The following is a 72,089-nucleotide window of genomic DNA, read 5'->3' on the forward strand; positions in this document are numbered from 1 at the left end:
TCCTCTGGAATTACAGGCCCAGAATCAACCCTTCCTTCTAAGTCACCTGGGCTGTGGTGGGTTTTGTTTTGTTTTGTTTTGTTTTGTTTTGTTTTGTTTTGTTTTGTTTTGTTTTGTTTTGTTTTGTTTTGTTTTGTTTTTTCACAGAAATGTAACAATGCAGAAATAAAAGAAAAAATTCTGAGTGCTTATTCCTGTGCCTTGGAGTGAAAGACCCCGAGCCACTTGACAGCTAGGCCATGAACTTCGGAGACAGTAACTATGAAAGCGCTTCCAGAAATCATCAGAGGCCCACGAGCCTGAAGGGGATGAGCCAGAAGGGAAGCAGTGTGAAGACTCAAGACCACAGAGCCTGGTGGGACCCAGGGACCCCGATCTCCATCTTAGGAGCAATCTAGAGGCATTGAAGAGTTTCATCACCGGGGAGCCAAGAGGTTCTATTTGCATTTTATAAAAATTTGAGCTTCAGTGTAGAGACTAAATTAGAACAAGGCCTAAGAGGATACAGGAGCTCTTAGGAGGTAATTGGGTATAAAAGAATGTAAAATCGGGAGAAGCGGCGCAGATGCAGAGAATAGGAACACATTCAAACTGAAATGGCTCCAGGACTTATAAGACAGACATACACAGACCAAAACACTCATATTTCGATGTATTAAAAAAATAGTGTCATCACAAAATTGTAACGACTCCATGGAATTTATCATAAAATTAAGTAGTTCAAATGAGGCCCATTGCATATCACTATACAGGAGAAAACAAAGGACTGAAATACATATGTACAAGGCTTTCAATAAAGTTCTTGAACACAAAAATAAAAATCACAAAGTTTTAAACCCAGATTACTGTCATGTCATGTTTTATAGTGGCCTTCTTCATATGCATTGCATGGAACACACAGCCTACCCCAACCTTCTCTGGGTTACACATGAATGCACACCCCCCCACACACACACACCACCTTGCTTCCATCTACTCCCAAATCATGTTCTCCACCATTTGTCTCTAGTAGCCATGACTGTAAGGACAGGCAGTGTCAAGCGTAGCTGCGTAAGTTCACTTTGGTCATTTTTATTGTCTGTATTCATGTTACCATCACCATCATCTACTTCTAGAACATTCTTACTGTCCCCCAAAAGAAACACTATGGCTATCAGTACTCGCCACTTATTTATTTCCTACTACCTCTTGCCTAGGGAACCTTTAATCCACCTTACAAACTGTGAGTCTATGGATTTGGGGATATAAATAGAATTAGACACCACTTGACCCTGTTTTTACTGACCTCTTTCATTCATTGCCATATCTTAATGCTCATTCATGGTGGACTATGTTCTCGAACTTCATCCCTTTTATTCCCAAATATCTCACTGAATGGCTATGCTGTTCACATTTGTTCATTCGTCAGCTGGTGGGTATTTGAGCTTCTGCTTCATCAAATTATGAATGAAGCCAAGAACAATAGTGTAATTTTCGTGCTCAATGTCTTGGTTGGGTAGTCGTCCGGGGAGTGGGATTGCTGGGTCACACGGGAACTCTGCGATCTTCTGAAGAGATGCTGGACTGTTTCCCAGAGTGGCCACTCTGTTTCTCACTTGTATTAACACCAGCAGACAGGTATCCCAGTCTCTCCAAGAGCCAATCAACATCTCTTAGTATGTTCCACTTTCTTCTAGTCATCCCAGAGGGCCTACTGGAGACCTCATCTCGGCCTGGTTTGCATTTCCCTGGGGGCTCCCGCTGTTCACTTTCACATCCTAACAAATCACTTATGCGCCTTCTGCGGGAAAATACCAGTTCAGATCCGTTGTGCATTTCTGATGTTGGTCTTTTTATTGTTGGAGTTGTGGTCTTTAGATATCTTAGATGGCGGATGCATGGTGCTATGAGCTTTCCCTCGTCCCATGGGCTGTCATTTTCACTGTCCTGATGAAGTAGCTTAATGAATAAAAAGATATTTTCAAAGTTCCACCCTAGGTGATTTAACTGTTATGCTTCTTCTGTTCACCTTCATTGTTTTTTTTTTTAATTTAAAAAATAACTTTCGTGAAACTATAGGAGCATACAGCTAAGTTGAATGTCAAATTCTTTTTATGTTTTCTCCCTGCAAGATAGAGGAAAACCCAAGTGCCGTTTCTCCCTGGGAATTTGTAGTCATTTTCTTTAACATTTGTGTTCCTTCCTCCGAGTTAAAAGACTCTAACTACTGTCAGATGCTCTATCTTCAGCGAAAGCAATTAAGGAGCATTATTCGGGCTTATCAGTTCTATGTCATTTTATTAGCTTAGGCAATTAGAAGAACTTATCATTTTTAAAAATCACATAATTATTGACTATCACAGGCCTGTTACTGAGAAAGGTGATGACTTGTAACATTGCTGTGAGGGAAAATGAAAATAGAGGGGTGAAGAGTAAGCCCAGAAGATGGAGGTTAAAGGAGACAGGCATAAATTACAATTAGGGGAGTGCAGTGGAGTCTTAATGCATCTTTTAAGACCCTTTAAGTCACATTAATAAAAAGGAAGGAGATGGTGTTAGCACTGATAGAATGTTGGATTTAAATGTTAATTTATTTCTTTTAAACAAGTTCTCCTCCCTATTCTTTTACATGCGAAGGGGACTCAGAGGTAAGGTTGAGGCTAGAGCTAGAGCCTGGTGGTAGAATCCTTGCCCAGCATGCATGAGACCCCAGGATCAACCCCAGCAAGCCCTTCTCTCCAAAAAGAAGCAAAGTCAAGTCAAGACTTTATTAATGGGCTAAAAGGATGACTCGGTGGTTAAGGGTGGGCACTGTTATTATAGAAGACCTGAGTTTGGTTCTCCAGACACACATTGGGCAATAAACTTCAGCTCTAGGAGTCCCAATGCCCTTTGTGGATACCTGCGTTCACATATATTTACCTATCTTCTACACACACGTAATTAACTAACCAAGGTTGCCGGCATGGTTCCAGCAGAGCACACAGCCGTCTTCACTTGGCTCATCCTGGGAACCTGGGATGTGGCTGCCTTTGAAAGGTGCTTGAAAACCCAAACATGTCAATAAAGATGTGGAATTTAATTTTGGACGTGTTCTTCGGAATGAACCCATGAGTAGCATTAGCTTCTTAAGGTGCATTCTGGGTTCTGGTTGTCCACGCTGCATTCAGGGGCACAGATTACTCCTTAAGTGCACCTTTCTTACCCTTAGGTATGAACCAAATCTCTTCCAGAGAAGTCTTTTAAAGCATTGGTTTCTTTTCACTGGGAAACAAGCTCAAGTGACTTGCCAGAATGACTCCTTTCCCAGTGTGAATCAGACAATGTTCATGGAATGGTACTCTAGAAAGACTCCTGTCTTCAGGCTGGGGAGATGGCTCCTGTTAGTCAAATGGTTGCTACACAAGCATGCGGAACTGAGTTCAGGTTCTAACACTTGTATAAAAAGCCGGGAGTAAGAGTGGCATACTGCTACAAGCCCAGTGCTGGGAGCACGGAGACAGAACTCCTGGGGCTTGCTTGCCAACCAGTTTAGCCAAATTGGCTTCAAGTTCCATGAAAGACCCTGACTCAAAAAATAAAGTGAAGAACCACTATGAAAGAGACCTAATAAGAGCCCTCTACTTTCCCCACACGGGTGAACATACACCACCACCACCACCACCACCACCACCACCATCACCACCACCATTTTGTTTCTTTCTACTCTCAAATGATGCTAACAGTATATCTCCAATAACAGAAACAAATGAAGAATCATGTTTGATGACCTAATTAACTACACATCCATGCCAGATAACTTCTCCTCTTTCTTCCCCTCCTTCCAGTCTCCATACTTAACCAAGTTTATGCCAGCTAATACTCTATCATTATGTGGGTTTCTGTTCAGCAATCAAGGCCTCTGATTCTAGATGACCTTACTCAGCCTGCTCCCTTCTGTGTTCCTCCACTCAGATAAGAATTCCAGCAAGTAAAGGAATTGTACCCATTCAGATCCTAGGACCACCAGAGGGGACCTTACTCCAGAAAGCCTGGAGTTGTGGCAAAAAAAAACAGCCCCAAGTCCTCTTCTGAAACTTTCACAGGGATTCTTTCCTGGGTCCATATACAACGTCCAAGTTTGAGAATATATATGAGGCAATTGGTCTTACGTACAAATATATTTAAGACAGAGATCAAATATATAGGATAAGATGTCCATTTATATATCTCCAATAATGCATCTATATAGGATAAATGCATTCATTTGGGATCCTCCATATTGCAAAATTGAGGTAGTGGAAGAAGAAAGGTATAGACTGCAAATGTGGGTGTATAACATGAGCCAACTTTGTCCCTGCCATCAATTTCTGTCATGTAACTCAGAGCTCTATGGAGTCCTAATATCCATTTTCCCCTGGATTATTATGCATGAATATCTGTCAAGGTAGGGAAGTAGAATGTACTATATTCAATGTGTTAATATGATCTATAAACATTTAAATTTATGGTATGTGGATAACTTGTACTTCTGCCCTAGACCCTAATAGTATGTGCCAGATTTTGAATCCAATTTTATTAGATTCATTAAAAATATTTATTATATCTATCCTCTGGGCTTCATGTTATTCTCAGCCCTGTGAGACAGCAGAAAACTGAAATGATAACATTGTGCCTGCAAGGAACTTTTATTACAGTGGGGAAGGTAATTAAGGAACAATTAAGCCAATGAATACTTACATCTACTTATTCGTTTAACAAATTGCTTTGGCCAGTCATGGTTGCAGGCATTTGAGACTATTGATAAAAACAGTCATGGATCCCTGGTTTTGGAGTATATAGTACAAATAAAATGAGTACAGGAATTAAAGGGGATAAATTGATAACAGTAACAGATGAGAGTCATTGGTCCACAGTGAGGATGTCAGGCAGATTTCACGATGGAATCTGTAGAGATGAAAGACCCAGGAGTAAAAAAAGGCCAAGAAAAATTTTTCTAAAACAACAACAAATAGCCTGTAGCTTGGCACACTGAACCATTCCCCTGACCCTGGGTTGGATGATCCCCTCTAGTGCAGTGGTTCTCAACCTGGAAGTCACAACCCCCTTGGGTCAATTTGTAGTAATGAAACTACATCCTGCATATCATATACTTGAGTTACGATTCATAACAGTAGCAAAATTACAGTTAGGAGGTAGGAAAGAAAAAATAAGTTTATGGTTGGGAATCACCACAACATGAGGAACTGTATTAACGGACTGAAACATTAGGACGGTTGAGAACCAGTGCACTAGTGAATTCTCACAGATCAATGACAAGAGGCACTTAATAGGAGAAATCAGGGTTTTTAACAGAAATAACCTTCTCAAGGCATATATTAAGAAGTCATGGATGGGGGACTTTTGGGATAGCATTGGAAATATAAATGAGGAAAATATCTAATTTTTTAAAATTCTGTGAAGAATTACAATGAAATATATAAATTAAAAAAAAAAAGAAGTCATGGGTCTCTCTGCATGTTCTGGTATTGCCTTCTTCTGCAGGCAGAGCCCAGCACTGACTCAACATTTTACCCAAAATATTATGAGTTTATCTCCCAAGGAAAATATACATAGACTCTCAGCTTGGCTGCCATGCTGTTGTGTGAACTTGGGCAAGCGAATTTATTTCCTGATCCTCAGTTTTTTTCTCTGGAAAATGGAGTTGTAATAATCACTTTAAAAGATTGTTGGACATGATCATCTCGTTAGATGCTGAAAAAGCATTTGACAAAATCCAACACCCATTCATGATAAAAGTCTTGGAAAGATCAGGAATTCAAGGCCCATACCTAACCATGATAAAAGCAATCTACAGCAAACCAGTAGCCAACATCAAAGTAAATGGTGAGAAGCTGGAAGAAATCCCACTAAAATCAGGGACTAGACAAGGCTGCTCACTCTCTCCCTACCTATTCAACATTGTACTTGAAGTCCTAGCCAGAGCAATTAGACAACAAAAGGAGATCAAGAGGATACAAATCGGAAAAGAAGAAGTCAAAATATCACTTTTTGCAGATGATATGATAGTATACATAAGTGATACTAAAAATTCCACCAGAGAACTTCTAAGACTGATAAATAGCTTCGGTGAAGTAGCTGGATATAAAATTAACTCAAGCAAGTCAATGGCCTTTCTGTACACAAAGGATAAACAGGCAGAGAAGGAAATTAGGGAAACAACACCCTTCTCAATAGTCACAAACAATATAAAATACCTTGGCATGACTCTAACTAAGGAAGTGAAAGATCTGTATGACAAGAACTTCAAGTCCCTGAAGAAAGAAATTAAAGAAGATCTCAGAAGATGGAAAGATCTCCCATGCTCATGGATTGGCAGGATCAACATTGTAAAAATGGCTATCTTACCAAAAGCAATCTACAGATTCAATGCAATCCCCATCAAAATTCCAACTCAATTCTTCAACGAATTAGAAAGGGCAATCTGCAAATTCATCTGGAACAACAAAAAACCTAGGATAGCAAACACTCTTCTCAAGGATAAAAGAACCTCTGGTGGAATCACCATGCCTGATCTAAAGCTGTACTACAGAGCAATTGTGATAAAAACTGCATGGTACTGGTATAACGACAGACAAGTAGACGAATGGAACAGAATTGAAGACCCTGAGATCAACCCACATACCTATGGTCACTTGATCTTGGACAAGGGAATAAAAACCATCCAGTGGAAAAAAGACAGCATTTTCAACAAATGGTGCTGGCACAACTGGCGGTTATCATGTAGAAGAATGCAAATTGATCCATTCCTATCTCCTGTACCAAGGTCAAATCTAAGTGGATTAAGGAACTCCACATAAAACCAGAGACACTGAAACTTATAGAGGAGAAAGTAGGGAAAAGCCTCGAAGATATGAGTACAGGGAAAAAAATCCTGAATAGAACAGCAAAGGCTTGTGCTGTAAGATCGAGAATCGATAAATGGGACCTCATAAAGTTGCAAAGCTTCTGCAAGGCAAAAGACACCGTCAATAAGACAAAAAGACCACCAACAGATTAGGAAAGGATCTTTACCTATCCTAAATCAGATAGGGGACTAATATCCAATAAATAGAGAGAACTCAAGAAGGTGGACTACAGAAAATCAAATAACCCCGTTAAAAAATGGGGCTCAGAACTGAACAAAGAATTCTCACCTGAGGAATACCGAATGGCAGAGAAGCACCTGAAAAAAATGTTCAACATCCTTAATCATCAGGGAAATGCAACTCAAAACAACCCTGAGATTCCATCTCACACCAGTCAGAATGGCTAAGATCAAAAATTCAGGTGACAGCAGATGCTGGCGAGGATGTGGAGAAAGAGGAACACTCCTTCATTGTTGGTGGGATTGCAAGCTGGTACAACGACTCTGGAAATCAGTTTGGCGGTTCCTCAGAAAATTGGACATAATACTACCAGAGGATCCAGCAATACCTCTCCTGGGCATATATCCAGAAGATGTTCCAACCGGTAAGAAGGACACATGCTCCACTATGTTCATAGCAGCCTTATTTATAATAGCCAGAAGCTGGAAAGAACCCAGATGCCCCTCAACAGAGGAATGGATACAGAAAATGTGGTACATTTACACAATGGAGTACTACTCAGCTATTAAAAGGACTGAATTTATGAAATTCCTAGGCAAATGGATGGATCTGGAGGGCATCATCCTGAGTGAGGTATTCACAAAGGAACTCACATAATATGTACTCACTGATAAGTGGATATTAGCCCAAAAACTTAGGATACCCAAGATATAAGATACAATTTGTTAAACGCATGAAACTCAAGAAGAATGAAGACCAAAGTGTGGACACTGTACCCCTTCTTGGAATTGGGAACAAAACACCCATGGAAAGAGTTACAGAGATAAAGTTTGGAGCTGTGAAGAAAGGATGGACCATCTAAAGACTGCCATATCCAGGGATCCATCCCATAATCAGCTTCCAAATGCTGACACCATTGCATACACTAGCAAGATTTTGCTGAAAGGACCCAGATATAGCTGTCTCTTGTGAGACAATGCCGGGGCCTAGCAAACACAGAAGTGGATGCTCACAGTCAGCTATTGGATGGATCACAGGGCCCCCAATGGAGGAGAAAGAGAAAGTACCCAAGGAGCTAAAGGGAACTGCAACCCCATAGGTGGAACATTATTATGAACTAACCAGTACCCCAGAGCTCTTGACTCTAGCTGCATTTGTATCAAAAGATGGCCTAGTCGGCCATCACTGGAAAGAGAGGCCCATTGGACTTGCCAACTTTATATGCCCCAGTACAGGGGAATGCCAGGGCCAAGGGGTGGGGGTGGGTGGGTAGGGGACTGGGGGTCGGGGAGTGTATTGGGGACTTTTTGGATAGCATTGGAAATGTAATTGAGGAAAATACCTAATTAAAAAAAAAAAAGATTGTTGGAACATAACCTGTAAAGTGTGACTACATTAGAACCTGGTAAGAACTCAAATATTACGTGTTGTTTTTCTCTCTGTTTAATGCCTACTGTGGAGTCCTTATTACTAATCCTCCCTAGGTGCTCTTTGGTTTGGGTTGTTTGTTTTATTTTTCTAATTCTAGGGCAATGAACAGGGAACATGCTAGCCAGGCACTCTACAACTCTGATAATTCCTCTGTCTGTCTGTCCATCCACTCATCTATCTATTTATTGTTTCTTTGTTGAGACAGAACAGAGTCTTGCTAATCATCCAGGATGGCTTTAAACTTGTACTCCTCCTGCCTCCATTTCCCCAGGAGTTGGGTTTACAGGACTGTGCCTTCTATGCCCAGCATTCCCATCCTGTATGTTCACTGAACACAGGTCACTGACCACAGATATTGAAATAGGCCGCAGAAAAGCACCAGGGTAGCTAGGGCCCAGAGTCAGCTGACACTCGACAGCTACCCACAACACCCGCCACAGGATCTTAAGACTTCTGGTGAGTGGAACACAGCTTCTGCTCCAATCCAATTGCAAGCGGGACCTGAGACTGCATTAATTAGGGAAGCAGAAACCGGCCTGAGTAGGGCCACAGGCCTCATCCGGACGGAACAGCACCGGGGTAGCTAGAGCACAGGGTCGGCTGACACCCGCCAGCTACCCACGACCCCCGCCACAGGATTTTGAGACTGCTGGTGAGTGGAACACAGCTTCTGCTCCAATCTTTAAACAGTGACAACGACAACAACTAACCCCAGAGATTACCAGATGGCGAAAGGTAAACGTAATAATCTTACTAACAGAAACCAAGACCACTCACCATCATCAGAACCCAGCACACCCACTTCGCCCAGTCCAGGGCACCCCAACACACCGGAAAAGCTAGACACGGATCTAAAAGCATATCTCATGATGATGGTAGAGGACTTCAAGAAGGACTTTAATAACACACTTAAAGAAATACAGGAGAACACTGCTAAACAGGTAGAAGACATTAAAGAGGAAGCACAAAAATCCCTTAAAGAATTGCAGGAGAACACTGCTAAAGAGTTACAAATCCTTAAAGAAAAACAGGATAACCTAATCAAACAGGTAGAAGTCCTTAATGAAAAACAGGAAAACACATCGAAACAGATGAGGGAAATGAACAAAACCATACTAGACCTAAAAAGGGAAGTAGACACAATAAAGAAAACCCAAAAAGAGGAAACACTGGAGATAGAAACCCTAGGAAAGAAATCTGGAACCATAGATACCAGCATCAGCAACAGAATACAAGAGATGGAAGAGAGAATCTCAGGTGCAGAAGATTCCATAGAGAACATCGGCACAACAATCAAGGAAAATGTAAAATGCAAAAAGATCCTAACTCAAAGCATCCAAGAAATACAGGACACAATGAGAAGACCAAACCTACGGATAATAGGAGTGGATGAGAATGAAGATTTTCAACTCAAAGGACCAGCAAACATCTTCAACAAAATTATAGAAGAAAACTTCCCAAATCTAAAGAAAGAGATGCCCATGAACATACAAGAAGCCTACAGAACTCCAAATAGACTGGACCAGAAAACAAATACCTCCCGACACATAATAATCAGAACAACAAATGCTCTAAATAAAGATAGAATACTAAAAGCAGTAAGAGAAAAAGGCCAAGTAACATATAAAGGCAAGCCTATCAGAATTACACCAGATTTTTCACCAGAGACTATGAAAGCAAGAAGATCCAGGACGGATGTTATACAGACACTAAAAGAACACAAATTCCAGCCCAGGCTACTATACCCAGCCAAACTCTCAATTAACATAGATGGAGAAACCAAAGTATTCCACGACAAAACCAAATTCACACATTATCTCTCCACGAATCCAGCCCTTCAAAGGATAATAACAGACAAAAACCAATACAAGGACAGGAACCACGCCCTAGAAACAACAAGAAGGTAATCCCTCAACAAACCTAAAAGAAGACAGCCACAAGAACAGAATGCCAACTTTAACAACAAAAATAACAGGAAGCAACAATTACTTTTCCTTAATATCTCTTAATATCAATAGACTCAACTCCCCGATAAAAAGACATAGACTAACAAACTGGCTACACAAACAAGACCCAACATTTTGCTGCTTACAGGAAACTCATCTCAGAGAAAAAGATAGACACTACCTCAGAATGAAAGGCTGGAAAACAATTTTCCAAGCAAATGGTATGAAGAAACAAGCTGGAGTAGCCATTCTAATATCTGATAAGATTGACTTCCAACCCAAAGTCATTAAAAAAGACAGGGAGGGACACTTCATACTCATCAAAGGTAAAATCCTCCAAGAGGAACTATCAATCCTGAATATCTATGCTCCAAATACAAAGGCAGCCACATTCATTAAAGAAACTTTAGTAAATCTCAAAGCACACATTGCACCTCATACAATAATAGTGGGAGACTTCAACACACCACTTTCACCAATGGACAGATCATGGAAACAGAAACTAAACAGGGACACAGTGAAACTAACAGAAGTTATGAATCAAATGGATCTGGCAGATATCTACAGAACATTCTATCCTAAAACAAAAGGATATACCTTCTTCTCAGCACCTCATGGTACTTTCTCCAAAATTGACCACATAATTGGTCACAAAACAGGCCTCAACAGATACAAAAATATTGAAATTGTCCCATGCATCCTATCAGATCACCATGGACTAAGGCTGATCTTCAATAACAAAATAAATAATAGAAAGCCAACCTTCACGTGGAAACTGAACAACACTCTTCTCAATGATACCTTGGTCAAGGAAGGAATAAAGAAAGAAATTAAGGACTTTTTAGAGTTCAATGAAAATGAAGCCACAACATACCCAAACTTATGGGACGCAATGAAAGCATTTCTAAGAGGAAAACTCATACCTCTGAGTGCCTCCAAAAGGAAACTAGAGAGAGCACACATTAGCAGCTTGACAACATACCTAAAAGCACTAGAACAAAAGGAAGCAAATTCACCCAAGAGGAGTAGACGGCAGGAAATAATCAAACTCAGGGGCGAAATCAACCAAGTGGAAACAAGAAGAACTATTCAAAGAATCAACCAATCAAGGAGCTGGTTCTTTGAGAAAATCAACAAGATAGATAAACCCTTAGCCAGACTCACTAGAGGGCACAGGGAAAGCATCCTAATTAACAAAATCAGAAATGAAAAAGGAGACATAACAACAGATCCTGAAGACATCCAAAACACCATCAGATCCTTCTACCAAAGGCTATACTCAACAAAACTGGAGAACCTGGATGAAATGGAGAAGTTCCTAGACAGATACCAGGTACCAAAGTTGAATCAAGATCAGGTTAATGATCTAAACAGCCCTAGATCCCCCAAAGAAATAGAAGAAGTCATTAATAGTCTCCCAACTAAAAAAAAGCCCAGGACCAGATGGGTTTAGTGCAGAGTTCTATCAGACCTTCAAAGAAGATCTAATCCCAGTTCTTCACAAACTATTCCACAAAATAGAAACAGAAGGTACTCTACCCAGCTCATTCTATGAAGCCACAATTACTCTGATACCTAAACCACAAAAAAGACCCAACAAAGATAGAAAACTTCAGACCAATATCCCTTATGAATATTGATGCAAAAATCCTCAATAAAGTTCTTGCTAACCGAATCCAAGAACACATCAAAACAATCATCCATCCTGACCAAGTAGGTTTCATCCCAGGGATGCAGGGATGGTTCAATATACGGAAATCCATCAACGTAATCCAGTATATAAACAAACTCAAAGACAAAAACCACATGGTCATCTCGTTAGATGCGGAAAAAGCATTTGACAAGGTCCAACACCCATTCCTGATAAAAGTCTTGGAAAGATCAGGAATTCAAGGCCCATACCTAAACATGATAAAAGCAATCTACAGCAAACCAATAGCCAACATCAAAGTAAATGGTGAGAAGCTTGAAGCAATCCCTCTAGAATCAGGGACTAGACAAGGCTGTCCACTTTCTGCATACCTTTTCAACATTGAACTTGAAGTCCTAGCCAGAGCAATTCGACAACAAAAAGAGATCAAAGGGATACAAATTGGAAAAGATGAAGTCAAAATATCACTTTTTGCAGATGATATGATAGTATATCTAAGTGACCCTAAAAATTCCACCAGAGAACTCCTAAGCCTGATAAACAGCTTCGGTGAAGTAGCTGGATATAAAATTAACTCAAGCAAGTCAATGGCCTTTCTGTACACAAAGGATAAACAGGCAGAGAAGGAAATTAGGGAAACAACACCCTTCTCAATAGTCACAAACAATATAAAATACCTTGGCGTGACTCTAACTAAGGAAGTGAAAGATCTGTATGACAAGAACTTCAAGTCCCTGAAGAAAGAAATTAAAGAAGATCTCAGAAGATGGAAAGATCTCCCATGCTCATGGATTGGCAGGATCAACATTGTGAAAATGGCTATCTTACCAAAAGCAATCTACAGATTCAATGCAATCCCCATCAAAATTCCAACTCAATTCTTCAAGGAATTAGAAAGGGCAATCTGCAAATTCATCTGGAACAACAAAAAACCTAGGATAGCAAAAACTCTTCTCAAGGATAAAAGAACCTCTGGTGGAATCACCATACCGGACCTAAAGCTTTACTACAGAGCAATTGTGATAAAAACTGCATGGTACTGGTATAGTGACAGACAAATAGACCAATGGAATAGAATTGAAGACCCAGAAATGAACCCACACACCTACGGTCACTTGATCTTCGACAAGGGAGCTAAAAACATCCAGTGGAAGAAAGACAGCATTTTCAACAAATGGTGCTGGCACAACTGGTTGTTAACATGTAGAAGAATGTGAATCGATCCATTCCTATCTCCTTGTACTAAGGTCAAGTCTAAGTGGATCAAGGAACTATACATAAAACCAGAGACACTGAAACTTATAGAGGAGAAAGTGGGGAAAAGCCTTGAAGATATGGGCACGGGGGAAAAATTCCTGAATAGAACAGTAATGGCTTGTGCTGTAAGATCGAGAATTGACAAGTGGGACCTCATGAAACTGCAAAGCTTCTGCAAGGCTAAAGACACCATCAATAAGACAAAAAAAACCACCAACAGATTGGGAAAGGGTCTTCACCTATCCTAAATCAGATAAGGGACTAATATCCAATATATATAAAGAACTCAAGAAGGTGGACTCCAGAAAGTCAAATAACCCCATTAAAAAATGGGGCTCAGAACTGAACAAAGAATTCTCACCTGAGGAATACCGAATGGCAGAGAAGCACCTGAAAAAATGTTCAACATCCTTAATCATCAGGGAAATGCAAATCAAAACAACCCTGAGATTCCACCTCACACCAGTCAGAATGGCTAAGATCAAAAATTCAGGTGACAGCAGATGCTGGCGAGGATGTGGAGAAAGAGGAACACTCCTCCATTGTTGGTGGGATTGCAAGCTTGTACAACCACTCTGGAAATCAGTTTGGCGGTTCCTCAGAAAATTGGACATAGTACTACCGGAGGATCCAGCAATACCTCTCCTGGGCATATATCCAGAAGGTGTCCCAACTGGTAAAAAGGACACATGCTCCACTATGTTCATAGCAGCCCTATAATAGCCAGAAGCTGGAAAGAACCCAGATGTCCCTCAACAGAGGAATGGATACAGAAATTATGGTACATTTACACAATGGAGTACTACTCAGCTATTAAAAAGAATGAATTTATGAAATTCCTAGCCAAATGGATGGACCTGGAGGGCATCATCTTGAGTGAAGTAACACAATCACAAAAGAACTCACACAATATGTATTCACTGATAAGTGGATATTAGCCCAAAACTTAGGATACCCAAGATATAAGATACAATTTGCTAAACGCATGAAACTCAAGAAGAATGAAGATCAAAGTGTGGACACTGTGCCCCTTCTTAGAATTGGGAACAAAACACCCAGGGAAGGAGTTACAGAGACAAAGTTCGTAGCTGTGATGAAAGGATGGACCATTTAGAGACTGCCGTAGCCAGGGATCCATCCCATAAGCAGCTTCTAAACGCTGACACCATTGCATACACTAGCAAGATTTTGCTGAAAGGACCCAAATATAGCTGTCTCTTGTGAGACGATGCCGGGGCCTAGCAAACTCAGGAGTGGATGTTCACAGTCAGCTATTGGATGGATCACAGGGCTCCCAATGGAGAAGCTAGAGAAAGTACCCAAGGAGCTAAAGGGATCTGCAACCCTATTGTTGGAACAACATGATGTACTAACCAGAACCCCGGAGCTCTTGTCTCTAGCTGCATATGTATTGAAAGATGGTCTAGTCGGCCATCAATGGAAAGAGAGGCCCATTGGACTTGCAAACTTTATATGCCCCAATATAGGGGAATGCCAGGGCCAAAAGAATGGGAATGGGTGGGTAGGGAAGTGGGGGGCGCTATGGGGGACTTTTGGGATAACATTGGAAATGTAATTGAGGAAAATATGTAATAAAAATATTAAAAATTAAAAAAAAAGAAATAGGTCGAAGTTGTCATGGCATGCTATAAATGGATTATGATCCAGAAATCACCCACTTGGAGGAGTCGACATTAAAGAGTGCAAAGCAAGCACGAGGCTGAGTTACGAGAGAGTTAGATGTGATTATCTTGTGGTGAGTGAGCCTTCTTTGAAACACATTTAGTTTTGCTGAGAAGCCTGAGTCCTGGTAGAACACCTCAGTACACATGGTTGCTCTTCTCACTTGCTAAATTAGCCTGCCAGAAGGATCCCATCCCTTTGAGCATCAGTGGCACCACAAGTGTTATAGAGGATGCCCTTTAAGAGCCCCTAATGGAGAATCCCAATCTGTTCTATATTTATGTCAATTTGACTCCCCGCATACTCTGCAGATCTGGAATAGGTTCTGTGGAATCCAAGTGTTTGAATTTACTTAAGACCTAGAACACATATTTGTCACAAGGCAGAGAACACTTGGTGTAATTTAAGTGAACTTGGGATATCAGCACCCTCTGTCCCATACTGCACATGGTCACTCACTGAAGTGCTGTGTCCAGCTCAGGCACATCACTCCTCGCCTTATTTCTGGGCCCCCATTTCCTGCATGTTGCTGCTGTGTCAAGCATAATACACAGAGTACTGCCATCCTATATGAGATATTGCCATTCACTAGTGGAATACGCAGAGTGCTTTAAGAGAAAGGAACTCAGAGCAAGTTCAAGGTGTTAGGTATTGTTATTACTTTATAGTCTTAGTGATAAAAGGGACAAAGGGAACAAAATCATGAAATGATTTTGCTTACAACCTATAATAAAAAAATTAAATGTGTAACTTAATCTAGCAACTTAACTAAATAGTTCCTCACAAAATAGTACTTACCCTCCTACATACATGAATTCCGAGGTTTTGCTCTCAATCATCCTTTTTTTTTTTTTTTAGTACAAATCAGTTGACTTTATGACTAGTGACTCATAACCTGTCCTTTGTAAAGCACTGGTGAGAATTCAGAAAGATATTTATGTCCTTAGATATCAAATAAGTTAGGCTCCAGTTATAGATATTCTCCTCAATACAGGTAAGAGGATACATTCTCAAATGCATTCATTCTTCTCAAAGTAAGTTTATTGTCTGGACTAGTGTCACTTCCCTGAGTATTCCCATGGGGGGGGGGAAGAAAAGAGGGAAGGAAGGAAGGAAGGAAGGAAGGAAGGAAGGAAGGAAGGAAGGAAGGAAGGAAGGGAGGGAGGGAGGGAGGGAGGGAGGGAGGGAGGGAGGGAGGGAGGGAGGGAGGGAGGGAGGGAGGGAGGAAGGAAGGAAGGAAGGAAGGAAGGAAGGAAGGAAGGAAGGAAGGAAGGAAGGAAGGAAGGAAGAGACTGAGAGAGGGAGGGAGGGAGGGAGGGAGGGAGGGAGGGGAGAGAGAGAAAGTGTGTGTGTGAGAGAGGGGGGAGATGCTTATTAAACAATGCATTTGCATCAATTCTCAGTGGTTTTTTTTTATTATTTTAGGACTATAAAATGCACAAAACATGAGTCTTCTGGGAAGTACGCATACTTACTTGGACTTCTGGTTAAGAAAAGTTGAACAAGCAGAATTCAAATGGGCTCATTTCTTAACAGAAAATGGATACATTCTCATCTTGAAGGCAGGAAAGCCATGTTTCAGAGTGATGGAGGAGTAGGAGAAGGCAAAGGAGGAGAACAAGGGGAGAAAGAGGCAAAGGGTGGAAGAAACACTCCAGATTTGAGATAAAGCTTACTGTTGGAGCTGGGGAAATAGCTCAGTCAGTGGAGTGCTTACCTTGTAAGCATGAGGGGAAGGATTCAATCACTAGCATCTATCGAAAAGCCCAGCGTGGAGACTTACAGTGCTCTACTGGGGAGACAGAGAGGTAGATTCCTAGGACTCCCCCACAGCCAACTCAGTCTAGCTGGTGGACTCCCCATAGTTCCCAGTGAGAGAACCTGTCTCGAAAAACAAGGTACAGAGCTAAGGAATAACACCTGGGTTCAACATGTGCACTAGCCTCCACACACATAGAAGAGATACAAGATAAAACTGGTTGCCTGTACATTTTTATGTATATTGCAGTAATTAGAATAAATTAAATATTCTTTAATTAATTTAATTAAGTAAGTAACACGTGCGTGTGTGTGTGCATGCATGCATGTGCATGCACATAGAAGAGATAGAAGATATAACTGGCTGACTGCAAAACTTTACATATATTACAGTACTTAACATTAATCAAATTTTCTAACTTAATAGTAGAATACTAGTCACTTTGCCACCTAATAATAAGAATGCTGCTTTCAACTTGCAAGCAGAATGCATAACATGCTTCCACATGAATTATGTAATGGAAGCAGCACACCTTGATTTCTAAACATTTTTCTTTAAAACCAGAACGCTTTTTCACCAGAAAGCATAATAGTTTGTTTAATTAGTTAATTAATTGACACATCTTATATTTAGAGTATTTCTGGATTTGTGCCAAGACCAGAAAAAATAAAATATGTATAGTGAGGGTTATCGTTCCATATCCCTCATTCCAAACAGATCCACCGCATCTCCAGCCCACACCACAGATATTTGTCACAATGAATGAACCTGTAATGATGTCATTATCACTGAGCTCACAGCTCCTCTTGGGTTCCCCCTCCTGGCACTGTGCATTTAGAGGGCATGGAAGGATGGATAGTGACAGGTACCCAACACACGGCCATCCTGAAAAGCTGCTTATCTGCTCTGGAATCCTCCTATTCTCTGCCTGTTATTTCTTCTCTTGTCTGACAGGCAATGATCCTTTAATGATTGCCACAATTTCATCTTCTCAAGAACTTCATAGAGTTGCAAGCATACAGTACATCGTGTCTGCCACAGATCTGTTTTCATTCATTAATATGCATTTATGTTTCCTTCATGTCTCTCCATGGTTTTATGTAAGCTCCTGTTTTATTTAACACAGAATCACATACCATTGGCTGGATAGTCTGTCTGCTGAAGTCATTGTTACCAGGATTTGAACCTTACAAATAAAGCTGCTAGAAACACCTGCTTCCAGTTTTCCTTCAAACTTAGGTTTTCAGTTATTTGAATAGTTAATCAAAGAGTGTGATTTGGAGGGCTATATGTAAATAGTACATTTTCTTTGGAAGAAACTGCCAATGTCTCTTACAAAGTGTTATGGAATTTTGCATTCTCTTGAGGATTGAATGGGCATTTCTTTGCTTTGTGCCCTTCACAGCAAGGATATCAGCAGTGCTTTGGATGTGAGTACCTCATTGTCATTTAGTTTAAAATACCGTGGTGACATAAGTGATGGTTATTCTTCATGGTCACATTCCCTGTACTCGACGTCACAGAGAAGACTGGTGAGACTCACCTCTTGGCGTGTCTCCGAGGTGCACCTGAATCTGGGTATCACTAATCTCAAGAAATAAAGTGAGAAACGGGAGGTGGAGGGACACTGGCACCACATGCTTCTCTGCTTCTTGAACCACCATGACACTAGCTGCCTTGTCCCACAACGACGACAACTCCCCATCACTCACCCTCTGAGAATTTGAACAAAAATCTACCCTAACCTCATTCAGTGGACTCTGTCTTAAGGCATTTTCTCATGTGCATCCTTACCATCTGCCTGTCCTCTCCGATGAAGCCACCACTCAGTTTTTTCCCCACACTGTTGGGGGTTTTGATCTAGTTATAATGGCTCCTTGTTACTCGGGATGGTATTCTTTCATTAAATATGGCTTTTGATAATTCCTTCTCCAGTCTTGGCCTGTTTCGTTCATCTGCTTGATGGCTCATAGATTTTAGAATTGCTAAATGTATTGAGTTCTACCATTTCCTAATGGGAAGAGAAAGCTTTCTCTAGTTTTCACATTAAGTTGTCAGGTAAATTAATCTCTGGTATTGTATTTTTATTATAACTGGCTCTAGAGTCTTTGATAAAGCCCTGGACCTTTTAGAAATGAAAGATGCCCTTAGAAAAATACATTTGTTCTAATCTCCAAGTTACTTTTTAAGAACTTTAGCTATCCGTAGTGAACTCTCATTGCATACAAAGTATTTGCCATTAGGAGAAAGGAAAATGTGTTTTCAATAAAAGCAATGTGCGTTAGAACTGTTGTGTATGGTAAACTGGTAGCACACTTCATTAGAAGAGCACATGCTTTTATGTGAGTGTAAGTGCACCTATGAGTATAGGTTCATGTCTACACATGAAAAGCACTGCCCCATCCTTCACATTTGTGTGTGTGTGTGTATACATACATATATAGTCCATAGTTTATGTATATTTATAATATGCAACATATAATACACCATGCACATTACATATTATATATTACATATTATATACAACATATGTAACTATATATTTTGTATATGTGCATTTATTTATATGTCTATATATACACATACATAACTAAAAGAGTAGAAACACTTAAATCTGTCATTACTGTATACAAGCATAAGAAAATACTTAGCAGATGCCTCTTGTTTCCTTATTTATCTGGGATGTCATAAATTCTGACTTTAGGCATGCATGAATTGTCATGTTGATTTTCAACCCAGCAGGAAAAAAACATCCTGGTGGTTGAATTAGGTTTAATATTTAATGACTATTTTCATGACTCTAAAATATTTTATCTTCATTAAGCACTGGAAAAAAAGTGAATGGATGGGTAACCTTTCTAATTCTATACATAAAACTATTTTCAGAGAAAAATTAAATCATGTATATTTTTATACATTTTTTTAAATAAAAAAAATCTTTCATTTGTGGGCTGTTTGACTTCTGGCCCTGTGTTGTCGCAAGTTTATTTTTTCTCATTGATGTGTCCACTGTCCTTGCAGGTCATATCTCCCAATGTTAGCATATATTCCCAGGGCAGGCCTGCTGTTAACTATGCTCATTTATTCCCCAGCACTTGGACCCTGGACAGCAGACACTCTGGAAACTATCTAGGGATAACTCAGGCATTGTACAAGGAGAGTCTGAGGTAGGATGTAAAAGCACTTGAAATTCTTAAACGTTCACAATATAACTTGAGCTTAAATTACACCAAGTTATAGGCATGAGTACACAGATCTGGGGCTTGGGTAATTGAAGCTGTCAGGTGTACCTAGAACTGGTTCTGAATGAATAACCCACAATTGAGACAAGCAGAAGCTGAATAAATCAAGTGAGCTTTCCAACAGAAGTATCTGTGTATTTCAATTATTCATGAGGCTTTGAAAGCAGGAGCTTGACCTATAAAATCGTAGAGGTCAAAAGACTTCTCTTCTACCCAAGACTCCAATAACAAGCCCAGAGCACTCACTTCACTGCCCTACACATCAGCTGAAGTTCCCAAGCCTCTTCTTATCTTTCTATCAAATTCAGAATGGGCTAACTAAGCCATCATTTAAAAAATACGTTGATACTAGCCAGGCATGGTAGCTCTCGCCTTCAATTCCAGTACTCAAGAGGTAGAGGCAGGAAGAGCTCAGAGAGTTCAAAACAGCCTGGTCCACATAGTGCTCCAAGCAGTGATGCTTTGATTTTTAATTTAATTTTTTTTTTAATTTTACTATTTTTTAAAATTTGTTCTTCTCACTCCTCCATTGTTGGTGGGATTGCAAGCTTGTACAACCACTCTGGAAATCAGTCTGGCGGTTCCTCAGAAAATTGGACATAGTACTACCGGAGGATCCAGCAATACCTCTCCTGGGCATATATCCAGAAGATGTCCCAACCGGTAAAAAGGACACATGCTCCACTATGTCCATAGCAGCCCTATTTATAATAGCCAGAAGCTGGAAAGAACCCAGATGTCCCTCAACAGAGGAATGGATACAGAAATTATGGTACATTTACACAATGGAGTACTACTCAGCTATTAAAAAGAATGAATTTATGAAATTCCTAGCCAAATGGATGGACCTGGAGGGCATCATCTTGAGTGAAGTAACACAATCACAAAAGAACTCACACAATATGTATTCACTGATAAGTGGATATTAGCCCAAAACTTAGGATACCCAAGATATAAGATACAATTTGCTAAACGCATGAAACTCAAGAAGAATGAAGATCAAAGTGTGGACACTGTGCACCTTCTTAGAATTGGGAACAAAACACCCAGGGAAGGAGTTACAGAGACAAAGTTCGTAGCTGTGATGAAAGGATGGACCATTTAGAGACTGCCGTAGCCAGGGATCCATCCCATAATCAGCTTCTAAACGCTGACACCATTGCATACACTAGCAAGATTTTGCTGAAAGGACCCAAATATAGCTGTCTCTTGTGAGACGATGCCGGGGCCTAGCAAACACAGGAGTGGATGTTCACAGTCAGCTATTGGATGGATCACAGGGCTCCCAATGGAGAAGCTAGAGAAAGTACCCAAGGAGCTAAAGGGATCTGCAACCCTATTGTTGCAACAACATGATGTACTAACCAGAACCCCGGAGCTCTTGTCTCTAGCTGCATATGTATCGAAAGATGGCCTAGTCGGCCATCAATGGAAGGAGAGGCCCATTGGACTTGCAAACTTTATATGCCCCAATATAGGGGAATGCCAGGGCCAAAAGAATGGGAGTGGGTGGGTAGGGAAGTGGGGGGCGCTATGGGGGACTTTTGGGATAGCATTGGAAATGTAATTGAGGAAAATATGTAATAAAAATATTAAAAATCAAAAAAAAAATTGTTCTTCTCTCATACAATACACCCTGACCACAGCATCCTCTCTTCCCACCATCTTTCCCTGATCTACTGCTCCCTATTTCCCTTCAGAAAAGAATAGGCCTCAGAGATAGCAACAGAACTGAGCATAAAAAGATACAGTAAGACTAGGGGTAAACCCTCACTCACATCAAGGCTGGAAAAGGCAACCCAGTCAGAGGAAAAGGGTCCCAAGAGCAGGCGAAAGAGTCAGTGACACCTTCGCTCCACCTCATGCATGTGTCAGGCTGTGTGTGTGTGTGTGTTTACATCTAAGAACAACCCACTCTGGTTCTTGTGGCTCTTGTGCAGAGGACCTCTAGCAACACCTTCTGGGTCACCAAGAGGCAGGACTTCCCACACAGACCCAGGGTTACATGACCAAGGACTTCTAAAGTTCTCAAAACATCAATGTCTTTTTCCTTTTTTTAAATCCCAAACTGAGATCTAATGCAAACCTGGCTCCACGATGAGTGGAGAGGAAAGGCAAACAAGCATCAAGTGAACAGAAAGCAGAAATTCATGGAGACAAATGAACAGCACTGTGTAAAAGCCCATACAATGAATAAACCGACAGCCAGAGCTCAGTCAGTGTTGACCTTCTGTAGAATCTGTGTTAGCACTGGTAGCAGCATAGACATCTGGGGGCGGGGGGATAACTCAGAATTACCTAAGAAAGGAAATCAGACATAACTCCCAATGAATACTTTTTCTTGATTTTTTTCACTGAGGATACCCTACTCTGATAACCACAAAGCTAAAGACTAACACCTTCCGGTGGTTATGAGCTGGGCACTGTTTTATGAGTTTCCCATAGGATCAGTGCTTCATACACAGGAGGTCATTCAGTTCTAAGAGCAAGCCCACGTGAAGGAAGGACCACCTCTGTTCCTGCTGGGCATCTTTCTCACTGTTCCTCTCAGTTTTACCATAAACTAAAACAAGAGCTTTCTGTAAATGCAATCTGTAACATTCAAAACAGACTTCATAGAAAGAAGGGAGAATATACTGTTTGACATACAAAACTCTCCACATTTTGTACAAGAGCTCTCTTCCTGCCACCTCCTTCTGACTTATTCCATAAGTTACCCCCGTGTTTGGAGCCTACTGAAGAAAACAGTCCAGGCACATAGAGTGATTTAAGAGACATGTGATGTGTTGTTCTTCGAACATGTCACCCAGGCCATGGCCAACAAATTGCTCACCAATCGGTGGATCTTTTCCTTAAGGACAAAATTGTGAGGTTGGGTGGGGAAAGGAAGTATTTATCATGTCACTTCACCGTGCCCCATGCAGGAAGAACAGACTGTTATTCGTTCTGCACTGTGGCATTGGGTAGGAATTCGCTGTGTGCTATAAAGGGATTCCGGTATTAAACAGCAACTAGAGAAGCTAGTTTGCCTGGTTGCCTAAAGTGTAAAGTTCAAAGTTCATAGAAAACTACAGTCCCCACCATTGCTCACCTCCATACTGTAGAGTAGTAATGGTTAGCTTCTAAGCCAGATCTTTCACCTGTCCAGGTGGCTACTCAATATTTGCTAAATCAGAGGCTGAAGATAGATTGAAGGAGAGAGAAGAATAGAGGTAAGAGAAAGAGAAAATAACACAGTGGGGAAATAGAAGCTTTCTGGCAGTCACATGTCTTGTGGCTATTGTTGTTATTTCTTTTAGAACTGAAATGTCCATCTCTTTAGTTGATATTTTAAGAGCTCTCCCTAATGACAGGTGACTCATGGTAGCCACTGGGCATTTGAATCGAAAACCCTTGACTTAGCTCTACCTAAAACAGCACTATAAACTATGTTCATTTGCATAAGGGATATTTGGAATCATATTTCAGAGATGTAATGAGCAGCGGTTAACCATAGTGGGTTGTGTGCAGGCATCTAACAAGCCCAGCAGCCTACTTCTCCAAGTACTGCACTTGGCCTCTAGCTCAGTCCTGAGTCTCACCGCTCGATGAAGGAGTTGACAGCTTAATTCAGTTGGATGCTGAGCTGTTGGAATATCGTGGAGTCTGCCTCCAGAGAACTTTCCATGCACGCAGAGAACTTGCTCCTTGGTGACGTGGCACAATTGAAGACAGGGTTTAGGGGGAGAGATTGGGACACACTTGACTGACTTTACATAAGCAAGTAGAGATTGTTCTTTAGATCTGCTGGCTGATGACAAATAATACTGTTCCCATGAGTGGAAGCCTGGATGTAAGACATGTTTGCATTGCAATATGAGATCCAGTAGCAAGGCTTTGGATAAGGGTCATGTGTCTTATATACATACAGCCTCCATCCACCTCAGACTATTCCAGGCTTCTCATATGCGCCACCGAGAACTTTCTGCTTGTTATAGAATACATTCTTACAGGTCTGTCCACACACACAGTCTTCCCTTTGCTTTTGTGTGTGTGTGTGTGTGTGTGTGTGTGTGTGTGTGTGTGCATGCCCAGGTCATGGGCTTATGTCAAGTGTCTTCTTCCATCACTTTCCACCTTATTTTCCAAGACATGGTCTCTTGCTGAACCTAAAGTTTAATTATATAGGTTGACTGGAGGGCCAGCAAACCACCAGGATGCTGCTGTTTCCACTCCCCTGGTGCTGGGATTAAGCGCATGGCTTTGTGCACAGGTGCTTAGGGATTAGAACTCACATCCTGATGTAAGCACTTTACCAGCTGAGCTATCTTCCCCAACCCCAGTAGCCTACTCTTGTGGGGTGACCAACCCACAACAAAACAAATCAAAACAAAACAAAACAAAAACCGAAAAATGATGACCTCTTCCTCAGGCACACAATGCATGTGAGTTACCTGTGTTGGCCAGAATGGGTGGAAGCCGTTGTGTGTAATAAGGCTTTTCATATGAAGCTATAATGCATAAGCTCTTGGAGAGAGAATGGGATGAGCTATGATGATAGTTACTCAGCATCTAATTAAAATGGAAGAGCCTGAAAATGGATTTCTTATTATTAGTGGTCCTATTATAGATGACAGATTGTCCTCAATGCTCTGCTCCAGCAGAGGACATCCTCCTTGCTTCTGGGAAAAGGAGAGCTAATCAGAGCAAAATATGGCTGTTAAAATTCTCTTCCAAGCCCACACTCGGAGATTTGTGTCTCACCCATCGATTCTTCCCACCACCTCCCTTGCTTTTGCCAACCCAGTAAAACTCATGTCAGGCCAGAAACTCAACTTCTATAAAACGGCAGTTCCTCTTCACCATAAAATATGTAATTGAGTTAATATTTCAAGGTTTTCATTACCATCATAAGGAAACATTAATGGGGAGAAGAAAATAATCAGTCAGCAGAAATTCTATTGCCTTTCTCTAGTGGGGCCGCTCATTACATCCTGCCTCAGGAAGACCTCATTTCCTGGAGGATCCCAAAGATGGTGAGGCGAGAGTGGCGACTGAAGCATAAATACACGGTCCGAACCGAGAGAGAGAGGTGACCTGCAGCAAGCTTACCACATCTACTCTCTGAGCAGACGCCTACCCAGAAGACATACATAATGCTTATTGCTGTGCCGCAACCCACTCTCTGCGTTATTTTGCACGTTAAACTTCAAGGCTCATTTTAAACCACTTCAACTTCAACAACTTCAAATTTTTTTTGCATGCTTAATATTTTCAGTCCAAACAACTCCCCCCACCCCTGGAGTGTCACAAGCATTTGGGTGCTTGGCAAAATTACTGCCTGAAGAGAAAAAACAATCACCCTGCAGAGAGATTTTTCAAAGGATCTGTAAGGCTGAAGCCCTTGTCTCCAATGAGGGGAATTTTTAATGTGTAACCAAGTTGGCTCTGAGCTTCTTATCCTCAAGAGTGTGGGGAACATCTTTTGCCCATTGTGATAAAATTTTAAGGCCTAGGAACTCTTGTTTGAAGTATTCAATAGTAACTTTAAAGATACAGTCCGTATAGAGATAATTCCAGCACTTGGCAAGTAAACGAATTTAAATGAAGAGTCCACATAGCGGTGTCTTTGCTAGGTTCCTTCTTTTCATCCACCCACCCCCATGCACACCCAAAACCCAAACAAGTCCCACACACCCTTCTTTCCAACTTCACCCCATTGATCCACCTTTCAAAAGGCATGAAAATAAGGGGGAGGCTAGCAGGTAGGAAGAAAGGATTAACAGGGGGAGCGAACGAGGCCATGAGTGGTAATTAGGTAGCTGTGAGCAAGGTGCATGAGATGGTATGTGGAGATGCTATAATGAAACCCATGCCATTCATGCCTTCTAAAAAGACAAATGTGTCGACAGCTGGCTGCCCATGATGGACTTTTCCAAAGTTCTGTCTCTCTTCTTATTGTAATTAGCATTCATTCTTTCCATTGCTCACCCGCTTCCGTGATACTATTCTATCCTGGCAGTGTCCCTGCCCGCTCTGTAAATGCTCTCCAATTCTTTGTTATTTTCTCTTTATATTCCCAGTCTAAAATATTGGCATTCTCTCTGGTTCTCTTCTTAATCCTCCATCCATGGCAGATTGCTGGTTTTACTCAGCACTATCTATACACTGTCATTGCAAAACCTATGCATCCTGACTCCCAAGTGTATCTCCTAGCTCCTGCTTTCCATACCCCCACCACACACACACACACATACAAAACCTAATACCCAGACAACTCCTACACATACGTGAATCCTCCAGGATTCTGCCCCTCTAAGAAAGAACCCTTCTCCCCACCCCTTATTTCCCCTGTCTGGTGTCTCTGTGATGCATTCACCTCCATCAAAACAGCATCCCACTGTGGAGGAACTACCTGCCTTCAGAACTCTCTCTGCAGACAGCAGGATCCTCTAGGCAGTAATTACGTTGTATTTATCTTTGTGACTGTCACATAAAAGGCAGTCAATAAAGGTTCACCAGATGAATAAAGGCAAGGAGGCTGTTGATTATTGCAGACTCCTCGTATCCCGGGCTGTTTTGTTGGCTAACTCAGCAGAACAACATTCTAGAATTTCTTCTTCATAAATTTGTAAGCTGAGAGAGCTTTTCGGAGCCTCATGGCTTTTTGGTTTTTTTGTTTTGTTTTTAACATGCATCTGTTCCTGAGATAATATACAGCTTGCTGACGTGTACTGTTCAACTCAAATAATAAATACTTATCTAGTTATGGCTTTTGTGTCTTTTTGTATAAGAATCGTGTTTTGTCTACTCTTTTATTCTTAGGTCGACATTGATTACCCAGATATCTCGGAAACTACCAGAAAGAAAGGTGGGAGAAGGGCTGTTATTGATTTGTTGTGATATATATCAGAAGTGCAGAGTGGACAAGGAATGTGGAGTGTCCGCACCCCAGGTCTGTCATAGTAAGACGTCAAACATGGGAGACTGAAGGAGAAACAGGGACAGAGAGCAGATCAGCTGACTTGATGCCACTGCTGGGCAGAGGCTATGATCTTGTGGAAAGACACAGGCACCATCTGAACCATGGCGAGAGAAGAAGGGTGAATTCTCTAACATACCCATCCCTCTCTCTCCTACCGCAGGTGCCTTCCCTTAGTAAAAGCCATCAGGAAGCCAGACGGCCAGAGGGCCATGTGTTCTGAAAGTGAAACCCAGAGGTCAGAACACACCTTGCACAGAATAAAAATACGGAAGACCAAGTGGCTCACAACCAGCCCTCTTCTTGCCCCTCGTGGGTTTCTTGCCGACGACACCAGAAGTTTCTAAGGAAGTGATTGTCTCCAGCTCCTTGTTCTTATTTCCGTAATCGAAGCAGAATCTCTCATAAATATTGAATTTTAAAGAACGGTATTTACAGGACTTGGAGAGACGATGGCTCAGGGATCAAGAGCACTGGTTGCAGTGTTCTTGTAGAGAGATTTGATTCCCAGCGCTTGACACATAACTCCAGTTCCAAGGGATCCAGTGCCCTCTTCTGGCTTCTGTGGGAACTGCATGCTTCTGTGTGCAGACAGACATGCTGGCGAAACATCCATACACATAACATTTTGAAAAGTGAAAATTCCTATTAAGATGTGTTAATTGTATATCTAAGTGCAGTATAACATGTATATCCAGCCACACTGCATGCACAGAGATCTTCCTTCCTTCCAAGAGATATCTTGTTAGTTTTTTTGAGGAACCTCCACATTGTGCTCCATAAAGCCTGTACTGATTTACATACCGCCAACGGAGTATGAGTTATCATTCCTCTATGTCATCATGAGCAAATAACTGAGCCTTTCCCAACTCTCTGGCTGAACCAACTCTTCACTGCCTTACTCAGTGCTGGCTGATACCTAGTGGCCTCTCTCTAGCAGACCTACCAACTCTGCTCTCACAAATCAGCCAGTCAACGTCATGAGAACCACTGCAGTTTGAAGCCTGCTTAAGTCGGCTGTACTTGTTTCTGTTTGGTACTAGGACATCACTCATTAGGCCAACTATGAATCATAAGTGCAATTGGAAAGAGGCCCCTCTTCCTCATTCTTCCTGTTCCCAAGTCTGCCCCTACCCCATCTCAATGAGACTCCTGGCTAGAGTTGCTATTTATATACTTAGCATTTCTAAAGAAAAATCTCCCATCTGTATCCTTCCTTGACATTTCCCCCTAAATGTCTAAAAGACATCGCTGTTTCTTGTGTTCAGACCGGAGCAGTTCCCTCGCCCCTGCCACCATCTGCCACACGCAGCGCCTCGCCTACCTCACTTAATGAGAGCTCCATGCTGCTACTTGCTTAGACCAAAAACTCGCAGATTCATTCTTGATTTCCTTTTCCATTCACATCTTATATCCAATCAGTCAGAAAGGCAATGTTTGTCACCTTCAAAATGTATCCAGAATCTGATTGGTTCCAATAATCTCAGCTATCATTATGTTGGCAGGGCCACCATCAGCTCATATCCAAGTATAACAAAGATCTCTTAATGGGTGGGATTCTGGAAACTGAGCGAGTCATCCGTCAGTCCCACATTCCTCCCAGAATAAAAGTCAAGATCCTTACAACACAGGACCTCCCAGAGTCTAATGTCATGAGCCCCTCTCTGAGTGCTTTCCTATAACTCCTCACTCGCTGAGCTCCCACGCACGACACGACATCCTGATCGTTCTTGAATCTTTCGTGTAGAGTCCCAGACAGGGGTCTCAGATCCAGTTTCCCTTTAGACCCGGACACTCTTCTTCCAGAATTCTTCAGGGATGGTGCCCTCTCCTCTAGGTTTTTGCTCAAATGTTAGCCATCTTGCTAATAATAGTGATATCATTTGAAACCCCACACTTCCCCCTAGCCCTTGGTCCCTTTGACCTCGCTGTGTTCCCCACCACCAAGCTTCCTAACACACCTCACAATCTGAATGTGCAGCGTGCTTACTGATCGATACTCCTGGTTAATCCAGTGCAAACTGTTACTAGGTATTGAACTGTAGCAGTTTCCTCGCTGATAGATCCAAGGCTCTCCGGTAACATTGCAGTGGCTCAAATGTTTGCTACAGGAAATAAGAACTCGTTTAAGAATTGCAACATGTTGGCCATGACTTATGAAGCAATGTTCTTGGCAACACCATCTACTCTGGAGGCTGAAGCAGAAGGTTTATGCATTTAAGGGTCTGCCTGGTCGACAGAGCGAATTCAAGAACACCCTGGCCAGCTTAGTGAGATCCTGACTCAGAATAACAGGTAAAGGCAAGGATTGGGGCTGCAGCTCAGGGGGAGAATGCATGTCTAACTTATGTAAGTCCCGGGGTTTGATCTCCAATGCTGCAAAAAACGTAAAGGAAGGGAGGGAGGGAGGAAGGGAGGGAGGGAGGAGGGAGGGAGGGAGGGAGGAAGGAAGTAGTAAAGGAGAGAAAATAGTCTTTCCTTTGGTAATGTAGATTTATTCTTGATTTTGTATTTCTAAATAATTATAATTACTAGATGTTATCCTATTTAACCCAACAAAAATAAAAATGGAACTGAACCAAAGCAAAAACAAAGGTTATGAAATTTCTAGGAGACAGGGAGTTTTACAAGCTCGGGCTACAGCTATGCTTAGAACTACTGAATGGAATAAAAAGAAATGAGTTTGCTCATCAGGACATAAAAATAAAATAGGATCCATCTTCTTTATGTAGGTGAGTCCTTATAACTCTTTTTAAATACTCCATAAAATTATCATCCTTTCAGTCCTGGGTCTGGGACATTTCTTCCTTTTAAAACTCTTCTGCTTTAAAAAAAAATGACACAAATCTACTAGGACAGGATCTCTTAAAGCCACAGATATGATTAAGGCTCAGTTCCCTAATAAATGTGCAAGGAGACGCTTGTCAGCCCTTGAAATAATGAGCTGTGATCTGTGATAGATGTGCCAATAACACACTTTCTGGGCCAGCATATTTCAGATTGGTAGGAAATAGTTGACTCACAGCAGGATCTTATTTTTACACAGATTACTTGGAAACTCCAAACACATCTAAAATTAATTTCCTTTATCACATTAACACCAGGCTGTTAATCACTGGAATGTGCTGCCATTTGACAGACACAGAGAATTGATTTACATTGGCAAGAGGGGATAGCTCACAAAGAGGAAGCATGCTCCCTGTGTGATACAGAGCTGTGCAATCCCCATCCATAAGATATGTTACTTGTTGACCAATCAGAGACAATTAGTGGCATGAGTACAGTAATAGCTCGCACACGCCAGATGCAAAGCGCTGGCAGACCTTTCTGTAAGGGAATGCGTGAGTGGAAAAACAATATCTAATGGAATATGGCCATCACAGAACAAAATTGCCAAGTGCTCTAAGCCACTCTAGTTAATTTTGTGAGGTTTATTTTATATAGTCGTTTAGTCATGAGTATACACACAAAACAAATATTGGATTTTAGTGACTGCCAACACATGTGGATCTCCAAGCCTACGTGGAAAGTCATTCAAAGTGAATAAAGCAATTGTTGTAAGAAATGTATGGGATGCTGAAGGGATGTGAGAGAAGGAAGAGCTATCCAATCTGTAGGATGCTAGTACTTGTCTCCAGTGATAGAAGTGAGGATAAAACAAGAAGGTACATGTGCAGGGGGCAGGGCTTAAGCAGGAAGTAAACAAGAGCAAATATTAACTGCATGCCAGCCTTCTTTATAGACAGCTACATATAAGTAATATCTGTGTCAGACATGCAACTGTACACGTAGAACACATTGATGGGCACAACTGAGCATGTTCCTACCCAATGCACCATGCCTCTTGCCTATCACAGAAAAATGTAAAATATAACAAAGTATGCTAGGAATGAGGTTATAGATGCGTAGAGCCAGTCCCCCACCAAATCTAGGAGGGCAAGACAAGCCCACAGAGATTGTGCTGGAAAGAGAGGCAACAGGCACTCGCTCTTGCATGATCCTTCCAGATTTATAGAGGGGATTATGTCTCAGCATCACTCACCCAGAGGAATGCTGGCATGATAAGGAAGAAAAGAGCCATGGTCTAAGGGAGTCGGCATGCTTCCTTAAGGGAAGCAGATGTAAAACTGGGTGAAGATGAATCTGTTGTTTCAAATGAGGCTGAAATCCCAAGAGATAGGATTTAATATCCAACAGTGATGCCAGAGAGCTAACTCATGGTTTGTGTGCTCCTAACGGCATGGAGAAAGCCACAGCCTATGTCAAAGATTACTTCTGATACAGGAGGTAGGGGGTGAACAGCTCAGAAAAGTGCACGTGGCAGGATGGATTTTTCTGTGCAGAGCGGAAGACCTGGCTGTGATGAGGATTCACTGGAAGGCCCATAGCCATAATGAGCATTGCAGCAAAGCCATGGGACCCTGCTGTAAGGGTTGCCTCTGTATCGCTAAGGAGGTCCTTCGCAGGCTGGAAGTACAAGAGGCCGTCAGAGAGCTTCACTCATCAACAGCAATTAGATAACAGGAAGCAAAAGCAAGAGGCTCAAATGTCACAGCCTCAAATGTCACATCTGGGGATTCCTGACAGGGGGACCATCAGGGTTTGAATGTCAGCCAAGGGACCAGTGATGATTAAGAGGCTGTGGTAGCTCTGGGGGATGAATGGGTGGACAGTTGAAGGGATACTACTCAGTTTATTCCAGCCAAAAAAAAAAAAAAAAAAAAAAAAAATCAAAGGCGGCCAGGCAGCCAGGAGCAGTCATTCCCAACAAGTGGCAGCAATCTCTTTCACAGATTCCAATGTGAGCCAGCTTTCAGACATGAGAGATCCACCAGTTAATGAGCAAAAATGGGCATCACACTATCCTTCCGATAGTACAGTGTAGAGTGTCTGCAGCCCCATTATGAAGGAAACCGGTGTCACTTGCATGAGTAACTGTGCAGTGGAGGATGTACACTGCTCGGACATCTCAAGGGTGACATCATACAGTCTCAGAGTTAGCAACAATCCCCAATGCCCAAAGCACCATCAGGCTTTCTAGTAAGCTAGAATGAGGGCACATGGAAGCCATGTCAACCTAGCAGTCTCCAGCATGTCTGGAATTTAGAGAGTCACAGTGAGTCCATAGAGCCACTTAGTACAGTTGTCTTGTGCCAAAGATAATGTTTAAATCAATATGCTTGGATGTTGGCGGGTTATTCCATAGAGCAAGAGTTATCAAAATGAAGATGAAGAGGGTCTCCGAAACAGACACAGTTTGGCCAGGATAACTAATTAATTAAGAAGAAAATAACTGCATCCCTATTGACAGAGAACATGCATGACCTGCCTACAGACCGATCAAGAGGATGTAAGATCAGAGTCCTGATCAGACCTGAGTACAGAAGAATCAGTCCTGAGGACAACCACAGACCACTGTAAGCTCAGCCTTGATTGCTAGATAGGGTAGCTTTGTCACATAGAGTGTGGCCATGGATTTGGTGAAATTGTTTATTTCTATCCAAAAAGGAGGTAAAATATAGTTTGCAGTTTAGCAGCAGAGAACATGCATGTGGAAAGGTTGTCCCCTGGACTACATCAACACCTAGCTTTTGACATAATGCAGACAGATTAGAACAGTGCAATGACCTGTTGCACCGTCTCCTTATGTTAATCAGGCTGTTTGAGCAAAAGGTAGCTTGCATGCCCCAGGTCCCATATGTGTATCTTACAGGGGGTGAGAAATGATTCTTGCACCGATGTACATCACCAATGGTTAGAATTCCAGGGATCAGGAGTAGGCTGGGGCATCCACACCAAAGTAAATGTCAGCTTAATGCGCATGACTGCCTGTAACACAGAGGCAGAAAGACAAAGTGCTCTCTTCCACACCTAGAGTCACTGCTCCAGCCCATGAGCCAGGTGTTGTGAAGAACTGCCAGCATTGTGTAAAACCTCGAGCAGAAAAGGGCTCAAAGCTGTTCTAAGGTCTAGAAGCACCTGCTATCAGGGATCAACAGTCTGGCCCATTTGTAATCGCAGGGAACTCCACAGTAGTATGAAGATCCCATGTGGGATCTACAGAATACTCACAGCCAGGCTCTCCCGTAGAACAAGACCTCAACCATGACTCCTGTAATGGAGAATTACACTGTTGAAAAATAATCCCTATCCTATTGCTAGACTCTAGAAGAGATTAAAAAAAAAAACAAAAAACAAAACAAAAAACAAACAAACAAAAAAACACCAGGAACCCACTCTCCCTCAATGCCCTGGCTAGGATCATGAGCTGAGTCCCCTCGGGCCCTTCTGTCATGACAGAAGGAAACCCGGGAGCAATCCATCAGAAAGTAGAAATGATGTACCAAGAGTTGAGATGTACCTGAATTCTTGACATTTGCTTCTTGTGTGCTAGCTGAGCTAGCTCAAATGCATTTGAGACCTGCAGGTGGCCTAAGTTGTTCTTTTGTCTGTTTGCTAAGAATGAAAACTCAAAGGAGATACTCAAATAGAGAACAAAGATAATGAATCGCTTTCATATTTGCTGGGGGCGGGGCTTCTGTACCCCCCACATGCTGCATCTTTACTGATGTGTCCTAGAAGCAATGGTAAGTGACATTCAGGTCAGAGCATCACAAAAATATACTCACATTCATTTCAAACAATGTAAGTCATCGTGAGTCCAAGGCAAGGCAAGGCCTAGGTACCAATGCCATACCTCCCCCGTTTCATAATCCTGATTGGGGCTATTTAATTTCAAATAAAACCAAAACAAAGTAAATCAAGGCGTGCTTCTATTTAGCACTCACATCACACCTAGGACTTTAAAAATATACCAGTAAGAATAAATTGTTCTCCACCTGGATTTTTTTCTTTCGATGCTTTAAAAAGTTAGACAAGAGCATAATATTATAAAACTAAAATTATTAATTTTTAAACTAACAGTAGAAGTATCTAGATCAAGATCCATGAGTAAGGAAGTGTCGACACAAAGGGCAGAATAAAGTCCTAACTTAGAGGTGAGTTTCTTTAAAAAGCACCATAGGATCCACGCTTCAATTTCATGAACTGTTTTCTCTTGGCCACTAGAGGGCGAACTTTCCCTTCTCTAGAAATTGTGCGTGCATCCCTTCAAAGGTTGAGACGGTGGTTTTGTTATTACTTGTTTTGTTTTGTCTTGTTATGTTTTTAAACGACTTGTTTCCAGAAAACCTGCAAAACAATCAACAATATTCAATTAGAATGTTAGGAGTTTTCCAGAGTCAGTATTACAAAGTATAGGCCAATGTCCAACCGATAATCAAGACACCATCAACCCCGCCGCCCATCTACCTGTGATTAGCGTTTTGAACGCCACACATTTATAATGTGCACTAGGAAAATTGTCCCTGCATGCTCGTGGAGTCTCTGCTACATCTCAGCCTGTTTTTAAAGGGAAGACGTTGACATTGCTATAGTTGTCAGGAACCATCTTAAAGTCAAATGGGTTTAAGTCAAGAGACTGAATCGAGGCGTGATTTAAACCAATTTCTTTCTTCCAACTTCAGCTCATTGAACACCCCACAGTGCTCTGTAGCCTGCCCTCAAAGAACTTGAGACATCCCGGGGGCAAAAGCCTGGCTAGACATTCTTAAACGAACAAACTCGACTCCGGCTGTCCCTGTGCTATCAGAGCTAATGAGCAGAACCCTTCCATGACATCCGTTTCTCTCCTCCAGCTATGATTAAATCATTGACTTAAAATATAATTACAAGTATGACACATCTATGAATATTATGCCCCTGGGAAAATATTATAGGATACGCACTAATTTATTTACTCTTCTTAAGAGAAAGATTGAGAGGGAAGCACTTCAAGTTACAATCTAAATTAAGAGAAAATATAAATTAGAATGTGATTATGGAAGTCACCAAGGAACTCCTGCTTTCAAAGGCTTCCCCTCCAGGGCTCCTTTGAACCGAGAGCTGCCCAGCTGTACGTTAAACGATCCCACTTACTGGAGGAGGCTCAATTTACATGGAAATGCCCAGAAACGGAGCTGTTCCACAGAGGGAGCTGCGTCTGCTGTGTACTTTACATTGGCAAGAAAAATGAAAGCTTATGAAGAATACCACACACAAGAGCGGCCTGTCTGCAGCCAGAAGTGGCCCCACCCCCTCACCTGTCAATCTTTCCCCAGAAGTCCTTCTAAAGATTCATCTGGTACCTCCCCTTACTCCAAGTTGCAAACCTGAGACGACATCACCTTCACATGCACATCATCTATCCTAGTGTAAATGGTCCCCCGTCTCCATGCTGAGAGTGGAGGGGCGAACACTGCCTGGAGTTGATTAAAGACACATTCTGTCCCCTCCTGAAGTTTAAGCTCCCTGTGTGTAAGTGACCCTCCTCGAGCAAAACACAAGCGCCACCACCCACACTGGTGAGGAACAGCAGGTGTGAGGATCTGGTCACAGGCTTCCTGCTTGCTCTCTAGCAAAGGCCCAGGTGGATGTTAGGCAGTGAGCTTGGGCCCTGGCTCTTCTCCTTCCTTTGTGGAACAGGTGGGAGGAGAAGGAAACTTGAAAAGAAAGCACGGGGCTCCAGACGCAGACTAAACGTTCATTCTTTACTTCCTACTTATTTATGCATTTCTTGTTGGTATTGTAATAACTCAGCCTGTAAAATGTTCACCCCACAAGTATGAGTGCCCAAGTTTGAGTCCCAGGATATATATAAAATTCCAAGCATGCCAGGAGCAACGCTAGGAAGCAGAGTCAGGCTGGGCTCCCTGACCAGTCAGCTAAGTCCAGCCAGTGAGAGCCCTTGTCTCAAAAAAACCAACATGGCCTCTGCCTATGGAAGAACTACAACCAAGATTGGCTTCTGGCTTTCATCTGTCCAGTGACCTACACATATGAAACATCACACACACACATACACACACACACACATATACACACACCTACATACCCACATATACACACATGGAACCTTCCACACACACGCACACACACACACACAAAATCTTCCACAAACACCCACCCACACCTGCATAAACACCTGCACACCCACACACACACGGAACCTCCCACACACATGTATACCCACCACACACATGCACCTGAACACACACACACACACACACACAGGAGAGAGAAAGATTTAAAGGGCCAGGGATATAAACATCACCATATAAAACTAAGATTTGAAAGGAAGTGGGTAGGGAAATTAAAACTCCAGAGTCATCAGTGTAACATGAGATTAAATCTGTACACTGTAATGTTTCTACAGACCCTCCACCTGCAACAACCCAGGCAGGTTTTTTTAAAAAGTCTATCGTGAGCTTAGTTCTTAACAATCCATTCAAAGAGCAGTTACACAATGAACATCAAAAGCAGAGCAGCTCCTCTGGAGGAGGCACACATGTTTAGGATGCCAAAGCCTGAAGGTGCAGCTTCCTCAGTTTTCCATGCTTGAGTGCTTATAGATTATCTCAAGGTCGGTGGCAAATCCCACAGGAAGGGGCTCTACTGGGGATAAAAGCAGTAGAAACATTAGACAGTGCAGTGCAGGGAGAGAAGATGTAACAGGTGAAGAGAAATAGAGGGTAGGCGATAGAACTGAGTTCCACCTTCCATCTGCTAAACAAGGAGGCTAAGAGGGGACATGGGGACTGGGCACAAATCCGGATCCTAACACTCATGTGCCTGCCCCCAAAAGGGCAATGAATCTGGAAATCATAAGGAAACCTGGGATGGAGAGGCCATGTGAACGCTGAATGGGCCCCGCACGGTATTTCCCTACGCCCTTGTATTTCCTCCCTATTCTTGTGACCACATCGTAGTGTGATTCTGTGAACGGAACTGATGCTGCTGGAAAGAATGTCTTCTTCCAGGACAGGAAGTTTTGATTCCAGCTCACAGGTGGTCAGCTGAGAAACTGTGTTCATGTCCCCGAAGAACGAGTGCAGTCAAGGCAGGAAGACTGCAGAAGAAAGGGTGGTTTTAAGTCAGCCATGTTCAGGGGCAGCATTTAAAAATAACCTTGCCAGGTGGTTCCAGGATCCATGAGTCTGGGGCTTGGATCAAGTCCAAGATTATCCTAAACCACATAGTGAGACCCTACCTCAAAAATAAATAAATAAATAAATAAATAAATAAATAAAAGAATAAAACATAACACACATACCCATACACACATACACACAAGCTGACCTTTAAAAATAATATTATTTTATTAACATTATTTCTTTAACATTTATAATGAAATATGTTCTCTTTACTTCTCAGTATTTTGGCTAAGATTAAGTGTATGGTAAAATGTGTTCTCAGAGCATAGGGCTTTCTAGATACCCAGTCTCTGTGCCCACTCCTGGGCTGGCCCAGCACAGAGCCAGTGCCAATACTGTGACTTAGTAACTGTGACTGGCTGTGTGAAAATTCTCACTTTCTCCCTTTTACCGTGTAGTGACCCAGGTCTGTCCTGGTGATAGACCATAAGTGGACTTGTGCTGGCCTCCATCTTACCTTGCCCTTGGGTTAGCATTTTGTTGGCACTTCCTTGGGACCCTTAATATTTGTGGCAGGAAACTCATGGTTTTCATCAACACCAAGCCTTGGGCACAGGCAGACCACAGCAGAGAGTTTTCAAAAGAGAGGCAGAACTGTGCCCATCACAATGTTTCTATGGGGAACTTTACCCTGTGCTGGACCTCTTTGGTCTGCTAAGGACCCTTGTTCACATTCTTCATTGTTCTGAGGGACTAGATATCCTTCTCAGGTCGCTAGTTATTGGTGGCAAGCTCCTTGGGTGAAGTAACAGAAAAAAACAGCATTATACACTCAGTGCTTCTAAGGGGCCATGTGCACACCCAGCAGTCACGCAGTGACACAAAGAACTTGCCCTCGCCTCCAATTGCATGCTAAAAATCCCTCTCATGTAGGTCGTCATGCTTGAAAGCCGCCACAATCCCATGAGTTTGACAAAGAGGCTCTTTTCTCCTCCTTATCCAGATTAGGAAATCAGAGGTCAGAGGGAAGTCAGCAAAGCGCCTCCATCTACACCAATGACTCCCAGATCCAGGTTTCTGATTCCGAAACCTCTGGCGAACCCTCAAACTATCCATCCACCCTTTCTGGAATCTGCACTCGGATGCCTCGGCAGCCTGTCACTCAACACCAACCAGAGGAAACAAGCCATCCTCCGCCCTACCTGCCCTTCTCTGGCCTGCTCCAACCTGCTTCTTCCTTTGTTCAGTCCTCTCCTCAGCTGCTTCTTTATGGCTCACATGAGATACCTGGCAGCCACACTCCACCCCGCCCTCCCTCCGGCCTGCCAAATCCAGATGCTGCTGGCGCTTCTAGGCTCATCTTTCAGGACACTGATGCTGGGCGCAAGTTCCACCATGTGTTGCTGTCTTTGTCCATTTCTGTCCAAAACAAAGTCCCCTTGGGTAGTACTGGTATCTAAAGCCACTCCCTGGTCCACTGCTCTGACTGCTTTCTGGCCAGAGGATGGCAGACTTTTTTTTTTTTTTTTTAAGTCTCCTTTGCCTCCAGCTTCTCTGGGAAGTAGAGATGAAGGCAAAGCTTAAATAAGATGACTTTTCTTCTATACATAGCTACTGAGGGGAAAAGAAATCTCTCACAAAGAAACCTCTGCTCCTGCCATTGGGCCTTTTTCATTGTTTGCTGGCCCACTTTTGTGGTGGTTGTCGTTTGTACACTTGTTGGCTGGAGTTTCAATTTTTCTGCTGAGCCCTGGAGCAGTCTGGCTACCGGACAAGCTAAAAATAATCTATGCCCAAGAGTTTGGGGACAAAGCGAGACCAGACATACTTAAGAGGGTGACACATCCCAGTGCTTAGCCATGAAGTGACTAAACTTTTGTAGATCCTAGGAGAGAACTTTTTTTAAAACATCTCCTGAGCAGACCACTTGGATTATGGCAGACTAGAGAACCGGATGCTGCAGGGATGAGTCAAAGATGTAAGTGACAAAGATTCAGAGTGAGTAGCCTAAAGAAAGAAGTGGGGTGGGAGAAAGAAAGAGGCAAAGGCAGCTCCCTGCTGGAGTTCAGTCAAGGAAAATGAAGGAGAAGAAGTGAAGGCAGGCCCTGCCGAGCTAATAAAGGAAATAGAACATGCGCAGTGTGGTTTCTCCTGGGGTTTGGGAAATCTCCATTCCTCTGCTCTCTTTTTCATAATTTTCCATTGCTTGTTCTCTATGTTTAGCTATGCTAATCCCTTCCACCTCTCCCTGCCACATATGCACATATACACATACAGGCATACACGTGCATACACATGGCACACACACACACACACACACACACACAGAGAGAGAGAGAGAGAGAGAGAGAGAGAGAGAGAGAGAGAGAGAGAGAGATTACTTACACAGCTTGCTAACGCAACTTAGCCAAAGACCCTTGCCTCAATGAGTTGAACTAGGGCTGGAAGTAAGAAAATGGATGAGACCATGACTCAGGAACCCCTTTCTGGTCTGGGTGGATGGATTCCTAAGCCCTTCTTTCATGTGAACCTGTTTCCCTCCTTACCTCCATACAGCCCTGGAAGGAAGGATCAGGGTGATGGCGGTGAAGTCCTTCCAACATAAGACAACCAGCCACAAAGTTCTCCCTGGGAGAAGAAAGATAGCCTAAGCTCTTGACACTGACAGAAAAATGCTGAATTACAGGGAAGGAGTGGGGTCTCTGCAAAAAGTCGGGGACACTGCTTAGAGTGTCCAAGTGTAACCACTATCAAAGAGAAATGCAACCAAGTGTAACATCTATCAAAGAGAAAGTGCCTGTCAACAGGGTTTGGCCAAAGTAACATGGCAGGAGAGAAACAAGACAGGCTCAGCGCTCCATCCCAGACTCAGAGGACCCAGAGGTCTCTAAAATGAGCTGTCAACCTCACAACTGAATGAAAAAAGAGGGTAGAAAAGCATATAATTCACTTTCTCATGAGGCTCAAATGCAATGCTTTCGGCTCCTATGGCTTTCATTTAGGGAATAGTGGGAAATGCCTAAAAGCTATAATTTGCATGTTGTAAAGTTCACGGTGAAACCCAAGGGAGGCAACGACTCAAAAGTTTAACCACAGTTTAGGTTGGAGCTAAGCAGCTTGTTTGTTCATATAACAGAAAAAGTGACCATGCAAGAGCACAGCATTTCAACAGCCCACGTCCTGGGCCTGGCACAGGGTGTGGTTTTTATCCTTGCCAGATCTGTGTCTCCTCTCCCTAAGAGCTGCTACCTCCCCTAGCCAAGAGGATTTATAATAGCGGCTATCGTCCATTTCAAGCAAAAAGGCCATTTTGGGGGTGTTTCTAGAGATCTCAGCTGATATACTTATTGAAGATGGTCTGTGCTGTGGTACTTTGGCATTACCAAATCCTCCCCTGAAGCTAACAGAAAGAACAGAGCTGAAATATGTATTCTACTGTCAAGATTAACCAGTCTGGAGGCTCTTAGAGCTAGTCAAAAGGCCAGTCGGAACGCCCTTGGTCAGTAGTGGCCTTGCAAACAGCCAATGCCCTGTACCACAGTCTTTCCTTGTAGAAGCTGAGTAAATTCATGTTCATGACATGTTATGAAGCATCTGGTATATATATACCAGAGGCAAGGCACTATTTGACCTTAGAGAACATAGACAGAGCTCTATTGGCCATGGTTGGAGCAAGCAGACTTTAAAGTTGTGCATAGGGTGTTTAATTGCAATGACCTCTTCTTTTGGAAAAAAAAAATTGTTTTGATTTTATGTGTATGTGCGTCTTTCCCTCATCTTTACATTTATATCACATGTGTGCCTGGTGCCTGTGGAGCAAGAAGAAGGTGATAGATTCCCCTAAAAATCAAGTTATGGATGTTCTGGAGCCACTGTATGGATACTAAGATCCAATCCTGGATCCTCTGGAAGAGCAAAAAGTGTGGTGAGCCACTAGACCATTTCCCCAGCACCATCTTCTTCCTCCATTCAGTGCTTCATTCTTCCCCTATATACACTTCTCACCTTGTCAGAGTCCAACACTCACTCCATTGTACATTCTTCCTGCCCTGGTTTGTAGGTTGTTACTTTCTCTTCTCATGGCCTGTCTATACTTCCAACTGCTCCCTCTTGCCACCATCACTGGTCTCACATCTTTCCAACCTCTCCATGTTCTAGTGTTCTGAGACTCTATCCTTGGACATCTTGTTCTTATCCAGATGGAACCTCTAGGGTCATGGAATTAAATACAATCTGTAAGTTTCAGAGTCTTGAATCCAGATCTCTGCACTAGACTTCTTCCAACTTCAGACTCCAGCAACAGCCAATACAACACCTCAAACACAACATTGCTATCATGGGCCACCCACCATCACTAAAAGAATCTAATTCTTCCCTAGCACCCTCCAGCTATTAATTTCAAGACAGTTCAAGATGTTTCACGGGTCAAAACCCCCATACTGCTCCTGTCAGCTCTTCTATCCATGCACCCTCCATATTTGTACCAACTCTCTCAGGAATCTGGCTTCTGTGTGTCACCACCACTATCATCCAGGTCCCAACAATCACTATCTCTGGATATGCTATCTCCTAGCTGTAACTCCCCCATCCAGCAGCCATAGGATCTGTGCAGATAGAGGCAGACAGACAGACCAACACTCTGACCTCCAGCTGCCAGTGACTTCCATCATGCCTCTTTTCATGGTCATGCTATGCAAGTTCCTGTCTTTTATCAATGTCTTCCACAACTCTATAACTCAGTCAGCTCTGCCTTAGGACATTGGCATTTGCTCAGCCTTTGGAGTGATGTCTTTCTGCATTCCAACTACTTTTGAATCGTTGCCTGCCCTTTCTTCTGCGTTTGATGTTACCCAGAGATACATACACATGTACACATAATATTTATTTATTAACCTAGGTCTCTATCAGCATCATGAGACCTATGGAGATGACACTGTTATTTTACTGTCCTTTCCCTCGCACAGAAAACAGCAATTGCCATATTGCAGGCACTCGATACAAATCTATAAATGACCAAAAGAAGATCACACTAGAATTCTAGAAACATGGTGCCCATGAGGAACTGCAGAGCTAGTGAGTAATGTGAGAAGTAGGGACTACTAAGGGTGATATCAAGCTGAAAGCAGACAGGAAACTTGGAGAGAATTTACAAAATAAAACAGAAGGAAAAGAAAATATAATCAGGAAAAAAACATTCATTTGGCATGTAGATTTTTAAGGTCAGAACAGATGTACCTAGTACCTAAGCACTTGGAGTTAGTTTCGGAATATTTCTACTCTGCCACTCTTGCTCCTAGTATAAGACACCATGTTTCAAGTCTATAGATTTGTGCAGGTTAAGAGCCTGAACCATCCAACACCAACTATTAAAAGACCAAGAGTCCTCTTTGCGAGATGGGTTCTTCTTACTGTGAAGTCAGGGTGCTTATATTAGATCTGGCAAATTCAAACACCTGCAGTTGTTTTCTTTTTTCTTTTTTAATTTACATTCATAAATCTAGAGTATGAGAAAACTAATCCTGACTCAGAAAGGACTGCCCTGTTCTTTGTAGATCACCCCCATCCCTGTCTGTACCTGAGACGTGAAGGCTGACATACAACATGACGGCTGACCTGCGATAGTCTTTGATGCTTAACTTTGTCGTGGTCAAAGAGAAGTCATGTTTACAGTTTGAAATAAGGATGTAAGTGCTCACTTCAGTTCAGAAGCAGTCTTGACGTTGTACATCCATAAGTCAGTAATGAATCTGCATAAGCTTATTTTCAGTAATTCCACTAAACCACCCTGACATGACTTGGCTCTTTTTCATAAGGATTCTTTTGATCAACTGCTTCTGTATTTCAAATTTAGCAGCTACAAATGTGTAATTTTATATGGAAAAATACAATATTTCTCCTTAATTTGATGCAAATAAGTGCAAAAATGTCATTTTCTGTTTCTTTGTACTTTTTTGGATGGAGGGGCAGCATCTTTTGTTTCTCAGGCAGGGACTACAGCACCACAAGGGTGAGGGAGAGGATGCCCTCACTAGCAATTTGAGGAGAGATCACAACTGTCATCTCTTTTGCATGAATTTAGGATTAGGAAAAAAAATCTGCTCGTGCTAATGGAAAGCCTAGAAGAAAGTAATTTTAAATATAGCAAATTATTATGCAGGAATGAGTTTTGCATGTTTTCAATCAAATAGTAACTTTAAAACCCAGTATTCCTCTGAGCATTTGACAGTAAGACATCCAAACCACACTCATGTATGTGAGCATTCACAAATGGGTTCTCAGGTCCACATTCTGGAAGGTTCCGTAAGTGCCTTGTGAAGGAACTTGGCTATTTCATAACGAGCATTCTGTTGGATTACAGGTGTTACCAGGGGCTAAGTCACCATCAGCACAAACTTCCCTTTCAGTGGCTATCCAGGTATGCCCACAACTGAACTGCGACCTGATGGTGATTATCACTATCTTATACCCTGACATCCCTAGCTCTCCCTTGTGAGTTTTCTGATGGCTACCAATAATAAGAGTAAATTACATGGGACCAAAAGAATTGCGTCCCTGTTTCTTACTGTAGCCAAAATGTACACATGTCTCTAATTCAGGGCTACTGTGTAGGGGTTAAGAAACTCTTAGAATTACAACAAATGATTACAGAAAATTGGGGAATTGTAGCCAAAGCACCAATTTGAATTCAGAAAGTCAAAGTGAGCAAGGTATCTACATTATTGCTGCAATAGTCATAGTGACCAGGAATGGAATTGGGCTAGATGTCCCTCAGCAGATGAATGGATTAAGAAAATGTGGTACCTGGTATTCTGTTTAGCTATAAAGAAACTAGAAATCCTGCTATTTCCAGAAACGTGCATGCAACTGGAAATCATTATGCTAAGTGAAATAAGCCAGAGTCTGAAAGACAAATAACACATGTTTTCTTTCATATGGAAAGCCTAAATTTAAAAGTATATGTATAATTATATATAATATATGCATATCTATGTGTGTATATTTTTATATGTGTGTTTGTAGGTCATGAAACTAGAAAGAAGATCATAAAAGGGGAGGAAGGGATCTTAAAGGGAGTGAGGAATGGACAGGAGAGTGAATACAGGGAAAAGAAAAATAAAAATGGGTATCAATGCAGAAGAAAGGGAACCAGCTGGGGAGTAGGGGGGCAAGAAGGAGGGGAATGATTGAGAACAAAGTATAATAACATCTATGCTTGAAGATGCAAAGATGAAGCCCATTACTTGGCACACTAATCTAAACACTTAATTTTTTTAACAAAAAGTGAATGACTTTCAAATTAAATTATATTTTTTGAAACCTACCTAGTATTATAGAAACGTCCATACACACACACACACACACACACACACACACACACACACTTTCTCTCACTGAGTTCGTCAGACAGCACTTAGGGAAAAATGTTACCTAGAAGATGGTGTCTGTGGGATTGAGGACTGTTGAATGAAGAGTTTTTGGTTAAAATATTTAGCTGGTTGCTAATTCTGCAATTACTGCTAACTGGTGATGAGCCACCCAACAGCACCATCCTAAACATGCACAGGGACTTAGGGATGAACAAAAGGGGATTTCCCAGCACCTTCCATTTTATTCTTGGTGGTAAAAATAGGTTAAGCATGGGTTGACACAGACACAAAGAGATGAAGGTAGAGAATTGCCAGGTCACATCACCTAACACCTCTTGGCCATATCCCATCAACTTCATATAGGGGAGGGCAAGTGAGACTGTGTAGGTCTGAGGCTTGCAATCCTGAAGCCTTCCTGGACTCATCATTTGTAGAAGGTTGACATTTTTCTGTGCAGTAATAGTGCTAAACAGCATCCCTGATTTCTACCCATGGATGTCAACAGTTTTATTACCAAAATTATCTCCAAACATTGGAAAACTCCCTCAGGCTAATGTTTTCCTGACTGGGGTGCAGTACTCTATGTCCATTCTCAGTCAATATTTCATACAAAAACTAAATATGTTTTGTGAAGCCTCCCTTGAAAATATGATTGCCACAAAACTCAAGATGAATGTTCAAGTACTTATATTTATCAAAACTAGTAAAGAAATACACATAGCACTTTCCATGAAAACTTTATGTATATCATGGATAAAACTATGGTCAACAAATTTATAGGTATAAGGTCAAAGGGGAAGGGGAAGTAGTTGGTTTATTTGGATGATAGAATTCTGAGTGCTTTTCATTATTCTTATTTATGAGATGAGAGATCAAATCTTTTCTTCTTTTAGTTGAGTGGTAATTAATAAGGACAAATATGAATGTAAAAGGACAATTAATTCAATATATTGGATAATAGATGGCATTTTTCCAATGATCAATTACTAGGTGAGGGTCACATGGCTACGTGTTTATGTACTGACCCATTTATATCTTAGAATATTTCCGACAGAGAAGCCCCATTCCCTAAAGAAATTTGGGTTGGGTTTGGTTACTATCACAATGAAATGATTTGTAAATAGCAGACTCTAGACTAACACCATGGGGTATGACTTCATACCAGGTGACTTGAAGCTACCACATTCCATAGGAATCACCCTGTGCAAGCTACCACCTGTCTTCTACATGAATCCCACGTCCAGGGTACTGGGCTCCATAAATGGCTACTGTGGAACCTCTTGTTTCTAGGTTTGTGTCTTTGCTGTTGGTCACAGTGGAAAACATGCTCCTCTATGCTGTCTTCTAAGCTACATCCTTTCTTGATTGATGCTTATATCTTGTTCCACTTCCTCCAAGAAATGTCCTAAGATTATTGTCACCACAATCAACTCCTCATATGCTATGTCCCTAATTGTTTATTGTATATATAAGATTTCAATGTATACCCCTTGATAATAACAAGTAACATTCACACAGGGCTCGGTAAAAAAGAGTTACATGCGCTGCAGCCTTTTACATACCTGCTCTCTCTTTTCTTTTTCACGGCTGTTTCATAGACAAGGGGCCTAAGGGTCAATGTTACTTGATTACTGAAGGGTTTGTCTGATAAACAGCAGGCTTGAACTTGGATTTAAGTCTCCTAACTCAAAACCTCATGCTCTCTCTAAAAAGCACAGGCTTTGTGCCCCCAACATGAAGAAGTGCACCTCGTCATCTAAACTGTGCTTTCTTATGCTGTAAACTCTTCCACTAGCCTCCCTCACACCCTGGTGCTTAGAGGACTTAATTAGAATGGCAGTTTACCTGCTGGACCATTCAGACCTCCTAAGCGTCACAGCACAGAACAAAACAGGCAATAATTAATGTTACCGGCCTCTGTGTATGAAGCTGTGTTCTCAGCATTACCTGAGGGCTCACAAATGAAGAATTTAAGCATCAGAGGGATCAGGGGATTAGAAAAGTTGCTCTGTCAACTGAAATGCCAGTCTATCTAATCTGATTGCTGCTTGAACTGGGTTGGCAATAAACCTCAATAATTATTGCTAGTGATTGCATCTAATGAGAAGTCCTGTGCTGGGTATTTGCATGTGTAGTTTTTCTTTTCTAGTCGAGAAAATAGAGCCCAAAGTGTGAGAAATTACTCTTTCTCTTATTTTCAGTAAATTAAGTAAATGCTATGCAGAATCAAAGCAGACTCCAAGCCATTGAGCTCGCCACTCATTGAGCCATGTTGTAACTGCCCCTCACCACAGAAAGCCAAGAACTATCCCCAAGATGAGTTTGCAGAGCAATCAAAACGCACACTTGGGTCATCAATAGCTGTGGTTTCTATATCTGCAAATTCTAGTGACCCCATGTCAAAAGCACTCAAAATAAATAGGATTATATGGAGTATATATGACCATTTCTCATCATCACTCCCTGAGCAATATAACAGTCATTTACACTGAGTTCACAACATATTGGATATTACAAAAAACCTAGAGATCACTTAAGTGAGGCACATCAGTTGTGGCCTGCAGATGATCATAAACTTTTGAAGATCATAAACTTCAAAAACTTACTTAAAACATTATGAGATTTTTCTTTAAAATTGTAACTAGGCTATGTAGTTCACAAGTACAATCTTTGTAGATGACAATGTGACATTGCCACACCAAAAGGACAGGCATGCCTGATAACTTTGCATGAGTGACATATAAGGAAAACACTCTTTTCTGCACAGGATTGGTCATCCACAGAGCTTTGTACCTCGATAGCCTCCTAGAGTCAATTATCCATGGTACCAAAATAAAAGGGATGGGGAAGAGGAGGGCATAGTCACTAAAACCACAGAAATTGATGATAGATACGAATAAAAACAGATTCATAGATATAGTTTCTAGTCACATATTTTTAAGAGACATGTGATTTCCCTTTTAAAATGTGTATTGAGAATTTTATACCATACGTTTTTATCAGAGCTGTTCCCCTCCTCCAACTCTTTCCAGATTGCTCCTCTTCTCAACCTATCCAACACTGTTCTTTCTGTCTCTTAGGAAAACAACTAAAGCAAGGAAAAAAAAACATTGAAGTTCAGTTTGTATTGACCAAGTACTTCTGAGCATATTCATGTACCTGTGAGTGTGTGTGCGTGTGCGTGCGTGTGTGTGTGTGTGCGTGTGTGTGTGTGTGTGTGTGTGTGTGAGTGTGCGTGTGCGTGTGTGTGTGTGTGTGTGTGTGTGTGTGTTTTAAATGTAGAAACAACATATAAATGTGACCACGTAAACATATGTAGAATTGCGAACACATTCATGATATGATACGTGTAGAGGTCATAGGACGACCTTGGGTGTTAGTCCTCACCTTCCACTTGGTTTGAGCAAGAGGTTTTTGGTGGTTTCCATGTTACATGAAGACTAGCTAGACTGAGCTTCCTATAATGTTACTGTCTCTGCCATTCATCTCCCCATGGGAGAGCTAGGATTACAAATGTCCATTACTGCACTCAACTTTAAATGGTCTTGGGAGGTTCAAATCAATCCCTCACACTTGCATAGCAAACACTTTAGCCACTGAGTCATCTCCCCAGCCCCACACAAGAGATGTCAAGAATATGGAATCCTGTGACAGCAGCAAGTTAGCAGAATCAGGCAAAGGCGATGGGAGAGGACAAATGACAGATTGATTCTCTGAAGTAAAATGCTCTGAGGACTTGCCCATTAGAGAAAACGCTGTCCTTAATAGTCCCATAACCAGACTGGGGGTGGCTTCCCAGGGGCTTGTTGTAGCATGGCACGAAGTTCATTTTTTCTGAACCAGTTTGCCCACCTCAGCTTCTCGTGTGATATGAGAAATGCAGGCGCCTTCATCAGGCAAGGATTGTTGGTAATTCCCAGTTGTCTGAGAGTTACTTGGCAAATTCTCAGGGAGTTGACATCCAAACAATAAGTAATCTGCCTTTCAATAAGGTAATTACCAAGTAAGCCTGCGTGGTCTGGAGACCTAAGCAGTGTGTGTTACGACACACTGAACAAACAGCGCACCTGAGTAAGCTTAGAGTCACGAGAAAACTATTATCTTTGATCACAAGAATATGACAAAATTATTGTTTTATTTGTGTGGAGGCTTAAGTCACCTGCTCTAAATCCACATTGGATGTGTTCTTTCATTTTTACAGCACTGCAAATCTTATGCTCAAGTAACACGCACACCCAAGTGTGTGTGGTAGGCTCACAATCTCCCATCACTCCCCTTCTTTCAGTGTAAGGAATTGGCATAGACCCTGGACATGCCAGGCCAGGACTCTACCACTGTGCTATACCTCTAGTACCACTTTTCAGCTTTGACCTCATCTCATAGTGTCCTGTGTAGAGAAACTAGGGTGAAATTTCATACAAATCTTACCATTACAGAGGATATTTTCATATATATACATATATATATATAAAACACATTATATATATTTATATATATATATATATATATATATATATATATAAAATAAAAGCATTAACCAATGCTGAAGGAGGTTTGGCTAGTCTTTCCTCAAAAGTGACTATGAGCTTATCTGCCAATGGTAGGCAATGTCTCAGCTATTCAGTGATTGTGTTTGAGAAGATGTTCTAAATGGTTTGTAAAAAAAAAAAAGAAAAGAAAAGAAAAAGTCAATCATCTTAACTATTAAGATAGTTAACTATTTATAGAAGCAGATCACCAATGTGGGACATTTCTAACATACATGCACACTAGTTTTCCCGGAATGTGTTCTAGTATGATGCTATTATATAAGAATTACATCAAAACCCTGGACATTGGTCTCTCTTTGAAGTAATTCTCTTCCAAATGTTACTTTTCAATTTAGTTCACGTTTCAGTTTCTCTCATTCACTAATTAACCATCTATATGCTGAATATTGGAGTGTAGATGCCATATAAACAAACAAGAAAATGGATAAAGACAGCTCAACCTCAAAGAGTTTGCATTTACATGGAGGAGAATGTACAAAAAATACACTCGTATATATAATATTTTATATAGTGATTGAGTCTATGTAAAAAAAATTAAACATGGAGTTGGGAATATGGCTATGCTTATCTCAGAATTGTGGAGACCTGAGTTCAAATCACCAGAAGCCACATAAACAGCTAGGAATGGTGGTTCATGCATGTAATCCCAGAGCTGGTAGGATGGGAGCTGGAAACAGATAGATCTAAAGACGCCAGCTTATTTAGCATCCTTGGTAAAACTCCAGGTCAGTGGCAGACCCTGTGTCAAATAAAGAAGGTACTTGAAAAATGATATCTGTGGTCTTTCTTTATTATAAACATGCATGCTCATATCCATGTGTACAAACACATATGTATAGAAACACACACAAAGAGAAAATAGCAATAAAATGATAAAACTAAAACAAGAAAGAAAATGAAGAGCCTCAGAAGGGTGTAAAAGGGACTGATGTCTTGAGTAGAATCTGAAAGAGGTTTGTTAAGAAAATGGCACTTGGGCGAGGTCCTGGAAGAACAAGGAAGGGATTGAATATGTACAAATATGAAGAAGAGTGATAGAGCTGTCCAGGCAGACAGAAGAACCAACACAAAGACCTTGAAGAAGAGAGTTCCTGTTAAATCCCAGGGTGGGCCTCCCTTTACTCAGAGGTCATCAGTCACTAGCCCACTAGGGTGAGGGGAACAGAGGTGGGGGGGGCAGACTTTATAGACAGCCATGAGTACAATGGATTGACTTCTGGAATCAGCTTCAGTTAGACAACTCAACTTTATTTGGATGAACAAGAGCTACATAGATCTTGGAGAGTGAGTAGGACTTTCCAGGGTAGGTGTACATTATTGGCTGAGGTTGAAGTGCTGGGAATTCTTCATTTACACAAAGAGAAAAAAATCGTCACTTACATTTATCCAGAGAGAGGGAATCAAACCTGTAGTCTGGCCATAGGTTTCGTGGCCTTCCTCAGAGGTTTCCAGGGTTACAGGTTCGAAGAGCTGCTTGGTACCTAATCACCATACTGCAGGAAGGGCTGAGCTGGACTTACATGCTGAGTCATGCAGCACTTGCAGGGTCATCGTCTGGATAAGGTCAGACACTTGTGCTTAGAGACACTCCCTAGATAAGATCAGCCCGAGAAGAGGAAACTCCACTGAAAAGGGGAGCCCTCCACTTTGTGCTGAGCTTAGAGAGTTATCTGGTCATATTGGACTGCAGCCTTAATAGCAATGTCTTCTAACAGCTCAGGAATAGCAAGGTAGCCAGTGTAGTTTAAACAGAGGACACGAAAGGAAAAGCAGGAGGCCAGTCATCCTCAATACCTTATCATAAAGACATTGGCTTATAGCATTGGACTGGGAGCACTTGTTTCTTGCAGATTGACAGGACCTGACTTTGATTTTGCTAGGTTTATGCTGGCTTTCATGTAGAAATCAGACTACAGAAAAACATAAACCCAACAATTTACTCATCAAAAAGACATCAAGTGGGAACAAGAATCTGGGCACAAAACAACCATAATTTAGATTAAAATAAAACTTGTGGGTATGATTGGCTTCTAGATATATGTTTTGATATAGGGTCAACAGAATTTCATTGAAATGAATACAGCTTGTGAAATAAATCAAAGACAATTTCAAGGTTTTGACCTAACTAGCTACAGAGTTAAGATATTTCCCTGATAGATGGGAAATATCTTATATGGGTTGTGGGAGAAATGGATCTACTGGGCAGGCATATCTGGAAGGAGACTCTGAAGACCAAGCTAGGGTGTATTGAGTGTGATCTAGACATCTGATTTAGCTGTTGGTTGTAAATCTGGAATGAATGTTGGTACATATTATATGGGACCAGATTTCTAGAAATCTCCAGGTACAGATGGTTTATAAATTATGGGATTGAGTGAGCTTTTTATGGTTAGGAAGCAGAGAAGGACTCTGAGGGAGATTAGTCAGCAAAGTGAAGACATTAGACATTGTGGAAGTAGATATGAATTTATCTGTGAGGAAGGAGAGACCTTCCTACCCAATAGTGTGGAGAAGATCTCCAAAATTACAGACAAAGTTTATACTAGAGAATCAACTTTGAGACCACTGTGAGCCTTGACAAAAGTTTTTCTTTCTAAAAACATTGAGGGGAGGGGTAAATACTAAGTGGTTCATGCATGTCATGTTTTTGGAAAATGTCAATCCAATGAGAAGCAACAAAGACAATGAAGAAAAATGCAAAGTGTGTGTGTGTGTGTGTGTGTGTGTGTGTGTGTGTGTGTGTGTAACTCATTGCCAGAGGTCAACATTGGATGTTTTCCCTAATCACATTTTATCTTACATATTGTCACCAATTTGTGCCACTAGAGGATTAGCAAGTCACAGGGATCTATTGGCCTGTGTCTCTTCAGCCCTAGCATTATGTCAAAGCTTTTTTGTGGGTGCTGGAGATCTGAACACAGCTCTTTCATCATGCTTAAGTGGCAAGTGCTTTACGAATTGAACCATGTCCTCAGCCCTAATTATATTGATGTATAGGCTTCATTTAACAAAATTCATTCATTTCAGTGATGTGTTTCATTACCTTCTCACAAATGTTTGCCACCTTGTAAGCAGCACCAACATCAAGATAAATAACTGTCATCATCTCAAAATCTTCTCCTATATCCCTTCCAGTCAAATAATTCCTTATGCAGAGACCCAGACAACAACTGATCTACTTTCTGTCACTTGAGTGTAATGGCATAATTTTAGAGTCTCACATAAGTTAAATGGTGCAGTATATATATTTTTGTGTCTGGCTTATTCCGTTCAATTTGCTTCTGAGAAATATACTTGTTGACAGAGGCATTATTTTTCCTGCCTTTATACTGTTACGTATTATTCCAATGTAAGGACATACCAGGGTATGCTTTGTTGGTTGGTTGGTTTGTTTACTTGCTTCTTCTGTGCTGGGATTTGGAAACCACAACTTCATGTATACTAGTGCTCTTCCCCTAAGCTACACCCATAGCTATGGTCAGAGTTTGTTGATTTATTCTCCTACTGAAGGGCATTTAAATCATTCTTCAATCTGGGATTTTATTCCTCCTATAGTTCCACTGCTGTCAATATGTCTAAGTTCTTTGCAGGTATTTTCCTTCATTCAACAGGAACATTGTGTTTAGGATCATAGAAATTTGGGGATCATCATATCAGTGCTGATAGAATTTTGAATTTGTCAGACCCTCTTGGAACTTCGATAATCTACTTCATTGATAAATAAATAAGCTTTCATTCATCTTCAACCATTCACATAGGGTTACACTCAAGAAATATCAAGGAGATATCTGTTCTTACCCTTAATTATCATATAATGTAGAGAAGAAAAAAGTGAAGATAGCATGAATGGAGGTGTACCTCTTAACAGACTGGTCAGTCGATCTAAGGAATTCTTATCTAGAGTCAAACTCTCCATAACTGTAAGTAGAGTCAAGAAATGCACATGAGGAATGAGATGAGGAAATAAGTTTGTGATTGGATGTATCAGTGCTAAAGGAAAGCTGAGTGTAGCTCGAATGCATCCCTACTATGAAGAGTGCCATTATTCTCATCAAGTGCTATTCCCTCATGCTCTAGTGTGCATTATTTAAAAGGTGGCCAGCCTATGACTTGGGTGACTCACCACAGGTTTGTGATGGGAGAAACCCAAAATGCATTGTTCTTAGCCTATTGGATTGCTGTCTGCTGTGTGATAACTTCCCTAACTCTGCGTGCTTCTTTATGTCAAAAGTAAATAAATGAGATTATTGAATGTCCTGTATCTCCTGACTACCGAGTAAAATCCCAAAACTGACAGCAAAGTAGTAACAAGAATAGTTTTTCTGTCTCTCAAACACTATCAAAATTAGATAGATAGATAGATAGATAGATAGATAGATAGATAGATAGATAGATAGATATCTTCCAAACTTAAAGATCATAAAAGAAAAAGAGACAACACTCTCTGGCATCTGAGAACAAGTCAAGCGTATACAGCTAAGTGTAGGTGTTGGTAGGAGCCGGGGTGGAATCCCCTAGTGGACCCAAGTGGACCCTGTTAGACATAATCCATTTCAAAGACTGCTGGTGCCAGACACAGTCATTATGAGGCTGTGATAACATAAGATCAAACAAGATAACTTCCTAATCTTGTGTAAGAAGAGGCAAAACCACTAAACATGGTACAAGCCACCTCTCCTAGATGATAGGCTTCAGTGCTGTCTTCTTACCAAGTACAGTCTTATCCTTAACCCCTATTCTTTTCACCTTAGCTAAGACTTAGGAAAACAGCAAAACAGAGAACTGTCCCTGATAGCAGTCATTATAGAACATTCCATCACCTAACCAAAATCCAGACCCCCAAGACATCTCCAACCCCTCTCACTGAGAAGCTTACAGATACCTACAAGATGTTTTTCTTCCTCATTCAACTTACTCAGCTATCAGCACATCCCTGGAGGTCTTTGGGGGAACAATTACCCTATATTTGGCTTGGAATTTTCAGTGAGGACAAACGATCCTCTAATTAATATGTTACAACTCACACAAATAATTTACACTTCACCAAATAACCCCTGGCTCTTACACAACCTTGCTGAATCAAAGAACTGGTTTTCTGCTAGCATAATAACCTCAATGCAAGGTGGAGTAGACATGATGACATTTAAGGATGCCAACAGATTGTCTTGGCTGAGTCCTCTCACAATCCCTGCCTTCCCTGTTCAATTATGGACAACACCCTGATCTCCTTTGTCTCATCCAGGTCCAACCAGGGCAGGGATTAATACCAGTATGCAGAGTCTGTGGTCCATCTTCCAATCTCAGGCATGGGTCTGATGATCTCTGCAGCCCTCTTCTCTAAGCAGACTTCAGCACCAATTTCCTGCTTAGTATCCCAGCCCACTGCTGGGACTGGAGCTTTGCCTAGAACCATCAGAGTGCACCTGGCAGGCATCCAACACCTTGCTGCCCCTTGTCCCTGCCCCTCCTCCTCTGGAGGTCATTGCCTGTTCACTGTATTTCCAATTGCTGGCAGGGGTGGTATTCCAAATGTGTTTAGACTCCACAGACATGGCATGGCTGGCCTTTTCAGGGCTGCAGATTGACTCTGGAATGAACCCTTCATCTGAGAAAGTTCTCTAACCCATTCCCATCTGGTCCAACGTTTCTTCAACACTTCCTCTTGGTTATGCCAGCATTCCTGAAGGCTGAGCCCACCCACGTTACAGCAGCCCCAGCTCACCAATCCCCACCAATTCCTGTGCAACTAGACACCTTCCCTGGCCATCACCCAATAAAGAAGTTGTTACAAAAAAAATGAGCCTGCTGAGTCTTCAGGCTCTACAACATAATCCTCCCATATAGGAAAGCAATAAGAAACGAGAGAGGATTGCTTTCCTTCCACGGTACTCACAGTATCCACAGTCACATAGCAAGAACTAGGCCTACCTACCCTTCAAGTGCACGAATCACTTCCTGGGAACAGATAAACATAATCACAGAAAACCCTATGGTTAAAAATACATAGGAACTTAGTGCTTCTGAAATGAGTCCTTCCTAGATGTCTCATTATCTCCTCATAAGTATTTGATTACTATTTCTGTAAATGCTGAATAAGCTTAACTAGTGGGAAACTGAAGTGAAATTTCTATCACTGTTACTTAGCCCACTCAGCTTGGGACCAAAGGAACTTTCTCATTCAAATCTAGCATTTGTCCTATAAAATCAAAATATTTGTTGAGAAGATATTGGTTAATTCAGAACAGCACAAATTTCAAAACTGATTGTTCTAGGACTGAGGTTGGAACCATGGCCTTGTCTGAGATAAGCAGATGTTCTTTTGCTGAGCTACAATCAAAATCAACATTTTACTGGACTTTAGTATCTAAAACTAATAAACTTCTACCAGGCTTTAAAAGCTAATCCTAGCTACTTAATCGCATCATTAATAAATAACCAATCACTCTGGCCAGAGAATCAGGGAAGCTAAATGCGGATCTTCATTTTTCCCTCTGCCCCTCCAAATCCAACCCTCCAGTCTTATCCCCAGCTCCACAGCAGAAGGCCTACTGTGCTCTTCCTCCCCATCCACTCTTTTGCCAGTGGATCACAAAGACCTTCTCTTCCTAACCTCCCTCCCTGAATTCATTCCTTTATCCCAGAACCCAACAGGCACTTCCTGGGAACCCACGGGCTTCTCCAAACAGGGAAGTAGATAGGCTAATGGCAGATCATCACCTATCTCTCTTCTCCCCCAAATTCATCCCCAGTCTCATCCCCAGTTCTATAACAAACCTGCTGTGGCCTCTCCTCCCTCTCTACCCCAATTCCCAGAGGACTAACCAGATCCTCGTGAAGTGCCCAGCTTTTCTTCCTCATGTGCATGATTTCACCCTCCCAGCCCACTCACATTCCCAAATATCAACTCCCAAAACCTAGAAATACATTTTTCCTAGAACCCCCAGTGACCACACCCATCAGGATACCTGAAGAATTTCTGCCCAGTCAACACACACCATTACACTCTCCTAAAAACCAGAGAAGAAATAGAAACAAAGGAAAAAACACATACCCAACAAAGACAAGATCAGATTTATACTAGAATTAAAATCTTCCCAACCTCAGATGCCTAGACACCAGTGTAAAAGTGCAATCAATAACAGCCAGTACAAAATGTCTCCACTAGAGTCCAACAACCCTACCACAACAGGCCCAGAGGACTGCAACCTAGCAGAAGTACACAGGGGAAAAACCGACAACTTAAAATAGTCTCTATGAAAATGATAGAGAACCTTAAAGAGGATGTATAAATCCCTTAAAGAAATCCATGAAAACACAAACTCTGGAAGGAAAATGAGTAAAAGAATTCACGACCTGAAAATGGAGATAGAATCAATAAAGAAAACACAACCTGAGGGAAATCTGGAAATGAAAATTTTAGGAATGCAAACAGGAACCTGAAAGACAAGACAGGAGATGAAGGAGGGAGGGACTCTCAGGCATTGAAGACATAATAGAAGATATGGATACCAATGTCAAAAAAAGTGTTAAATCAAATCAAATAAATAAATAAACAAACAAACAAAAATAAAAAACTCCTGGCATAAAAATTCCAGGAGATCTGGAACATTGTGAAAAGATCAGGTTTTAAAATAATAGGAATAGAAGAAGGAGAGAAAAATCCAAGTCATAGAATAAAATCCCCTAAAGAAGAAAGTGCCTATGAAGGTACAAGAAAGATATAGAACACCAAATAGACTGGACCAGAAAGTCCCCTTAGCACATAATAATCAGAGTATAAACATACAGAACAAAGAAAGCTTCAAGGGGGGAAAAACCCCAAGTAACATATAAATGCAGACCTAGTAGAATAACACTTGAATTCTCACTGGAGACTCTAAAAGACTGAAGGGGCTGGACAGATGCACTGCAGACTTGGAGACAACAAATGCCAGCCCAGACTACTATACCAAGCAAAACTTTCAATCACAATAGATGGAGAAAATAAGACATTCCATGATAAAACCAAATTTAAGCATTATCTATCAATAAATGCAGACCTACAGAAGGTGCTAGAAGGAAAATTCCAACCTACAAGATCGACAACACCCAAGAAAACATAGAAAATAAACCTAGACCAGCAAAGCACAAGAGGAGAACACACACATACTACCACCCTCACCACCACCACAACAACAGCAACAATATAACAGGATCAGCAGGCACTGTTCGTTGATATCTCTCAACACCAGTGGTTTCAATTCCCCTATGAAAAAACACAGAGTAACAGAATGAATGTGAAAATATGATCCCTTCTTTTGCATCCAAAAAACATACCTTAACATCAAGGATAGACATCACCTCATGGTGAAAGGGTTGAAAGAGTTATTCCAAGCACATGAACCTAAGAAGCAAGCTAGTGTAGTCATTTTAATATATAGCAAAATAAATTTCAAGCCAAAACTAATCAGAAGAGATAAGAAAGGACACTATGTACCCACCAAAGGGGAAAAAAAATCTACCAATAAGATACTGCCAAAAGGGCACCCGAGTTTGTAAAAGAAACATTACTACTGTTTAAATCACATACTGATCCTCACTCGCTGAGAGTGGGAGCCTTCAGTAGCCTATTCTCACCAATAAACAAGTCATCCAGAAAAAACTAAACAGAGAAATGCTAACTGACATTATAAACCAAATGAATCTAATAGATATTTATGGAACATTTCACCCAAACACAAAATAATATGCCTTCTTCTTTTGGAGCACCTCATAGTTTCTCCAAAACTGACCACATACTGGGACACAAAGCAAGTCTCAACAGATACAAGAAAATTGAAATAACACCCTGCATCTTATAAGACTACCACGGATTAAAACTGGATGTCAACTACAACAGAAACAACAGAAAGCTTGCAAACTCGTGGAAACTGAACAACTTTCTACTGAATGAAAAATAGGTCAAGGCAGAAATTTGACTTTTGAGAATTGAAGTAAAATGAACACACGATATGCCCAAACTTATGGGACACAATGAAAGAAGTTCTAGAGGAAAGTTCATAGCACTAAGTCCCTCCATTAAAAAGTTGCAAAGAACTAGTAGTTTGATAGCACATTTAAAAGCTCTAGAACAAAAAGGAGAAATCATACCCAATAGGAATCGAGGGCAAGAAATAATAATAGTCAAACTCAGGACTGAGATCAATAAAATAGAAATAAACAAACAAAAAAACAGTATAAAGAACCATCAAAATAGTCAGTTCTTTCAGAAAATCAATAAGGTTGGCAAACCCTTATTCAAATTCATTAAAAGGCAGAGATAGAATATTCAAATTTCAAAAATTAGAAATGCAAATGGGGATATAATAACATATACCAAGGAAATCCAGAGAATCATAAGGACATACTTTAAAAACCTGGATTCCACCAACCTGGAAAACCTAAAAGAAATATATGATTTTCTCAATACATACCACTTACCAAAGTTAAGTCAAGATCAGATAAGCAATTTAAACAGACATATAACCCCTACTGAATTAGAAGCAGCCATTAAAAGAGTGACTTGGTCTCCCAAGCCCTCCTTCCCTGCCAAAAAAATCCCAGAGCCAGATGGTTTTAGCACAGAATGCTACTAGACTTTCAAAGAAGAGTTAATGCCAATATTCCTCATATCATTCCACAAAATAGAAACAGAAGGAACATTGTCCAATTCATTTTATGAGGCCACAGTTACCCTGATATCCAAACCACATAAAAAACCAACAAAGAAAAGGAATTACAGACCAATTTCTATTAGGAAAAAGGATTCAATTCTCAACAAGATACTTGCAAACTAAATCCAAGAACACATGAAGAAGATATACATGATCAAGTAGGCTCCATCCCTGACATGCAGAGATGGTTCAACACATGTAAATCAATAAATATAATCCACCATATAAACAAACTGAGAGACAAAAAAAAAAAAAAAAAAAAAACCACATGATCATCTCATTAGATGCAAAAAAAGAACTTTGACAAAATCCAACATCCCTTCATGATAAAAGCCCTGGAGAAATTATGGATAGATGGAACATACCTCAACATAGTAAAGGCAATTTATAGCAAGCCCATAGCCAACTTCAACATAAATGGAGAGAAGACCAACGCAATTCCACTATAATAAGAAACAAGACAAGGCTGTCCAATCTCTCTCTTCCTATTCAGTACAGTTCTTGAAGTCTTAGCTTGAGCAGTGAAACAACAGAAGGACATCAAGGAAGTACAAATTGAAGCAAAAGAAGTCAATGTAGTTTTATTTGCACATAATATAATAGAATAGAATACATAAGTAACCTTAAATATTCGACCAGTAAACAGCCCCTACAACTCCAAAGTAGCTAGACACAAAATTAACTCACAAAAATCAGCAGCCTTCCTTTATATAAATGACAAACAGACTGAGAAACAAATCAGGGAAATAACACCTTTTACAATGGCCTGAAATGATACCAAATACCTTAAGCTAACTCTAACCAAGTATCTTAGGGTTTACCACTGTGAACAGACACCATGACCAAGGCAACTCTTTTTAGCACAACATTTAATTGGGACTGGCTTAGAGGTTCAGTCCATTATCATCATGGCAGTATCCAGGCAGGCATGGTACAGGAAGAGGTGAGACTTCTACATCTTCATCTGAAGGCTGCTAGAAGACTGGCTTCCAGGAAGCTAGGACAAGGATCTTAAAGCCCATGCCCACAGTGACACACTTCCTCCAAAAAGGCCACACCTACTCCATCAAAGCCACACCTCCAAATAGTTCCTCTCCCTGGGCCAAGTATATTCAAACCACCACACCAAACAAGTGAAAGACTTCTATGATTAAAAACTTTAAGACATTTTTAAAAAAAAAGAAATTGAAGAAGATATTAAAAGATAGAAAACTCTGTGATGCTCACAGATCAGTAGGATTAACAGAGTAAAAAATGGTCATGTTATCAAACACACATTACGAGATTCAGTGAAACCCTAATCAAAATCCCAACACAATTTCTTGCAGGTCTTCAAAGGACAGTTTTCAGCTTCATATGGAAACACACATACACACACACACAAACCAAACAAACAAAAAAACCTGGATAGCTAAAAGAAGCTAAATATATGAATAGTAAAAGAACTATTGGAGGTAGCACTGCTCCTGATTTCAAGTTCTAATACAGAGCTATAGTAGTCAAAACAGCATAGTAATAGCTCAAAAACAGACACATTGATCTTTGGAATCAAAATGAAGACTGACTCAGACATAAATCCACACACCTGTGGACACCTGGCTCTTAATAAACAATCCAGAAATATACTCTGTAAAAAAGACAGCATCTTCAACAAATGGTGCTGGTCAAACTGGATATTTGCATATAGAAGAATCCAAAAAGATACACACTTACCATCCTGCACAAAACTCAACTTCAAATGGATCAGAGACCTCAACAGAAAACCAGATACCCAGAACCTGATAGAAGGGAAAGTGGATATAGCCTTGAACGCATGGGCATAGAGAGAGACTTTTAGTACAGATTTTAGTACAGGTACTAAGATCAACAACTGATCAGTGGAATTCACAAACTGAGATGCCTCTGCCCAGCAAAGGACACACAACAGGTCACTCAGACAGAGTGACAGCCTATGGATGTGAAAAAGTCATCACCAACTACACACCAATAGAGGACTGATATCCAAAATATATAAGGAGCTCAAAAAAAAAAAAAAAAAAACAACTGGGTATCAAGAAAAAAATTAAGCCAGTTTAAAAATGAATAATGAAAGAATTGTTGGAGGAATCACTATCCCTGATTTCAAGTTCTAACAGAGGATCCTCAATAGAAAAAGAAAAGAGAAAAAAAAAAAACTCAGATGACTGCAAAGCACTTAAAGAAATGCTCAACGTCCTTAATCATCAAGGAAATGCACTCAAAACTACTTTGAGATTTCATCTTACACCCATCAGAGTGGTAACCAATCAATAACTCTGATTTTATTTAAGGCCCTTTCCACTAGCTGGAACTCACACGTGACACTGCTTGGGTGACCCAGAACCTGAAACTACTTACTCCAGGCACCTAAATAGCAAAAATATGACTCTGAATGACATCCCGCTAAACTCATAGATCAGTGCCCTGCTCACCCATCCTCAGAGAAGTTTCCTCCTGCAGCAGATGGAAAGATGCACAGAGACCCACAACCAAGTAATAGGCAGAGAATGAGAGAACTTGGAACTTTCAGGTCCACATGGGACTTTTCCATCAAATCTCTCACCTCGGGGCAGAAAACAGGCTAAAGAGGAGGCAGAAAAAATGTAAGAGGAGATGGAAGACACCAAACCCACCACCTCCAAGGCCGTCTAAATCAACACGAGCAAAGCTCCTATGAACTCACAGAGACTGGAGCAGAATGTACAGGGCCTGCACTGGTCTGCCCTGGGCCCCCTGAATATATATTAGGCTTCCAGTTTAGTGTTTTTATGAGATTCCTGTGTGTGAAAACAAGTGGGTGTGTGGTTCTCATGCTTTCTCTTGGACCCTTTTCCTACTGTTGTTTGTTCTGTCCAATTTTGACGTGTGAGCTTTGTTTTATCTTATATTTTATTTTGATATTCTACATTAAAAGAAAGAAGGAAGGAAGGAAGGAAGGAAGGCAGGCAAGCACTAGTTTCACCCCAATCTTTTGACAAAATTGGGATAAGAACTTCCCAAGAACTTATATACATCTTTATCATGCAAAATAACCCCTTTAAATGACATAGGACATGATCAAAAGGTGTTGCAGAGCCTGTAGCTCTTTCAAGTCCTTACTCACGAGAGGTAAAGAAAGAGGGAAAGACTGAAGGATGAGCAGGAAGAGACAGGAAGCTACAGAACACCTTCGAGGTTTTTCTGAAATCAACTCTCCACCTCCCCTCCCATATACACATTACCACCAGCTCAGAAAAGAAGGGCGGGCCTGATCGCTCCACAAGTCTCCCTGTAATGTGCGTTCCTGAAAAGCACTCAGCTCTATTAATGTGCAAACACCAGCTGTGTTGGGCCTAACATGCATTTGCACTTTAATTAAAGGGAATCCCTTTAATCAGAAGATCTGATTTGCCTGGCTACTCTTAGTGTGGTCCTTGGAGCATCGCCAGCAGCAACAGCGCCACCTGGAGGTTTGTAAGAAATGCACTTGCTCAGGCTCACTTTGACCTAAGGATGCTAAGTTCTGCAGTTTACCAGGAGCCTGGAGTGACTCCCACGCACGGGGAAGTATGAGAAAGCGCAATCCTCTATGGGTGTAAGGAAGCACATGTGTAATTGCTCAGTGGCTACAACTTGCCCAGCATGTGCAAGGCTCTAGGCTCAAATCCCAGCACGATTAACTGTAAAAGATTGCTGTGTCACACCTTCCTGCCCTTGTACAGTAGTTTCCATGCATTTCACCCCTATGAACACTATAAAACTCATAGTGTGTGGCAATTATTATTATTTTAACCAGTTAACTATCTTTTGGTTCAAATACTAAGAATAAATGCTCTTTTGTGACCTGTAATATAGTTACCATTTCTGACACTTGCCACTCCTTTGTAGAGAATCAGGTTTTCATTTTGAGTCTTGTGCTAAAGGACTCCCCTTCACTGTCTACAAGTACATATCTGGTAAGTATGGATTAAGTCAGCTACTTAATGTCTAAAATAAATGTATTTCCTGTTGTATTTGAACCAGGTTTTTTCCCCTGCTTTCACTGTTGAAATTTTTTTTTTATTTTTTTATATATTTTATTAGGTATTTTTTTCATTTACATTTCAAATGCTACCCCAAAAGTCCCCCCTACCACCCACTCCCACTTTTTGGCCCTGGTGTTCCCCTATACTGGGGCATATAAAGTTTGCAGTACCAAAGGGCCTCTCTTCCCAATGATGGCCAACTAGGCCATCTTCTGCTACATATGCAGCTAGAGACACGAGGTCTGGGGGTACTGGTTAGGTCATATTGTTGTTCCACCTATAGGGTTACAGACCCCTTTAGCTCCTTGGGTACTTTCTCTAGCTCCTCCATTGGGGGCCCTGTGATCCATCCAATAGCTGACTGTGAGCATCCACTTCTGTGTTTGCCAGGCACTGACATCGCCACAATAACTAAGATATTTGATATTTGTTTACTACTTATTTGAAACATTGTATTCTGCAATAAAGTGGATATACAAAAAAAGATTTACTAAGATGATCACTAGAATAAAAGACAGATTTAAATCAATAAAATGGACTGAGAAAAATATTTTTAAAAGAAAGAAGAGGCAGAGGAGGAAGAAGAGGAGGAGGAGGAGAAGGAGGAGGAGGAGGAGGAGGAGGAGGAGGAGGAGAAGGAGAAGGAGAAGGAGAAGGAGAAGGAGAAGGAGAAGGAGAAGGAGAAGGAGAAGGAGAAGGAGAAGGAGAAGGAGAAGGAGAAGGAGAAGGAGAAGGAGAAGGAGAAGGAGAAGGAGAAGGAGAAGGAGAAGGAGAAGGAGAAGGAGAAGGAGAAGGAGAAGGAGAAGGAGAAGGAGAAGGAGAAGAAGAAGAAGAAGAAGAAGAAGAAGAAGAAGAAGAAGAAGAAGAAGAAGAAGAAGAAGAAGAAGAAGAAGAAGAAGAAGAAATAATAGTGGTAGCATGGCAGAGGCACCAAAGACAATTTTGCCTTCTAGGCATGTTTCCTTAAAGTCTAAGGGCCTACAAACCCCTACCTTCACCCAACTCAGCTCGGGTATAATAGTTTGCTGGGGCCTATGGAGTACATCTGACTGTGTAAAACTATAGACCATGTATATAATATGTGTGTAGGAAGTAGTGAAACTCAAATCCTGTGGCTGTCTGATCCTCTGCAGAAAATCCAGCAAGAAGGTAAGATCAATCCCTCTCAAAGCCTGGCCAGTGGGCACCCAGGTAGAGGAGGCCTTGGCTTTGAGTGCTGCTGAGTGTATGGTAAACACTCTTGTCTCTCATCAGCCTGGAAATCCACACACGAAGCCGGACAGACTATGCATTCGCCAGAGAATGGAAATCGGAGAATTCTCATTGTATGAGCACCCACATAAGCTGCTTCATTTTGCTTAATTCACCTAAATTACCTAAGCAGTGTGTTCTTTAAATTGTTTAATCAAAAGCAAGCTTTGCAATTTTTTTTTTTTTTTACAAAACATCTCCCTCTTTTTGACTTATCTGCTTGCAAGCCCACCATAAGCCTCTGAGAGCTTAAATTACTCGTTTCTCCTGAGATGGAGTCTAAACCTCAAGGGCCAACTGTGTCTTTAGCCCATGGGTAGCAGGGAAGGGCTATAGAAAGCCAGGGGCTCCATTGGAGACCCCTTCCTGCTGGGCTGATTTAGCTGAAAGTATCTCAATTAGAGACCTGGAGATCAGCTGTTCAGTCTAACAGAGAGGTGAGCCTGTTCTAATTAAGCCCAGAGCAGCTCAAAAGAAGGGGATGATCCCAGAAGAGGGAGTGTCAGGGTGCCACTAAGAAGGAGGCTAAGAGCCCTGGTTGCATCCATCCAGGGAAGTGAGAGGTTCTAGTGATGTCCACAGCTTGATTTCCAGGCTCCCACCTCAAGGAGCAGTCATACTAAACAGAGATAGAAACACAGCAAGAAGCCACTAGCTCCAAATCACATGGGCAGAGAAATGTACAACTCAGAATTCTTTGAATTCTCTCTGAAGAATTCAAAGAAAGCTGGGGAAATTTGCCAGCTACTCCACAATTAAGAAAAATTGATGAGGCTTCTGTGTGTGTGTGTGTGTGTGTGTGTGTGTGTGTGTGTGTTTTCAAAGAAAGAAAATACCTTGGATTCACTTATTATACTTGATGTGTCAATAATTGGTGCTTCATCATCAATGCCATCTTTAGGCAAAGCACCATGTTGTAAGTTTAGAAGTGGTATTTATTTGTCCAGCTCTGTGAATGAATACCTTGGTAAAGACGACATGAGGCCAGGGAGTCACATCTGACTCCTACTTCCCGCCCCCAAAGAATGCTGGAAGATAAACTTCCATCCTTTCATAGCAATCTGGTTGCACCTGTAACACCACATTCTCTTTCAAGGTCTTAAGTACAACCCAGAGAATCACACTTAGCCAGATAATTGTCAAGTTTGTGGGAGAATCTAGTCCTTGGAAATGCTTTTTATTCTAAAGATACTGTACTTCATGACTGGTGTATGCATGACTTTTTGGTCCTACTGAAGCCAGCAAAATATTGAAATGTGCACATATGCATTTGGAGATGCCCTTATGAAAGCCTATGAGCCCCTAATTAAGAAAAGGTGCCTTGCTACATATTCCACTGAGTTGTACATTTCTGCTATTTTCTAAAGCTTTCACCAATGTATTCTGCAATTTGAACATTTAATAAAAACATTAATAGTCTCTGGTCTTAGGAGGTGAGCCAGTTGGTAAAGTGGTTGCTATACAGGCGTAGTGACCCGACTCAGGTAACCAAAACCCATGCCTGCTTTATTGTAGAAGTGAGCATGGAGTGGTATGGAGGACTAGGGGGTTCCTGGGGCTCACTGGCCAGCCAACCTAGCCTAAGCAGCAAGCTCCAAATCTCAGTGAGAGACCTGGTCTCAAAAACCAAGAGGAATAGAGGAATAACTGCTGGGGTCTCTACACTCACACATACAGGGACACATGCACCCACCCCCAACACGCCATCACATACACACACACACACACACACACACATATATATATATGTGTGTATATATATATATATATATATGTATATATATATATATATATATATATCAATCTTTCGATCTAAATGTTCAACATTTTTAAAGAGTCTGGTTCACTGCAAAGTCCTCATCAACACAAATTCACATTAGACCCCATTTCGTAACTCCTGTTACAATAGAAACTGCACGCATGAATTGTATTAAATGATCTCCCGCTAACCCTCCTCAGGATCCTCCTCGACAGAACACATCCCATGTTACAGATGAGCTGTTTCCTTCATGGAATCAACTGCCTCCGAGGTTAACTCCATATATAAGTGATTAAGAGGCTCAGCTTCACATCCACTAGAGGCTCCCCATGCGCATGCGCCCACTGAGGACCCTCAGCTTCACATCCACGAGAGACTCCCCACGCGCCCACTGAGGACCGCCCTTTATGGCAGAAGCTTCCAAGCATGAACTTGCTTCATCGTCACAAAAGCTTCTGGGACATTTATAACCTTTACCACAGTATGAGTGAGAACGCTGGGCTTAGCCACACGGCTCACAAATGGTGGTGCCTTGTCCTGTACCGGATCACAGTGTGCTTCCCTAAAATCTAGTTACACCCAAGACAAGCAAAACCCAGAAGGACATGCTCACTTCCACAACAGAGCAGGCATAGTCTGATTACTGCTATGTCTCCACTACAAACCGTGTCTTGGGGCTACAGAAATGGTTCAATAATCAAAAGCACATGTCGCTCCTGCGGAGGACCCAAGTTTGGGTCCCTAGACCCACACTGTGTGGATTACAATCACTTGTACTTTCAGTTACAGAAGGGCCTGACACCTCTGACCTCCACAGACACCTACACTTGCCTGTGCCTTCCCACACACAGTCACACTCACATACACACAAAAACTCGATGTATTGGGTTCAGCTGTGCATGCCTGTAAATCCCAGCCCTTGGGAGCCTGACTTAGAATGTCTGCTGAGAGTTTAAGGACAAGTACTAGGTTAGTCAATGAGTCTCAGTCTCAAAACAAAATAAAATGAAATAAAATACAATAAAACAAAACCCCCTCTCATCGTGCCTTCGGCTGTGACACACTAAATTGTTATTTCTCTTTTGATGTGGATTCTTCTATCAGCAATACGCCCATTCTTTTTTTTCTCCACACAACTGCAATATATTGGGGGGGGGGGTCTGCCACGGTTTTTGTTTTGCTTTGCTTTCTTTTATATGTATAAGAATATGCTCATTCTTTTTTTTTTCTTTTCTCTCTCTCTCTCTCTCTCTCTCTTTCTTTCTTTCTTTCTTTTTTAATTAGGTACTTTCTTCATTCACATCTCCAGTGCTATCCCAAAAGTCCCTCACATCCTCCCCACACACACACTCTCTCACCCACCCACTCCCACTTCCCGGCCCTGGCATTCCCCTGCACTGAGTCATATAAAGTCTGCACGACCAATGGTCCTCTCTTTCCACTGATGGCCGACTAGGCCATCCTCAGATACATATGCAGCTAGAGACACAAGCTCCAGGGGAACACTGGTTAGTTCATATTGTTGTTTCACCATAGGGTTGTAGATCCCCTCAGCTCCTCCAGCTACTCTCTCTAGCTCCTCCATTGGGGGCCCTGTGATCCATCCAATAGCTGACTGTGAGCATCCACTTCTGTGTTTGCCAGGCTCCAGCATAGTCTCACAAGAGACAGCTATATCAGGGTCCTTTCAGCAAAATCCTGCTAGTGTATGCAATGGTGTCAGCGTTTGGAGTCTGATTATGGGATGGATTCCACCTCACACCAGTCAGAATGGCTAAGATCAAAAATTCAGGTGACAGCAGATGCTGGCGAGGATGTGGAGAAAGAGGAACACTCCTCCATTGTTGGTGGGATTGCAAGCTTGTACAACCACTCTGGAAATCAGTCTGGCAGTTCCTCAGAAAATTGGACATAGTACTACCAGAGGATCCCGCAATACCTCTCCTGGGCATATATCCAGAAGATGTCCCAACCAGTAAGAAGGACACATGCTCCACTATGTTCATAGCAGCCCTATTTATAATAGCCAGAAGCTGGAAAGAACCCAGATGCCCCTCAACAGAGGAGTGGATACAGAAAATGTGGTACATTTACACAATGGAGTGCTACTCAGCTATTAAAAAGAATGAATTTATGAAATTCCTAGGCAAACGGATGGACCTGGAGGGCATCATCCTGAGTGAGGTAACCCAATCACAAAAGAACTCACACAATATGTACTCACTGATAAGTGGATATTAGCCCAGAAACTTAGAATACCCAAGATATAGGATACAATTTGCGAAGCACATGAGACTCAGGAGGCACGAAGACCAGGGTGTGGACGCTTTGCCCCTTCTTAGAATTGGGAGTGGAATGCCCATGGAGGGAGTTGCAGAGACGAGGTTTGGAGCTGAGACGAATATGCTCATTCTTATCTGTCTTCTCATCACCATGTTTGGAACTTTCACTCCACGATGGAAGGGCCCCTCTGCCCTTTGGTTTATACATAAAATATATTTAAAATAATTATTTGAAAACCCGTGTATACATGCTACACAAAGGTCAAATAGATTCATATTTGTGAGTTTCTTTTTTCATATTTATATGAGCATGCATCACGTGTGTGCAGGTACCCGAGAAAGCCAAAGGAAGGCGTTGGACCCTCTGCAACTGGAGGTTACGGGCAATTGTGAGGCTCCTATTGGGACTTTTGGAACTGAGATGTGATCTTCTACAAGGACCATCTCTCCAAGGACTTACTTTCCCTTTTAAGTGTTCTCTGAGAACACTGTGTGCTTTTGGAGAGGCCAAGCTGAATCGTTATCAGAAGACTCCAATTTGCCGCCTATCTACTTCATCCAAATGACCTTAAATCAGGTATTTCTCTGAGATCCTAGAAAGGGTGAGCCACTTCACTAATTGGGATTATGATAAGTGCTTACTGGGAAAGCATCCTAGACAGCTCAGTGAGTAAAAGTACTTACCATGCAAACCTGAATCCCATGCAGAAAAACTACAGGACTATTTCCCAGAAGTGTGTGGGCTTACTAGCCTGGAATCGGTTCGCGCTCTGGCTTTGTCCATCACAACCACTAGATGGCGCCAGCTGTTTGAGACTTTTCTTGGTGCCTGACACTGTCTTTGGTTTCCACCCCCACAAAAATGAATTTGGAATTGAGAAAGATTATCTGGCAACTTTATCCACAAACACTGAGTTGACATCTCTTTCTGAAATGAATTAAAGCTTTTTTTTTTCATTCTGGTTCCCATCTTTTAAAAACCATTACATCGTGTTGTTCTTCCATTGATTCTCCGGGGCTTTCTCGAGTCTGTTCAACAATTCAAGATGTTTCTCAGCAGTCAGAACTACCTTCTCTAAAACATCCTGTGCTTTTCCAGCAAAGCGAGGGCCATGGAAGCATCCATACCTCTCTGGGAACGTGAGAGAAGCAATTTTTGATTAGTTTAAAAAAAAAAAAAGCTGTTAAATGCTGTCCTGTCGGAGGGGCTGCGTGTATGTTCAGTATGGCTTCAGAGAAGCCACGTTTATGGGCTGAGGCATCAGTCTTGGGTCATAAACAGGACAAGGGCTACACTCAGTAAAAGATTAAATTAAACACACTCCTTGGTGATGTGGGCTTTGCCAATGTACTTTTAAAGGAGTAATAAAATGTAACTGTGTTTTAAAACTGTCTCCTGAAATAAGCCTGTTCATTGCAGTGCCAGCTGAAGTAACATAGAAGCGAGAAGCACAATACAGACACATTCCCAGTGCACAAGTCCCACTGATGAGTCTCTTCCAAACTGATTTTTCCCTAATTTTGCTCATTGCACATAAGATAACATAAAATGATAGGACTTGGGGAGATGGCTCAGCAGTTAAGAGCACTGGCTGCTCTTGAAAAGACCCAGGTTTGTTTTCCAGCACCTACACGTGGTAGCTCACAACTATCATTAACTCCAACTCCTGGAGTTCTGACACCCTATTCTGATCTCTACAGGCAAAGTCGTGTATGTGGATGTGGGCCACATACACACAGAGACAAACATTTATACACATAAAATTTTAAAAACATCTTTTAAATGACATAAAGTGAGCCAGTGAGCCGAAGCTATTGCATTTAGCATTTTGATCAAAAGAAAAGAGCAGCAGTGAGAAACCAGTGGTGTGCTCGTTCTTTCAACATTTTAGAAACCACCATCATGGCCCAGCATGGTGGTTCCCATGTCTAATCCAAGCACTCGGGGAGTGACGGAGGAGGTTCTCAGGTTCAATGCCAATCTGACCTACATAGTGAGATACTGTCTCAAAATATCAAAGTTTGAGGAGGAGGATAAAGTGGGCTAAGGAGGACAAGAACGGGAGGGAGAGAGAAAAAAAGAGAAGAGGAGGAGGAAGGGAAGAAGGAAAGAGAATCAAAAAGATGATCACTGGGGTTAAAACTCACAATTTAGGTTACTCTAAACAATTATCCCTCTATGTCTGCCCAAAGCCAAACCTGTGTTTGGCTTACCTTAACCTAAACTTTTACCCCAGAATAAACTAATGTTCACAATGTCAATCATATATCATCTAAAGTTAAAAATGTCAAAAAGTCGGGAGCTCTGGGGGGCGGGGGGGGGGGGCTGGTTGTTGTTCTTCCTATGGGGTTGCAAACTCCTTCAACCAAAGAGTACCCATGGAGGGACCCATGGCTCCAGATGTTATGTAGCAGAGGAATGCCTTATCTGGCCCTTGGTCCTATAGAGGCTCAAACCCCAGCATAGGGGATTGCTAAGGAGGTGAGGCTGGAGTGGATAGATGGGTGGGGGAACACCCTCATAGAAGCAGGGGGAAGGGGAAGGTGATAGGAGGGGTTTGAAGGGAAACCCGGAAAGAGGATAACATTTGAAATGTAAATAACATAGCCAATAAAAAATGTCAAAAAGCACAGACTGCTAATGACATGGACATTTTCTTTTTTTGACAAGAGAAAAAGATGGGAGAGTCAGCACTCAGGAGCCTAGTGTCTGATCTGGGGCAGGGACATGTGGCCTTGTTTGGAGAAGGGCAGACAGAGGCAAAGAGTGAACTGGCACTAGGAAATCTTTGCTTTAATTAGGGCCTTGAGCATACCAGGCAAACTCTTTACAGCTGAGTTACACCCTCAATCCTATTTTCAAGTTTTATTTTGAGGTAAGGTTTCAGTAAGTTACCCAGGCTACCAGACTGTAGCTGGGATCCTCCTGCCTCAGCCTTCCAACTAGCTGGAAGGTCACCAGCTAACACGGTTGGCTTAAATCTTAGCATTCTTAAGTGAGTGAGATTAGGCCAGACCAAAACACAACTACCTTCTTGTCTTATTCCCGTGTACATCTGCTTCTTGATGAAGGACTGGGTCCTTTTGGAGATACTCCCAGCAAGAGTGCCAAAGCCCAGAGTACACTTCATGCAGTTGCCATTGGCTTTAAGAGGTACCACTTTATGCCAATGAGGAAATTTGTCTTTTTTTGTCTCTCTCTCTCTCTCTATCTGTCTCCGTCTCTCTGACTCTCCTATCCCTCTCTCCATCTGACTCTCTTCTCTCTCTGTCTGTCTCTCTGCTTCTCTCTTTGTCTCTTTCTGTCTCTCTGTCTCTCTCTGTCTCTGTGTGTCTGTCAGTCTGCTTATATGTCATAAAAAGGTTTAATATTCCAGAATTTCTCTTTATTTGGGAGAAACACCCCCCCCCTTTTGCTGGTAGACTGGCCTTTTCTAAACATATTTTGGATAACCCTCAAATCTCTTCTTCTTCTGGCCTCTTCCACGTGAACTGCTTGCCTAATTAGACGAGCAGTCCTTGGTTCCCTGAGATTCCTAACAGAGTGCTTCAGGATAATGACCTCACCACGGTCTGCTTCAGCCAGATGATTGGATCTGCCATTTACCTGAGCGGGTGCCAGGAGGCAAGCGTGTACTACACTTCAGGAAAAAACAGACTGATTTGTTCAGGTGTGAGTAGTGGTTTCTCAACTGCCTGAGCCTTCCAGTTCAACAAGATGTTCCAGGAAAACAGAATTTTGGAACCAGAGGAGAGACTGCTTAATGACTCTCAGGTGGTCAAACAGGCCAGACAGGAATGTGGTCTTAGCCTCTCAGCAGCCAAAGGTGTCAGGAATAGGAACACACACACACACACACACACACACACACACACACCGATCCACCCCATTGCAGGATAAAATGGGGAAAGGAGAGGAACTGGGTGGGGTCTGTGTCACAGCAGAAGTTACTGGAAAGTTCCAGAACTCAGTCCTGAGCAAAAAAGACAGCACAACAAGCCTGCACCCCATCTGTCTCAGATTCCTGAAGATCTTATCAGGGTCTGCCCCTGATATTTTTCTCTCTACATTCCTGCCTCTCCCCTGCCACCTTCTATTACTTTATCTCTCACTTGAAAAGGTTTCATTGTTTAATAATCTGCAGCGTTTCTACTAACGAATCCCGTCCAATTTTTTTTTTTAATTTGCCAAGTCGAGTTTGCCCTTACAACGACTTTC

At 41.7% G+C, this 72,089-nt stretch overlaps 1 long non-coding RNA gene across 2 annotated transcripts; it reads right to left on the reverse strand.

The window, feature by feature from the left end:
• Positions 1 to 29,536: 29,536 nt before the first annotated feature.
• On the reverse strand, positions 29,537 to 54,245 carry LOC110296410 (uncharacterized). Of its 2 annotated transcripts, none has more exons than XR_015047276.1 (4): positions 54,132 to 54,245; positions 39,494 to 39,575; positions 34,118 to 34,167; positions 29,537 to 33,088 (listed from the first exon to the last, which is right to left on the reverse strand). It is a non-coding gene; the product is annotated as an uncharacterized LOC110296410 (long non-coding RNA). The 2 variants fall into 2 exon arrangements; XR_002378178.3 differs by having other exon boundaries at positions 29,537 to 32,805; positions 33,049 to 34,167.
• Between the last annotated feature and the right edge of the window lie 17,844 nt (positions 54,246 to 72,089).

Source organism: Mus caroli, unplaced genomic scaffold, assembly GCF_978045245.1.
Source record: "Mus caroli unplaced genomic scaffold, Mus_caroli_1 scaffold_1, whole genome shotgun sequence".
Classification (NCBI taxonomy): domain Eukaryota; kingdom Metazoa; phylum Chordata; class Mammalia; order Rodentia; family Muridae; genus Mus; species Mus caroli.